This window comes from Lithobates pipiens, unplaced genomic scaffold (assembly GCF_037356315.1).
Source record: "Lithobates pipiens isolate NorthernLeopardFrog02 unplaced genomic scaffold, aLitPip1_a1.2 Scaffold_10, whole genome shotgun sequence".
NCBI lineage: Eukaryota > Metazoa > Chordata > Amphibia > Anura > Ranidae > Lithobates > Lithobates pipiens.
The window spans coordinates 93,335,867-93,407,955 of record NW_027507686.1 but is presented as its reverse complement, the minus strand read 5'-3'; positions in this window follow the sequence as shown (position 1 = coordinate 93,407,955).

Below are 72,089 nucleotides of genomic sequence, written 5' to 3'. Positions count from 1 at the left end.
CGTCACACCATTGATCATCAAAAAGGATACACCAATGCAGGAATCTATTAGCCCCGAACAACAGCTAATAACCACGCTCTGTTACTTGGTGACAGGGAAAAGTCTTCAAGACCTCAAATTTTCAACCAGCATTTCTCCCCAAGCACTTGGACAAATCATCCCAGAAACCTGCAAGGCTATTATAGTGGCATTAAAGGAAGAATGTATTAAGGTACAGTGCTTTTTTTTTTAAGTGTTATATGGTAACCAACATGTCATACACTATGTGCATGTTTTTTGAACATAGTGTCCCTGATCCTCCTTGTATGTGGTGTCCCTGGGGGGCTCCTGGCTCCTCCTCCTCCTCCTTTTGGGGCCTACTTCAGCACAAAAGGTTTTTTTAACTTAATGCATGGAATTAATCAAGCTAGAAAACCTATAGACTTTACAACTACTTTAAAAAATGTCTGCTAATACTGTAGAGTTCCATCTTAATATTTTTCTTTTGTTAATAGCTGTTTTTTTTCCTTTCAGTTTCCCACCAATGCACAGCAGTGGAAGGAGGTTGCCAACGATTTCCAACAACATTGGAATTTTCCTAATTGTGGTGGAGCCATCGATGGCAAACATGTTCGTATTTTACCACCTGCAAATTCAGGCTCTTACTACTACAATTACAAGGGCTTTTTTAGTATTGTTATGTTAGCAATAGTTGACGCCAACTACGAGTTTCTTTACCTAGACATTGGCAAAAATGGCCGGAACTCCAATGGAAGCATCATTGACCAAACTGAGTTCTACGAGCGGCTCAAGGAAGGGACACTCAACCTACCATCCCGTGATGAAAGCGTTGAAGGCATGAACTTTGTATTCATTGCAGATGATACATTTGCACTCAGTGAACACATAATGAAACCATTTCCCGTGAGAAATCTTACAAGAGACCAGAGGATCTTTAATCATAGGTTGTCCTAGGCACGCAGGGTGGTTGAAAACGCCTTTGATATCCTTGCCAATCAGTTTAGAATCTTCCTTACCACTATAAATCTAGCTTTATACAAAATCGACTCCCTTGCTCTGTGCTGTTGTGTCCTTCACAACTATCTGCGGAGAATTTCCCAGGGATACGTGGCATCTTTGTCCTTTGAAAGAGAATCAACAGCAATGCCAGGTAGTAGTCTTCATGGAGACAGTCATGATCGTATGGGGGTACTCACTCCCCTGAATAGTGGACATCCCAGGCTTTCCACACAAAATGCTCGGCAATGCCGACTGGATTACATGGACTATTTTGTTGGAAGGGGGCCAGTTCCCTGGCAGGATGACAACTATCTAACCATCTGTTTTCCTTTAATCAACATGAAGTTTACATTTAATTGTTCTAAAAAAACGTTGTTCTGTATTATTGTGTTTACATAATTGTTTGTGTTAACGTCCTGTAACACATGCACCTACTACATGCACCGTTTAACAAAGAAATAAATACTAAATTAATATATAATGTTGTTACCATTATTCACTGTAGTCAAGAAATACACCAAATTTTACAAACAATCTTTGCTTTATTATAAAGCAGACAATAACATTTAAAGTGCAATTATTGGCAGAACATATGCAAAGAAATATAATTTCTTAACTTCAGCAGCAGCAATATTAAAAATTTTCTGGTTTTCTATTTGTTCAAAAATTTTCATAGTGCAAAGAAAAAACAATCATTCACGCTTTAAACATAGTTGCCTTATTTTGGCATTTCTGCCATTTATATTTATTTCAGGCCAGGTTCACACTTGAATACACAGTGCCTCCCAGCAGCGTAGCATCTCTGATCACAAACATCTCATGTGACACTACACTGCATTGCAGATCTCATGTGATCTCTGTGCAATGCAAGTACAGTCATAGACTCCCGATTCACACTGGTGCGATACCAGACATCACATGCAATGTCTGTGCGATGCAATTTCAGCCATAAAACTGAATGGCTGAAATTGCATCACATTCGGAACAATACGCACAACCCTTTTTTTGGTCTACACCAGAATCGGATTGCATGGGTGTTAACACCTAAGCGATCCGATTCATGTCCGAACTGTCAGTTCACAGTGCAATATAGGAGCTGCACAAGTGGAGTCATAAAGATTGTATGAAACTCCCCAGCAGTTTGCATATGGCAGTGTGAACTGCCGTGCGAGTCAGGTGTGAGTCATAAAGATTGTATTAAACTCCCCAGCAGTTCGCATATGGCAGTGTGAACTGCCGTGCGAGTCAGGTGCGATGCTGAAACCTGCAGTGGATTCGTAGGAGTCCCTCATCGCAGCAGTGTGAACAGGGCTCTACAGTTGTATGATTGAACTTGCATTGTATTAGCAGGAAAATAGTCCAGATCCTTTTTTTTTACTAGTACTGGAATGTTATCCAATGCGATCTGTGAACCAATCTGGGGGTGTCATTACCATTGTATAGACACCTTCAGCAGTTCACAGAATGCAATGCGAAATGCCTGCTAGAGAGATATCACTTACAAATAAATCGCTATGGTGTGAACCTAGGCTGAAGTGGAAGAAAACTTAGTCACCTTTTCTGAAAAATAATTACAGAAAGTTTCCTTTTAAAGTGTTAACAATAGTGCAAAATATGAACAATGGAACTTGGGGATCATGATTTTTGAATTATCGTCATTACTAACATTGCTTGTTTGTTCAAGAGGAAGAAAATGGAGTCCCCTTCTTCAAAAACATAGAGAAAAGTTTACTCTTATAAAGTGTAAGAAAATAGTGTAACATAAAACAATGGCAGCCATGCATTTTAAGAGATCGTGACTGTAGTTTTTTTTGTATTTATGCCATTCCCTTTTTTTTATTAACAGGAAATAGAATGGAGTTCCCTTCCAAAAAAAAGGCCTCCAGCCCCCCGTTTTACTTACCTGACCCCTCAAAACTCCCATGCTTGCCCCCGACGTCCTCTTTGCCGCTCAGCCTGGCCGCTGATTGGCTAGAGTGGATGGATTGAAAGCAGCGCAGCCTTTGGCCCGCGCTGCTGTCAATCACATCCAATGATGCGGCATTCTGGGGGCGGGGCCGAGTGATACAGTGAGCGGCTATAGCCATAGGCTGTATCAGGGGAGCGTGCCCACAAGTGCTTCTCACCATGTGAAGGAGCTCGCATGAACGTGAGAAGTACTTGCGGGAGGAAGCCGAGACAGCCGCCGAGGGACCCCAGAAGAGCAGGTTGCGGGCCACTCTGTGCAAAACTAGATGCACAGTGGAGGTAAGTATAACATGTTTGTTATTTTAAAAAAATAAAAAAATGTACTTTACAACATCTTTAATCCTTTGCACCTCGGCACAACAGTGCTGCAGGTCATTGGACATCAAACCCAATGTTGTAGAATCCAAAGTTAAGTCTGTAGAAAAATACATTTTACATATTATTTATCAAGTAATGCAGTAACGTGTGTACATATCCATGCATGCTACTAGGGATGAGCTTCATACGTTCGACTCGAACATCGGCTGTTCGCCCGTTCTGCAAATTCCAAAGGTTATGGGCCATTCGCGCCAAATTCGTGTGGCGCTCACGGCCCACAATGCACTGCGATGGCGCAGTGCATTGCTGGCTCATGATTGGCCAAGCATGCACTGTGACCATGATTGGCCAATCACAGCGCCGGCAGCGAGGAGAGCCATGATTGGCCACAGGCAGGATGCCTGTGGCCAATCATAGCTCAGGCTGTGTAGTACACGCCCCACACTATATAAGGCCGCCAGCGCAGTGGCCTTGTGTAGTGGGTTGACGTCTGAAGCAGTTAGTGGGTGTTCTGTGTACCTTCAACACAGTATACACTGATCATTATCGGCCAATTTTTCAATCTTGCTCTTCTGTAGTGGTTGTTGTCTGCGTGCCCTGACCGCAGTATACACCGCTATATTCACCTATATAGCTAGCGATATATCTATCTTTTACAATAGAGCTTGCAGTCAGTGTTAGGAGCTTGTGCATGCTGTCTGCGTGCTCTGTACCCAGTACACACCGCTATATCCACCTACATAGCTCTTCTCTATTTGAGCCATCTGCCATCTGCAGGAGTTATTGGAAGTTGTGTGTGCCTCCAGCACAGCACAGTATACATCTGTATTTACCCTTTATTGCTGGTGTTCTATAATAAAGGCATCTGCAGGAGTTAGTGGGTGTTGTGTGCCTCCAGCACAATATACACCTGTATCTACCCTTTATTGCTGTTCTCTAATAGAGCCATCTGCAGGGCTTAGTGGGTGTTGTGTGCCTCCAGTACAGTATACCCCTTTATCTACCCTTTATTGCTGGTGTTCTATAATAAAGGCATCTGCAGGAGTTAGTGGGTGTTGTGTGCCTCCAGCACAATATACACTACCCAATTGCTGTTTTACCCAACTCCCTTCAGGCCATTACCCTGTCTGGAAGGCCAGCAAGGAGAGGCAGACAGGCGCAAGCCGATAAAAGAGGGCAAGCAGGCTCTGTGTCTAGAGACAACAGTGCTGGTCGTGGACGCGGTGCATCGTCATCAGCACGTGGCCATGGGACACGCTTGTCCTTCTTTTCGGCAGCTGGACATGTTGAGCCGCAACATGCCAATGACTTGGTAGAGCGGATGACCAAGCCCTCTTCATCCTCCTCATCCTCTCTCACCCAGTCTCAGGGTACTAGCAAAGCAGCTGTCAACGCATCGTCTTCCCTCTCAATGTCATCATCAGTGACTCCTTCCCTAGACCCACCACGTCCTCCTGAGGAGTCTCCTGAACTCTTTGAGCACAGTGTTGGGTACATGCTCCAGGAGGATGCCCAGTGTTTTGTAGGCTCTGATGATGATACTCAGCTAGAGGAAGGCAGTAGCGTGAATGCAGAGAGAGGGGATGCTCAAGAAGGACAGCAATCTGGCTGTCATGTTCCACAAGCTGCAGCATACTGCCAGGTTTGCTACAGCGATGAAGCGGGGGGGCATGATGAGGGCACTGACTTCACGTGGGTGCCTGGTAGGAGAGAGGAGGAGGAGGAGGAGGAAGAGGAGGAGCAGGAGGAGGCACATGTCCAACGAGGCAGGATGCCCTCCGGGGGCCAGCTTAGAGGCAGCACACCGACTGAATCACACCGCAGAGCTCCGCCTGTGCAGGGCGCTGCCTCTGCGCGTTATTCTAAAAGTTCTTTGGTGAGGGCCTTTTTTAAGACGAGTGCATCAGATCGCACCGCTGCTATTTGCAACATATGTCTCAAGCGTATCTCGCGTGGCCAAAACATCAGCCGCTTGGGCACCACATGCTTGACCAGACATATGTTGACCTGCCATGCAGCTCGTTGGCAAGCGTACCTCAAAGACCAACACCAAAGAACAAAGCGGACCTCTCCTTGCTCCTCATCAGCTGGCATCTCCAACCCCACTAGACCTTCAGTCCTCTCTGAAACCATTACTGACTGGCCACTCTCCTTGATCCACGGTACAAGGGTAAGGTTGCCGACCTTATCTTGCCATCGCAGAGGGAGCAGAGGATAAGACATCTCCGGGAGGCCTTGCAGAAAGGTCTGTGCAACGCGTTCCCAGAGACTGGGAGGTTACAAACTCCTGGTCCTGGACAACGTGTTGCTGAGGCATCGGTCAGAAGGAGCGGTGGAGAAGGTGGCCGTCTGACTGATGCTTTCAGACAATTTTTTAGTCCGCAGCCCCAAGGTATGATCGGTTCCAGCAACCATCGCCAGCGTCTGATTTACATGGTGCAGGAATACCTAGGGGCAAGGTCAGACTTGGACACCTTTCCCACCGAAAATCCTCTGGCTTAATGGGTCTTAAGGATGGATCACTGGCCAGAGCTTGCACAGTATGCAATTGAGCTACTGGCCTGTCCTGCATCCAGCGTTCTTTCGGAAACGCACCTTCAGTGCTGCTGGTGGCTTTGTTACCGATCACAGGGTGCGCCTGTCCACCGAATCAGTTGACCGACTGACCTTCATCAAGATGAATCAGTCTTGGATAACCCACAGCTACCAAGCACCTGAAGCTGATGTAACCAAATAATTTCTTTTGAAATATCACATCCCTTCAAGACTGCCTATGCTGATGCTGAGTGACTGTCCTGTTATGTTGATTGTCTATCCTCTTCCTCCTCCACTGATATGTTGGAAGAACATATCTGGTTCTGGGTGATGCCATCAGCCCAATTTTTCTGCCCCTGTTTAACAGGGGCGTTTAATTACAATTTTTGATGCAATGCTTTGCAGCGGGGCTAATTCCTGCAATAAAACTAGAGTATATGGGAGAGGTTGCAGTGTGGTGGCACCAGCCCCAGTGCCATCAGCCCAATTTTTCTGCCCCTGTCTAACAGGGGCGTTTAATTACAATTTTTGATGCAATGCTTTGCAGCAGGGCAAATTCCTGCAATAAAACTAGAGTATATGGGAGAGGTTGCAGTGTGGTGGCACCAGCACCAGTGCCTAAGGCTCAGTTTTTCTGCCCCTGTTTAACTGGGACATTTAATTACAATTCTTGATATAATATTTCACAGGAGGGCCCGTTCCTGTGCCCACCCAGAGTAACTGTGAGGACTTATAGTGTTGTGGCACCAGCAGCACAACCACCAAAGGTCAATTTTTCTACCACTGTTCAACAATGGCATGTAATTACAATTCTTGATATAATCGTTCACAGCAGGGCGCTCCAGCGCCCACCAAGAGTCCCTTTGAGGGCTTACAATGTTGTGGCAAAACCAACACCTTGTTCCGCCATTTCTGCAGAGCATATAGGGCAGGCCCCTACTTTCAAACATCCAATTTACAAACATCTCCTACTTGCAAACGCAAGGAGACAACAGCAAGTGAGATGAAAAAAGATGGACGACAAAACAAATTATACAGGGGTGATAACCCTTCCCTATGTTTTCCAAAAAGCTTAAAAATCGTTTTTTTGACTGGAGCTACACTTTAAAAATGTACCAGTTGAAAATTACAAACAGATTCTACTTAACACAACAAACCTACACAGTCCCTGTCTTGTTTGCACCGCCTGTATACTGCTGTTCTGAGTATACAGGGCCTGGGGGCTACACGCATTTCCTTTTTTTAATATGGGTACGGGGTTCCCCTTAATATGCGTACAAGACCCAAATAGGCTGGTAATGGGCAGGGAGGGCTACCCATGCCATGTTTCTCAATGATTTTCAACCATATTGCAGGAACCAGATATAACATTAAAACCGCAAGCAGTTTTAAATGGTGTTATTTCCGTTTAATGTCATTTTGTGCAGGGACTGTTCTAAACACGGGAAACACGTGGCACTTCACAGGCATACTACAGACACCCCCCAGGCACCATATTTAAAGGAATATTTCACTTTTTTTTTTCACTTTAATCGTCATTAAAATCAGTGCTCCCGCCAAAACGGCAGTTTTTAAAACTTTTTTTTGCAGTGACCCATGTCCCCTGAGGCAGGAGCCAGGTCCCCAAACCCTTTTTAGGACAGCATCTTGCATATTAGCCGTTAAAATTAGCACTTTTAATTTCGAACGTTCGAGTCCCATAGACTTCAATGGGGTTCTAAAGTTCGTACGAATTTGGGGTCCGTTCGAAAGTTCTGGTGCGAACCGAACCGGGGGGTGTTCGGCTCATCCCTACATGCTACTCACGTGAGGCAGAGACAAAATCCACTATGCTTTTCTGTTCTACTGCTGTATCAAAATGGATATTTTAATTATCTTCTACATTAGATCAGGGTCACAACGATCACTATTGCTGTCCTGTCTAGAATCCTGGAGGCTGTTTATATTACCTGATATGCAGTAATTGGAACATTATTCACAATTAATTAAAGCAAAATAATACTGTATTGCCTGAAATAAAATCACATTATACTACTGTGGAACATTAAACATGAGAACACAGAAAAACACACATTAAAACAAGAATATACAAACCTTTTGAAGATTCTGCAGGATAGGACAATTCCTCAATCTTCATCTAGGACATATTCTTGCTCATTGCTCTATCTTCTGCATTCCTCAAAATGCCTTCCTCACTATCTTCTTGTTCTAGTTCAATTAAATTCCTTTCTTGCTCTATCGAAAAACAACACAAAAACATTATATGTTTGGTAAAATTTACATTTTTTAAATACTCAACGGTAACCGAAGTTCAAATATGTTTCTGTACCCTGGTAAAATAATAGATGGAGCATTTATATGTATTGTAAAAGCAATTCCAGCATCTAGCTGCTGGATTGCTGTTACAAGCAGTGAGCGTGGACATTTTGCACAGAGTGGCCCCAATCATCCTCTTCTGGGTTCCCATGTCTCCTCCCCGCAAGAGCTAACCCCCTCTGAGAAACACTAATGGGGTTAGCTTACAGGTGTGCTCCCGTGCCATACAATTGGCGTCCATATCCGCCAATTGTATGACTCGGCTCTGCCCATCCTAATGAATAGGATGCTTGCAATCCCTCACGGGAATTCCCGGCTATCCTGGACTCCTCTCTGAACAACCTGTCAAGCGCTGGAGCCTCTAACCAGCCCTTCGTGGAGAAAGCTGACATCAGAGCTCTGCTACGGGCTCGCACCACAAAAGCGGACATGGAGGCGTTGGTGCTGGGAGTGGAGGATCAGCACCACCGAGACCTCCAGGAGGTCCATACGGAGGTACAGGACATCAGGGTCCGATTAACCAGAGAGGAGGAATCGATGGAAGCATTGGAGACCCCCGTAGCACAGTTAGAACAAGCACAAAGGAGGCACTAAGACCAGCTGGCAGAGGTGCAGCTACATGCCGAGGACCCAGAGAACCGGAGCCACCGCCAAAACTTGTGGCTTCGGGGAATACCCGAAGCAACTGGCTCAGAGAATCTCCCAGAGACTGTACGAGCTATTCTGCATAAAGTCTTGGTCGATGATCCTCCAGCAACCATAGAGTTTGGCAGGGTGCACAGGGCACTCAGCCCAAGATCTGCAGAGGTGGAACGGCCCCGGGATGTAATATGCTGCCTGCACCGCTATGGAATCAAAGAACAGATCCTGAGTAGGGATGAGCTTCGTGTTCGAGTCGAACGTACGTTCGACTCGAACATTGGCTGTTCGGCCGTTCGGCGAATTCCGAACGTTTGGGCCGTTCGCGTCAAAATTCGAGTGACGCGCGCGCGGACCACAATGCACTGCGGTGGCGCAGTGCATTACTGCCCCATGATTGGCCAAGCATGCACTGTGACCCCGCATGCTTCGGCAGCGAGGAGAGCCATGATTGGCCACAGGCATCCTGCCTGTGGCCAATCATAGCTCAGGCTGTGTAGTGCACGCCCCACACTATATAAGGCCGCCTTTGAGGCGGCCTCGTGTAGTGTGTTACTTAGCATCTGAAGCAGTGGGTGTTCTGTGTACCTTCAACACAGTACACACCGATCGTTTTTGGCTGATTTCCTATCTTGCTGCTGTGTAGTGGTTGTTGTCTGTGCCCTGACTGCAGTATACACCACTATATTCACCTCACCTATATAGCTAGTGATCTAGCTTTAACCACTTAACAACTGCCCATTGCCGATTAACGGCTTCAGGGCGGTTGTTTAACTCTGAGAGGCCGTTAATTAACGGCCTCCCAGAATTCTGCTCTCGCGTGCCCCGAGGTGCGCGCACTCGAGAGCATCCGTGACCGCCGGGTCCACAGGACCCGGCGCATCACGGATCACGGTAAACGGCCGCTCATAGCGGCCGTTTACCACGTGATTGCTCCGTCAAATGACGGAGTGATCACTTGGAAACAAACCGGCATCATGTTATGACGCCGGTTCCTCCCCCCCCTCTCTGTACCGATCGGTACAGCGGAGGGGAAAGAGATCGGTGTCAGCAGCGATGTGGGCTGCATCTGCAGTGCCCACATCGCTGCTCACCGAATTTAACCCCTCAATTCCCTGCCAATACTCTGCAATACCAGTGCATACTCTGCAGTACCCTGCCATTACTCTGCAGTACCCCGCCATTACTCTGCAGTACCCCGCCATTACTCTGCAGTGCAGTACCCCGCCATTACTCTGCAGTACCCTGCCATTACTCTGCAGTGCAGTACCCCCCATTACTCTGCAGTACCCTGCCATTACTCTGCAGTACCCCCTATTACTCTGCAGTACCCCCCATTACTCTGCAGTAACTCCCATTACTCTGCAGTAACCCCCGTTACTCTGCAGTAACCCCCATTACTCTGCAGTACCCGCCATTACTCTGCAGTACCCTGCCATTACTCTGTAGTACCCCCCAATACTCTGCAGTACCCTGCTATTACTCTGTAGTACCCCGCCAATACCCCACCAATACTCTGTAATACCCTGCCATAAATTGCCATACCCAGCCATACTCAGAGATACCCAGCCATACTCGGTGATACCCTGAAATACCCAGCCATAGACGCCCCCCACCCCTCACCGCCCTCCGGTGCTTCTACCAACTCGCCAGTACGATCAAAGCCAGAATCTTTTTTTTATTTTTTATTTCAGGCTTCCCAGCCTAGAGGTGAGATGTGGGGTCATATTGACCCCCCAGATTTCACTGTAAAGAGGACCTGTCACCCCATATTCCTATTACAAGGGATGTTTACATTTCTTGTAATAGGAATAAAAGTGATCAAAAATATATTTTTGGGGAAAAAAATGTCAAACTAAAATAAATAAAGTAAAATGAACAATAAAAAAATAAAATAAAAATTAAAGCGCCCATGTCCCCATGTGCTCGCATGTGCCACACATGTGAGGTATCGCCGAGAATGTTAGAGCGAGAGCAATAATTCTAGTCCTAGACCTCCTCTGCAACTCAAAACATGTAACCAGTAAAAAAAAATTTAAAGCGTCGCCTATGGGGATTTTTTAAGTAGCGACGTTTGGCGCCATTCCACGGGCATGTGCAATTTTGAAGAGTGACATGTTTGATATCTATTTACTCAGCATAACTTCATCTTTCACTTTATGCAAACATTGGGCTAACTTTACTGTTTTTTTTGTTTGTTTTTTAAGCACAAAACTGTTTTTTCCCCCCAAAAAACGCGTTTGAAAAATTGTTGTGCAAATACCGTGTGAGATAAAAATTTGCAACGACCACCATTGTATTCTCCAGGGTCTTTGCTAAAAAAAAATATATATATATATATATAATGTTTTGGGGTTCTCTGTAATTTTCTAGCAAATAAATGATGATTTTTACATGTAAGAGAGAAATGTCAGAATTGGCCTGGGTGCTCCAGAACGCCTGATGGCGCTCCCTGCATGTTGGGCCTCTGTATGTGGCCACGCTGTGTAAAAGTCTCACACATGTGGTATCGCCGTACTCGGGAGTAATAGCAGAATGTGTTTTGGGGTGTAATTTGTGGTATGCATATGCTGTGTGTGTGAAATAACCTGATAATATGACAATTTTGTGAAAAAAAAAAAAAAGGAAATAGGCCGTCAGTACTTCAGGTGTGATCAATTTTCAGATATTGGCACCATAGCTTGTGCACTCTATAACTTTCACAAAGACCAAATAATATCCACCAATTTGTACTTATTTTTACCAAAGATATGTAGTAGTATGAATTTTGGCCAAAATTTATGAAGAAAAAATGACTAATCTGCTAAATTTTATAACAGAAACAAAGAAAAATTCATTTTTTCGCAGAATTTTCGGTCTTTTTTTCTTTTATAGCACAAAAAATAAAAAACCCAGCAGTGATTAAATACCACCAAAAGAAAGCTCTATTTGTGTGAAAAAAGGACAAACATTTCCTATAGGTCCAGTGTTGCATGACTGAGTAATTGTCATTCAAAATGTGAGGGCACCGAAAGCTGAAAATTGGTCTGGTTATTAAGGGTGTTTAAGTGCCCAGTGGTCAAGTGGTTAATAATAGAGCTTGCAGTCAGTAGTGTTAGGAGATAGTGCGTGCTATCTGCGTGCTCTGTACCCAGTACATACCGCTATAATATAGGGCAGGCCCCTACTTTCAAACATCCAACTTACAAACATCTCCTACTTGCAAACGCAAGGAGACAGCAGCAAGTGAGATGAAAAAAGATGGACGACAAAACAAATTATACAGGGGTGATAACCCTTCCCTATGTTTTCCAAAAAGCTTAAAAATCGTTTTTTTGGCTGGAGCTACACTTTAAAAATGTACCAGTTGAAAATTACAAACAGATTCAACTTAACACAACAAACCTACACAGTCCCTGTCTTGTTTGCACCGCCTGTATACTGCTGTTCTGAGTATATAGGGCCTGGGGGCCGCACGCATTTCCTTTTTTTAATATGGGTACGGGGTTCCCCTTAATATGCGTACAAGACCCAAATAGGCTGGTAATGGGCAGGGAGGGCTACCCATGCCATGTTTCTCAATGATTTTCAACCATATTGCAGGAACCAGATATAACATTAAAACCGCAAGCAGTTTTAAATGGTGTTATTTCCGTTTAATGTCATTTTGTGCAGGGACTGTTCTAAACACGGGAAACACGTGGCACTTCACAGGCATACTACAGACACCCCCCAGGCACCATATTTAAAGGAATATTTCACTTTTTTTTTTTCACTTTAATCGTCATTAAAATCAGTGCTCCCGCCAAAACGGCAGTTTTTAAAACTTTTTTTTGCAGTGACCCATGTCCCCTGAGGCAGGAGGCAGGTCCCCAAACCCTTTTTAGGACACTATCTTGCATATTAGCCGTTAAAATTAGCACTTTCCATTTCGAACGTTCGAGTCCCATAGACTTCAATGGGGTTCTAACGTTCGTACCAAGTTCTGGTGCGAACCGAACCGGGGGGTGTTCGGCTCATCCCTAATCCTGAGAGCAGCGAGGCTTAAGGGACCGGTGGACTATGATGGGGCAACTATATCAATATATCCTGATGTGTCTCGTGCCACTCTATCAAGAAGAGCGATGCTGAAGCCGCTGCTAGAAGTTCTAAGCCTTGCTGAGATGCCGTACCGCTGGGGATTCCCCATTCAGCTGACCGTCCGTAAGGGAAATTAAACGTTCACATTGAGGCACCATGCCGATCTTACGGATTTGTTTGGCTTCTTGGAGATAGATCCTATCCCGCTCCAGGATTGGATGAGCCCTTTACCGAGCAGAGAATTCCGAATGGCTCCCCAGATGGCTCCCACACCGCTCATCTAGATGCAGAAGGAGAGAGCCTACTCACATCGGCATGTGAGTGTCAGGCAGCATAAACTGTTTGAGACATGTTCCTGTTCCTGTTCATTGCCCACAGACAGACTTGTTCTGCCCCCCATGCCCCTCTGATTCCTACCTGGGTCTCTGGGTTATCCCCCCCGCCACCCCCCATGACCGGCAGCTATGCGGACAGTTGTCCTTGGAGAGCCGGAGGATCCGCGCCCTGGCCACGGCACAAAACATTCACAAAGACACAGGACATCATGTGAACTTGATACACCATTGGGGGCAGTCAGAGTCGGGGGGAAAATCTGTACCATTATCTCATAGCTGGATTTGCACTGCAAAATGGGAAAATGGGTTTGGAGCATTTGGGAGGATGGTCATTGATACTAGACACCCCCGCCATCCACCTGAAAACCCTTGCATCTATTGAGAGTGCCCTGCCATCGTCCTATGGCTGCCCATGTCCCGGTGAGAACAGCTAAAGCTGGAGGCACGTACCAATTCTAAATTACACTCTGCAAGGCAAGAAGTTGGGGTTGTGTTGTACTATGTGTGTAGGTGGGGGTGGAGGGGATGATATGCTGAGAGGGGGTATGGGACAGTAATGAGCCTGATTCAACTTATTTTTATAGTGGGGCCGCCCATCTTGGCACCTATGCTTAATGTGCTCTGCTTGGGGCACCGGGGAAACCGCCAGGCATATGGGTGGACATGCTGGACCCAGCTGGCGCTCCGGGAGGGGAACTCTTTTGGGGATCCTGCTGGTCAAAAGTTTCTGACGAGGGATGCTAAGGTGGGCAGCCATAATCCACTGGCACAGGGGCTTAGTTAGGAACAGAATGTAAATCTGCTTGTTACTGACATGCCCAGCTGGTACTCATCAGGGGGCTAATCCTGCCCCACTTGCGGCTTGTCTCGCCGGAGAGGTGTGCGGGGTCCCCCCTTGGCGGTCCCTGGGTGCCTGTCTGGTAGGGACACAGCGGCCATATTAAGTGGGCATGGGGTTGTCCCAAGGAACGAGATATGTTTAACTTCTTGTTACGCCTTAGGTTTACTATGGTATGTGTCCACAACTGCTAGGGTCTGGATAGGGAGCTCTTGACACCTGCTGTATTCAGTCACCCTCCCCAAATAGGACAGCACCCCACAAAGACTCGGTTTAGGAGCTCATGGGGTACACTGACTCCTCAGTGACCCTTCTTCTTTATTCTTCTTACTCCAACTCCTCCTCCTCCCACCCCCCCTCTCTTGGGAACCCTTCCCCCTCCTTTTTTTTTCTTCTCTCTCTGTATTCTCCCCTTCTCCAGTGCTAGCCTGCACCATGGATCCTTCGAAACCCTCCGAATGGTGCTCTGTAACCTAAGGCATACGAAAGCGCATATATGCTTCCTCCAGGAGACCCACTTTCGGGCTGATAGACTACTGAGACTCTATAACCGCTACTTCCCGGCCGCTAACCATGGATGCTCCCCCGACTCTAGGTCTAAAGGGGTCAGCAATTTAATATGGTCCTCACCTCCATGGGCGCTGTGTGACCAGTGAAGCGATGGGGAGGGTCGTGCCCTGTTTGTGAAAGGCACCTTGGGCAGTTCTGTGGTGACATTGGTGAATTTATACCTCCCCAACTCGGGACAGATCGGGTTCTTAAAATCGACTTTGACCAAGCTGCAGGATTTTGTGGAGGGAGCGGTGGCTCTGGGGGGGAGGGACATGAATTTTACGATGGATCCCTCTCTAGATGCATCCAGGCAAACATCCCAAATCTCTTATGCAGCTCTCAAACATCTGAAGAAGAATCTCCATGCCTTCCACTTGGTGGATGTCTGGAGGGTTTTAAACCTGAACCAGACTCCTACACGAGAATTGATCTTCTTATGCAGCCTTTATCTCTCCTTACGAGGGTGCGATCCGCCTCTATTGGCTCCAATACCTTCTCAGATCACGCCCCAGTCTTTGTAGACTATCTCTGGTGCCCCAACAATGGCAAAGGAAGCTTAACGATTCATTGCTCCAAATTCCCACGGCGTCAGATAGCGCTCCATTGACTATCTGGGAGGCCCACAAGTGCACCATCAGAGGGCTCCTGATAAAAATTGTCTCATGCCTCAAAAAGGCGAGAGCCCAGCAAACTCTTGACCTATTGGACAAAATCAGTGCACTAGTGGACCTCACCATCCCCAGAAACCAATTGAAATCCATGGCCTTCATCATTGCAAAATGTAAACATACCTTCTCTGAACATAGCAATAAATGTGGAAAACTATTAGCGAGGGCCCTGAGAGACCGGCGTGCTCAGGCCTTTATCCCTGAACTTATGGGGGAGGATAAGTCTAAGATACATACCACAGAAGAGATTGCAGATCGGTTCTGTAAATACTATACATCACTGTACAATCTGCCTCACAAATCCTCAGAGAGGGAGAAGTCCCTCGAACGTGAGGCCATTAGAGATTATATCCAAAAGTCTGGCCTCCCTAGGTTATCAGGTGAGGTTCTGTCGGCCCTGGAGGCCCTTCTTACTGGAGACGAGGTAACTCTGGCCATAGGCTGGATGAAGAATGGTAAGGCTCCAGGCCTGGACAGTATTGGCTTCCATACTACAAGACCTTTGGAGATCTGCTGATACCACATTTTCTCGCAGCATATAACAACACTGGGGAGAGTGCACTCCCCCCTAAAGACACTCTACGGGCTTTCATTATGGTGCTTCCTAAGGAGGGCAAAGACCCTCTCCACTGCCAGAACTATAGACCAATCTCCCTCCTCAACATGGACTTGAAGATCTTCACTAAGGTCCTCTTGATGCGCCTGATGGAGCAGATCCTAGTGCTTATTAATTCAGACCAGGTGGGTTTTGTTCCCTTGAGGGAGGCGAGGGACAATACCACCAAGGCAGTTAATCTTATACATGCTGCTAAAACAAGGGGGACCCTTATGCTGCTCCTATCGACCGGCACTGAAAAGGCATTCGATAGGGTACATTGGCCATTCCTATTTGAGACCCTCCGCCATATAGGTTTAGGTCAGTGGATGATGCACTTGATTCAAGCTATCTACTCTAGACCATCGGCTCAAGTGAAGGTGAAGGGTCACCTTTCCTCCTCCTTTGGGATAGCTAATGGGACGAGGCAGGGATGCCCCCTGTCCCCCTTGATATTTATACTGTCCCTCGAACCCTTCCTTAGAATGGTGAGGAACAATCCCAACATCTCGGGCCTTCGCCTAAGTGACGATTTGTCACCAAAAATAGCAGTTTTTGCGGATGACCTATTGTTTTTCGTGACAAACCCCCTGATATCTATTCCAAACCTGATGATGGAACTGAAAAAGTACGGAGAGTTATCCTTCTTCAGGGTTAACTATCAGAAATCTGAGGTTTTAAACGCCTCATTGCCGGCCTCTCTAGATACCCTCTTGTGGGCAGATTTCCCTTTTAAGTGGGCAGAATCCCACATTAAATACCTGGGCATCCTCCTACCGGGTAAGATGGAGGATATATTCCCTCTAAACTACCACCCCCCCCCCCGCTGTCAGACATCAAAAAAGACCTCTTAAACTGGGAGAAGGGCATGTTATCCTGGTTTGGTCGCTGCAGTATAATAAAAATGAACGTTATGCCCAGGCTGCTCTATTACTTACAGGCCTTCCCAGTTAGAATCCCGAGCATGTTTCTTAGAGCGGTGAATAGGACGTTTGTTAAATTTATCAAAGCCCCCACGGCGGGCCCTGATGACCTTGCATCTTCCTAAACTGTTGGTCGGAATGGCGCTGCTGGACGCAAGTTTCTACCACATGGCCTGTCAACTTTTGCGAATCATAGACTGGTGCTACCACGGGCTGCAAAAACAGTGGGTCCAGATTGAGAAGATCATGACAGGAATAGAGCTGGATGGGTTGCCTTGGTGCCAGAAGAATGTTCCATACCAGGCCACAAGGCACCCTATGGTGGGAGAGACATGGCGGACCGCCCAAAAAGTGAAAAAGAGCTTCAATTGCGTGACCTAGGTGAGGTTTCGTGAGATAATATCAATAAATAAATAAATCATCATGTATTATCAACAAATCAATAAATAATATAAGTGACAAATAGTGTGGTTCATCCCCTAAGGGAAAAAAAAAATATATATATATTTATTTTTTTTATTTTTTTTATTACCCAATGACTGAATCCATAAATAAATAAAAAGTGTTATGTGAATAAATTAAACAAATGTCCACAGCGTATGAACACACAATTATATGAATTAATTTTGACTATGGTTATAAGTCCATATGTTCTGCAGGGTCAAAGCAAAAAACTTCAAATAATTCCTTCCCAAATGGTGGAAAATAAGCAAACTTTAACTGAACGGCAACAGTTTTTCATTGCTCTATTAGAGATGGCCTTGCGGTTCGCTGCGAATTTTGCTCGTTCGCGATTCGCCAAACCCGGCGGACTTCTGGCGCTGTTCGCGCGGTGGACATATGCGTTTACATTGTGCAAAACTTTGACCCATGATGACACATCCATCATGGGGTACAGGACAGCCAATTGAGACATTTCAGCACATGGACAATTGGACATAACCCCTACCTTATAAATAGACCTGATCTGACGGCCATTTTACATTGTCTTTTGTCAGTGTAGGGACAGGACGCTGTGTGGAGCAGGGACAGTCAGTTTAATCAATAGATATTACTATTAGGTCTGTAAAAGTCCTTTTAAGGACTGGTATAGGTGTACAGTATATAGGGTTGTAATACACTCAGAATATACTTTCTTTCAAATATACAAAGTATATTCTGGTGCACTGCTGCTGACTGCTGTGCTGCTGAGTGCACTGCTGACCGATTCTGCAGCTGTCTTTTGTCAGTGTAGGTAAAGGACGCTGTGTGGAGCAGGGATAGTCAGTTTAATCACTAGCTATTACTATTATGCCGCGTACACACGAGCGGACTTTTCAACATCCAAAGTCCGACGGACTGATTCCGTCAGACTATTCGATCGTGTGTGGGCTGCAACGGACTTTTGATTCGCAAAAGTCTGACGGACTTTAGAAATGGAACATGCTTCAAATTTTTCCGACGGAACTCCGCCGGACCCAGTTCCGATGTAGAATTCCGCTCGTCTGTATGCTGTTCCGACAGACCAAAAACGATGCATGCTCTGAAGCAAGTACGAGACGGAAGTGCTCGGTCTTGTAAAACTCCAGTTCGTATTGGAAGTAGCACATTCGTCATGCTGCAAATTCTGTGCTCGTTTAAATGCAGCGCATCTTCTTTATAATGCTAGAAGAACGAAGTTGCTTTGCTGCTCATATTCACTCACAGAGTTCTCACAAAACACATTTCTGGCTTATTTCTCCTCATCTCATGAATGATCTTGTTTTTAGTTTAAAGCCCCATCTCAGTAATAATGTTTTTTTTTTTTTTTTTTTTGGTAGTCGTCTTTTTTTTATTTTTTCATCCATATTCGTATAATTCTTTACCAATTATTTTCTTGTGATCTCCATATTTAATTATTCTGTCAAGTTAACACCAAAAACCTTTTTTTTTTTTTTTCATGACCACAATAACCTTTTTATTTTGTGTGTGTCATTACCACAATAACCTTTTTATTTTGTGTGTGTCATTACCACAATAACCTTTTTATTTTTATTCTGGTGACAAGTTACCACAATAACATTTTTTTTTTTTTTTGGAACCTCAAGGAGGTTGGTGTCCCTTGTTAATTTCACATTGTCTTTTAGAAATGTCTTTGACCAAAAAACACATAGGCAATTATATTTTCAAAATAAAATATCCATTTATTCTGGTTCAACAAAAAAAAAATGAAGGCAACACTGGAGAAACTTCTGACATTTGTGTAGCCTTTTGGCCCCAGGGCAAACATTAAACTCTGTGGAAAAGAAAATTCACATATTGAGAAGTACAATATGGTCCCTGAATCCCAGACATCAAGAGCAGCAGCAGATGGTATATATGTCCCCAGGCTGTGGTACAACAGGCTGCGTCTTTGGTCAGACCAGAGTAAAGCCAGGTCATCACTTTCTTCTCTTCGCTCCACCCTTCACTGCACCCTTCCCTGCAGACTTCTCAGCAGCCTTCCTGTGAGGCTGTGTCTCCGGTGGTGTACTTGTGGCAGGAGGAGGAGGAGGAGGAACAGGAGGAACTTGATCCACAATTTCGCTGGTGGCAGTTAATTCGCCACTCAGCCCCTTCTGCAAGGCCGAGAAAATTATTCTCTCACACTGGAGGCGTTGGCCCATCTCCAATTGCTGCAACCGGCTGGCTATATAGCAGCCATAGGCCTCTTCAGCTTCAGGGGGGCTCCTTAACACATTTGTAGCCTCTCGAATGAGGCGCAGGGATTCCTCCTGTGTGACTGTCATCTTCTTTGGCCTTTTTGCCGGAAGACGGAGGGGAGGCACCTGCGATTGTGTGAGTCTTCTACTGGGCCCGGCCACCTCCTGGCTGACAGTGGGCCCGGCCACCTCCTGGCTGACAGTGGGCCCAGCCTCCTCCTGCCTGCCACTTTCCACACCTTCCTCCTGGCTGAGCTCATCCTGTGTATAAAAAAGGGACATCGTTTTAGTTTTTTGTTCATCAATCATAAACATTTTTCAGCTCCTGACTTCAAAATTCTGTTAATACATATAAAAGAGTATCATTATGACACCATTATTTCTTGTTTCTGCTGGTGACAAACATTTGTGGCCACTACTGTAAATTGATATGTCAAAATATTTGTTTTTTTAACATCAATAATAGCGTTTAAATTATAACATCTAGTTAACATCATTAATATTATGAATATCACTATTTATTGTAACAAACTACCTGGCTCCAGCTGGGTGCATCCGCTTCTTCCAGGATGGAAGGCTCAGCTTGCTCATCAGCCTCTGCTGAGGTGGAGGGAATGCTGCAGGGAAGGGTGGAGGGAAGGGTTGAAAGCGATTCCCTGGCCTTACTCTGGTCGCCAAGAAACCGTAGTTTGTCAAAGTACCACAGCCTGGGTACATACACATCACCTGGTGCTGCTCCTGATGTGATGGATTTCTGGATTTTCTTATTCTCCTTTCGGTACATATTTCTCAATATTTGAATTTTCTTGTCCACAAAGTCCACGTCTGCCTCTGGGATCCAAGTCTGCACAAATGTCAGAAGTTTCTCCAGCGTTGCCCTCCTTACTGGTTTATTATAATAATCACTGTGCTTTACTTGCCACAGATTTGTCAGCTCCTTGTATTTGTCAATAAATAGACTCAAAAATTCAGGATCTTTAAATTTCTGATTCATTTTTCTGAAAGACAATACACAAGCCAAAAACAATAATGTTAGCCCAGACTCTCCTAATCTTAGCCCAATATAGACCCCAATCTCTAAGCAGGATGTGCCACTGATTTGGTGAATTTTTTTAAACTTACCTTCGTTTTGGTTGCTCACAACTTCCGTTCCTATTTTCTCCAAAGAACGTACGACATGTGCATTTTGGCGTTATATACAGTGCGCACGCGTAGAACCACGCCTGCGTTGCCCGCCCATGACGTTCTTTTGGTCAAGTCTTTTTTTCCCGCCCTTTTGTGCGCACATAACGTACGTAAGCACGTACGACATGTGCATTTTGGCGTTAGATACAGTGCGCACGCGTAGAACCACGCCTGCGTTTCCCGCCCATGACGTTCTTTTGGTCAAGTCTTTTTTTCCTGCCCCTTTGTGCGCACATAACGTACGTAAGCACGTACGACATGTGCATTTTGGCGTTAGATACAGTGCGCACGCGTAGAACCACACCTGCGTTGCCCGCCCATGACGTTCTTTTGGTCAAGTCTTTTTTCCCGCCCTTTTGTGCGCACATAACGTACGTAAGCACGTACGACATGTGCATTTTGGCGTTAGATACAGTGCGCACGCGTAGAACCATGCCTGCGTTGCCCGCCCATGACGTTCTTTTACAAGAATATTTCCCGCCCCCTTTTCTCTACGGTGCGCAGTAGGAGAAACATGGCGGAAACACAACAGGTGCTTGATAATGACTCCAGTAGTCACGAATCCCCGGAGCCACAAACGTCCCGATCCGGAAAGAGGAGATTTAAGGCCTCAAATATGGCATTTGAAGAGATGGTGGAGATGGTGGCAATCTTGCGAAGTAAGGATTATGATGGCAAGCATGGACCATACACCCATCCGAACTTGCGCAAGGCCAGAATCATGGCCAAAGTAGTTAAGACCCTGCACAATCGTTTTGGGGTACGACGGCCAAAAGACCAATTGAGGAAACGGTGGTCCGACCTTAAATTGAGGGAGCCGGATCAGTACAGAAGGATCAGGAAAGTTCTTAAAAAAAGTAAGTACTTGTCGTGTGTTCCTATTATGATTATTGCATACTGATCCATATGCTTTACCTTTGTACAATGTAAAAAATTGCTGCTTTCATGTTGGTGGATACAGTAATCGTATCGTTAATAACAAACCCTCGTTCGTTGTTCGTGTCAAACCTCGTTTATGATACAGGGTTTAATCCTCATTTTTTTGCAGTGTAATTTTTAGGAACAAAAAAATGATTAGGACATTGTGGTCTAGATGTGTTTCAAACTACAATGACTAGAAAAGAACATTCAGTGGAATTGAAGGAGAGGACACTTGGCAGCTGGTTAAAAACACATCTGCACTCATGAGCAAAAGTGTGGGACACCAGAGAACATTTATTAGGGTAAACCACATGGGGTTCCTTGGTATACTTGGGGGGGGGGGGGGGTTGGGCATGTGTGAAACTTGGCACAAAAAGCGAATTATTGTAGTTTTTGGCAAAGTGAATTGATTTATCATGTCTTCACATTTTGCATCTCTTCATAAACAGACAATTGTACAACACTTCTAATCAAGGTTTCATCTTCCTAGTTCTGGCCTTAAATATCTGTGTGCTAAGTATACCTTTTTGTTTGTTAATTTCTCATAGGGGAGAAAAGACTCACACAGCAGGATCCCAGGGACCGCCGCCTTGCCAGCATGAATGTGAGGTTAGCCCCATCCCCCCCGTGGATGTGCATGTGGAGGAAGGAGAGGTGGAGGAAGGAGAGGAGATGGGCACCCCACCAGGTGAGTGTCTGACACCACAGCTTCAGGTAATTGATGTATACCTGCATATTTCAAAACACATGTTTTTACATCTATTTTAGGTGATGTTCTGGTTGTGGAAAGGGACACATTTCCAAGCACCAGTGCCCCCCCCCCCCCCGAGGATGTGGAGGAAGGAGAGGTTGAGGAAGGAGAGGTGGAGGAAGTAGGGGAGATGGGCACCCCACCAGGTGAGTGTCTGACACCCCAGCTTGTTGAAATCCATGTATGACTGCATATTTTTTTAACCAATTTTTATCATCTATTGTAGGCGATGTTCTGGTTCTGGAAAGGGCCCCGTTTTCCAGTGACAGCGCACAGAGTCTGATTGGCCAGATAATGTGCTGGAATGGGGAAATAGATGCCATGCGAACTAGCCTGGATCTCCTGAAGAATTGGATTGACAATATGCAGCAGGAAATGAAGAACATGATCGATATTTTGGGGAGAATATAATCCGTTTCTCCATAATATCGATCATGTTCTTCATTTCCCTTGTTTTACTTAAGATTGTTACTTCCTAAATTATAAATATTGTGGCTGATTGTTGTTACATTTTTCATATTTTTTTACAAAAAATAAAACAAAAATTAAAAAAAACAAAAAAAAACAAAAAACAAATTTGAAAAATATAAAAAAAAAGGAAACAAAAAAATGTTTTTAAAAGAAATTTAAATTAACACCAATATAAAAATTTTCATACAAATATTCAATGGCACATGTGAATGTGGCCAAATTAAAATTTTGAAGAATCAACAATGTGTGGCGTGTTCTTTCAATGCTCAATACCAGTTTGGGAAAAGTGATTTTGTGTTTCCAGTGACAATGGGCCTTATTTAATTAATGAAAATACACTTGGCACTACAAGTGCACTAGGATAACATAGGAGACAGCACAAATCAAAAGCAAGCAAGAAAACAAAATTCAGATTTGATCTTCTTTTATTCTTTTAATTGTTAAAACTTAAAGATTGTGTGGCATTGCAATGGCCCCCCTACCGTTAAAATAATTTACATATTTGTCACGAACCTCACGGGCACTTTGGGGGGCCAAGCCAGTACGGCCAGTATTCAGGCCTGTCATAGTTTCCGGAACAAGTCCAGCCTCAGGCACAAATGAAGCTAAATAATTTGTTGAATTCTTATTTAAATAGTTGTGCAAAATGCAGCATGTAAGTACAACATGGTTAAGTTTGTATTCCGCAAGGTTGATTGGAGTAAGAAAAACACGGAACCGGCTGGCCATTATTCCAAACGCATTTTCAACAACTCTTCTCGCTCTGGCCAGCCGGTAGTTGAAAACCCTCCTCTCCGGGGTGAGGGTTCTTTGGGGGAATGGCCTCATGATGTGCTCGTCCAGACTGAAAGCTTCATCAGCTATGAAGACGAAGGGGAGTTCTTCAACATTATCGGAATCAGGTGGCAATCCCAGTCCACCTGTCTGTAGACGGCGGTAGAACTCCGTCTGGGCGAAGACTCCTCCATCAGACATCCGGCCATTCTTCCCCACGTCCACATACAGAAATTCATACTGTGCCGACACCACCGCCATTAACACAATACTGTGAAACCCCTTGTAGTTATAATAGTACGACCCCGAATGGGGTGGTGGCACAATGTGGACGTGCTTCCCATCTATCGCCCCACCGCAGTTCGGAAAGTCCCAACGGGTGGCAAAATGGGATGCCACAGTCTGCCATTCCTGTGGCGATGAAGGAAACTGGGGAGGCAAAGCATAAAAAAAATAAGTACTTTTGCACATTAAACATTGTACATTACAACACAAACTTTCTTTCCCACTTCTGCCTAGTCACAGGACACCGATCGTCTGCTCCCTGTCATCGGGAGCAGTGATCAGGGTCAGGTCACTGCTAGCCCATCCCCCAGACAGTTAATAAACACTCACCCAGAACACACTTTAAACCATTCCTCGGCCCCCTTGTGCTTAATAACACCTTCACTGCATGTGACATTTTTACAGTAATCAATACAATTTTAGAGCATTGATCACTGTATTAATGACAATGGTCCCAAAAATGTATGGAAATTGGCCAATGTGTGCGCCATAATGTGGCAGTCACAATCAACAAATTAAAAACGGTTAGCACCACCATTACTATTTACAAAAATGGCAAGATTTAAAAAAATGCCAGCAAAATAGACAATATTTTGGATACGATAGAACTTTTGCACAAAACAATCAATAAATTGCGATTCATTTAAACAAATTTGTTTAAGAATACGTATCAGCATAAAATGATGTCCAAAAAAATCAGGGTGATATATTTTTGGGGCTATATTTCTTATAGCGAAAAGTGAAAAATAATGCATATTTGTAAAAATGCGGTTTGGTTTTGTTGGTGGTTAATCGCAAAAAATAAAAAAGCAGAGCTGATCAAAGACAACCAAATCAAACCTCTATTTGTGCTAATAAAATGAAGATAATTTACTAGGAGGAGCCATGTTACAAGGACGCACAACTGTCAATTCAAACAACGCACTGCCAAATCACAAAAAAAAGTGCTGAAGGTCAGGAAGGGGGAAAATCATTCCAGGGTTGAAGTGGTTTAAAAATACAATATATAATTCAACATTAATTTAAGAACACACAGACTAGTTGGAATTATATTAAGTGGGGGGGTGGGATCCAGTTAAAGGACACAAAGACCATTTGGGATACTATTAAGGGGGGGGGGATTCAGTTAAGGGGACACAGACCATTTGGAATAATATTAAATGTTTGGTTTTAGGATAAAGCAATAGAATGGAGCTGACAAAAGACATTTTAAGTGACTAGACTAGGTGGATATGGGCCTACCATAGCATGTTGGTGAGGTTTAATGAAGGCAAATATGCATGAAAGACAAAAAAGGAGCATTAAAAGATTACAGCATGCATGAGGACAAAGGGGACATTCACAGCATATTGCAATCATGGTAATTAGAGATTGAGGAAAGAAATACAAGACATTAGCAAACATTAAAGACAATAAAATGTGATGTTAAATGATAAATCATACCTTAATATAGTCCTTCTGCAGGACCTGTATGATGGCAGAACAGGTCTCTGGAATAATGATCCCCAGAGCCTGGGGGGAGATGCCTGTCGAGAACTTGAGGTCCTGAAGGCTTCTCCCTGTCGCCAAGTAGCGCAACGTGGCGATGAGCCTCTGCTCCGGAGTGATGGCTTGCCGCATGCAGGTATCCTGCCTGCTGATATAAGGGGTCAGCAAAGCCAGCAGACGGTGAAAAATGGGGTCCGTCATCCGGAGATAATTCCTGAAATCATCAGGATTATTCTCCCGGATCTCACGAAGCAAAGGCATGTGCGAGAACTGGTCACGCTGGAGCAACCAATTCTTCGTCCATGAACTCCTCAACACCCCGTTCACGGACTGTTCTTGGGTTGAAGAATGAACTACAACACCAAGCACAAGCAAAGCACGAACTCGACGACGAGTACGTACACGCAACATGGCTTCAAAACGGTCGGCTTGTCAGAACGAACTTAACAGAATTCACTGAAGAACAGCAAGGCCTGTGAAGAGCGAGCTGAAAGTCAGCGAGCGCAGTAGATCGCACTGCAAAATACAGAGACGAACTGACTACACGCACTAAAAAACAGATACAAACCTCACAAGCACAAACTGAAAAGCAGTGAAAAACGTTCTGAAAAATACGAGTCTGAAAAGCGCGAATCGTCTCTCACCAAACTTCTACTAACACGAGGTAAACACGAAATTAGCAGAAGGAGCCCAAAGGGTGGCGCACTTGGTATTGAACTTCCGTTTTATAGTCTCGTCAGACCTGGTGTACATCACCGCGTACCAGACGGGCGGACTTTAGTGGGATCGTGTGTAGGCAAGTCCGTTTCCACGGAACTCTGGCGGAACTCCGTTGGAAACTCCTTCGGAGTTAAGTCCGCTCGTGTGTACGGGGCTTTAGGTCCACAAAGGTCCTTTTAAGGACTGGTATAGGTGTACAGTATATAGGTTTGTACACGTATAATATACTTGCTTTCAAATATAGAAAGTATATTATGGTGCACTGCTGACTGCTGTGCTGCTGTGTGCTGACCGATTCTGCAGCTGTCTTTTATCAGTGTAGGGACTGAGGGACAGTTTGGTGTTTTGGAGCAGAGACAGTCTGCAAATCACTAGCTACTAGGTCCACAAAGGTCCTTTTAAGGACTGGTATAGGTGTACATTATATAGGGTTGTACACGTATAATATACTTTCTTTCAAATATAGAAAGCATATTATAGTGCACTGCACTGCTGTGCTGCTGACCGATTCTGCAGCTGTCGTTGCTCAGTGTAGGGAGGGACAGTTTGGTGTTTAGAGCAGGGACAGTCTGCAATTCACTAGCTACTAGCTAGCTACTATTAGGTCCACAAAGGTCCTTTTAAGGAGTGGTATAGGTGTACTATTTGGTGTGCAGTATATAGGGGTGTAATACACGTATAAAATACTTGCAAATATAGAAAGCATAGTATAGTGCATTTCCACTGTGCAGCATTGTGACTTCTGAGTGGTTCTGCAGCGATACTACAAAGAGTGATAAACGCAATTAAAAAAAAAGTATTATAACTGGTGTGATAGACCAGTGGCCCCCAAAACGACCGACTGAAGCGGGGTGTTATATACCTTCTTCCACATACATATTGCACTTCTCTAGAGACTTTTGTCACAGGGTCATTTAAAAAATGAAAGGCAGAGGAAGAGGCAGGCCCTTCTGCAGGGGTGGTAGAGGTAGGGCAGGAGTAACAGGCTTGAGCCAAAGTGGCAAATTGCAGAAGGTGTGTTCGATTGCGTCAAACGACGCACCAGACTTGGTTGAGTGGCTCACTCAGCCTTACTCTTCTGCACCCTCCTCATCCTCTCGATCTGCACCCTCTTCTTCACTCTCTGCCGTGTGCACCCCCAAAGACACTACCACCACCACCAAATACCCTCCGCTTGAGTCACAGGATTTATTTTCCGATCCATCACAAGACATTGCCGATGTGCAGCCACTCTTGGCATTGGATCAGGAAGGGGAGGTAGCAACAACCGGCACTCAACAGTCTGACGACAGTACCCAGATCAGCCCAAGGAGGAGGTTGGTCCCCAGTGTTGCTGCCTACTCCAAGATCTCTAATTATATCGGTGTGGAAGGTGACGTCGATGATGACATGTCTAGTGATGTCACGTGGGTGCCCACAAGAGAGGAAGAGGAGGGGAGTTCAGAGAGAGATATGGACCAGCAGATAGGGAGGAGAAGCAGGCGGAACTTAGATTGCACAGGAGAGACAAAGCAGACAGCTAATGTATCAGGAGCGAAGCATCAACCATGTACGGTCACATCTGGTGCTCTCAGGATGCCGGCACATGGCTCTGCAGTGTGGGCTTTTTTTAACATGTCCGCTGCTGACAATAGTGTTGCCATCTGCAATCTTTGCAGTCAATGCATAAGCCGCGGTAAGCCCAACACTCACCTAGGGACGACCGCCTTAAGAAGGCACATGAGCTGCCATCACTGAGCCCAGTGGGAGCAACGGAACCCACAAAGCCACACTCCAAGCTCTCACCGTCCAGCCTCGTCTTCTCCTTCTCCTCTCTCCTCACAATTGTCCTCCACTCGACCTTCCATCATGCCGTCCTCACGTTTTTCTGGAAAAAGGCAGGCTTTCGTTGGCCAAATGTTCGAGCGTAAAAAAAATGATGACGCCAGATAACCCTCTTGCCAAACGGTTGACAGCTGGCTTGTCAGAACTGATAGCCTGACAGCTACTGCCATATAAATTGGTGAACTCGGCAGCCTTTTGAAAATGTGTTGCCATTGGAACACCACAATGGAAGGTCCCAGGAAGGAAGTATTTCTCACAGAAGGGCATCCCAGAGTTATATGGCCATGTTCAGCGGAAAGTGAATGTATCTCTGGCCCAGAGTGTCGGTGCCAAGATACATCTGACCACAGACTCATGGTCTAGCAAACACGGACAGGGAAGGTATATAACTTTTACTGCTCACTGGGTGAACCTTCTGACGGCCGTCAAGCATGTAACCCGTGGCACCTGTGTAGATTTGGTTTTACCACCACGGATTGCATGCAGGCCTGGCTCTTCTTCTCCTCCTCCTACTCCATCCTCCTCGGCTGACTCCTCATTTTCCGCTGCTAGCCCCTCTTCCGCTGCGCCATCCAAGACCCCCAGAACCTATTCGACATGCTAGGTGAGACGTTGCCATGCTGTGCTGCGTCTGTTGTGCCTGGAAGCCAAGAGCCACACTGGCCCTGCACTCCTTTCAGCTTTGCGTTCACAGGCAGATCAGTGGCTAACACCGCTCACTTTGACAGTTGGTAAAGTGATGTGTGACAATGGTGCCAATCTGCTTAGCCCATTGAAACAGGGCAAAATTACACACGTGCCATGCATGGCACACGTCTTAAACGTGCAGCGATTCGTTGTCAAATACCCTGGGGTCCAGGACATCTTGCGGCAGGCAAGGAAAATCTTGGCCCATTTCAGAAGATCTTACACGGTCATGGTTCGCTTTGCTGGCATTCAGCAGCGACACAATCTGTCGGTCAGACGTCTTATTTGCGAATGCCCGACGCGATGGAACTCAACCTTCTATATGCTTGATAGGCTGCTCCAGCAGAAACGTGCAGTTAACGACTATCTGTACGAACTCTGCGGCAGAACAGGTTCTGGGAGCTTGTTTTCTTTTCACCGGGCCAGTGGCTGCTCATGCGCATTTGATGAGATCACCAAACTGGTCAGCCGCAGCCATGGTGCCATCAGTGACATTGTACCTTATGCCTTCTTTATGGAGTGTGCATTGCGTCATGTCATTGATCAAGCTGTGGAGGAGCAGGAAGATGAGGAAGTCGCAAAGATGGATGAATTCCCAGGGGGGCTACTCTATCTGAGACAAGTCAACAACAGGAGTCTGAAGAGGAGTCAGAGGAGGATGGTGCCGGGGCGGATGAGTAGGAGCAAGAAGAGCATGCTTTAAACCTTTCTGGGATCCCTGTTGTTGTGCGTGGATTGGGAGAAGAGAACAAGGAGGATGACATTATCCTGGATGATGAGCAGGAGCCAGGCCACCACACCGCTTCCAGTTTAGTAAAAATGGGGGCCTTCATGCTCCAGTGTTTTAACAGGGACCCCCGTATAAAAATGGAGCACTTCCAGGCCTTGCTTTGAGAAATGCTGCATTCTGCTTTTGCATGCGCTGGTAGAGGAGGAATTCCCTCTCCCAGAGAAAGAGTTACGGGTACCAATCCAACAGCGCCTGCAAGAAGAGGGCAGTTTGAAGATGTGTTGGTGACTTCTGATATGAGGTAATTCTTTCACCCAACCCATCGACAGGTCTCATCCAGATCCAGTATCAGGGAACACCTAGACCGACAGTTGTCCGAGTACATTGGGTTAACAGCCGATGTGGATGCTCTGAGAAGTGATGAACCCCTGGACTACTGGGTGGGCAGGCTTGACCTCTGGCCAGAGCTTGCCCAATTTGCAATGGAACTGTTGGCTTGCCCCTCGTCCAGTGTCCTGTCCGAAAGGACATTCAGCGCAGCCGATAAGCGCACTCCCCTAGCTCACAACAGTGTTGACTACCTCCTATTTATAAAAATGAATGAGGCATGGATCTCGGAGGAATTCAACACATGTGACCAGTAGACCATGTATATGCATAACTCTATAAACAATTTATTTAATCTAGCACACGGACCTTTTTTCTACCTTTCGCTCACTTCCTTGTACAAAAAAAGCACACCATACTATATGCCTGTACCCTCCTGTTTGAAGAGGTTGAGCGGTGTCATATTTTTGGGTCCTGCAGTGAGTTGCTGGTATCAGTGCTGGTGTCAGTGCTCTCTATCTCTGTGCTGGTGTGGTGTCAGTGCTCTCTATCACAGTGCTGGTGTCAATGCTCTCTCTCTATCTCGGTGCTGGTGTGGTCACAGTGCTCTCTATCACGGTGCTGGTGTCAGTGCTCTCTACCACGGTGCTGGTGTCAGTGCTCTCACAGTGCTGGTGTCAGTGCTCTCTATCTCGGTGCTGGTGTCAGTGCTCTCTATCACGGTGCTGGTGTCAGTGCTCAGTCTCTATCATGGTGCTGGTTTCAGACAGTGAGGGTGATAGCAGCGGAGAAGCCAATCAGCAGGCAGTGCCAGCACCATGGCTGAGGATCAGCACTGGACTGGCACCTCCGGACCACCGCAGTAGAGCCCTGCATAGGTGGGGGTAAGGGCCGGGCAGAGGGAGGGGCTCAAGCACAGGTTGGCACACTGGGACACTGGCACAGGACTGCGCTGCCCTGACTGTGGCACTGATCATCTCCTGCACCTCCTTCATAGAATGCCCTGACCTTGCCTCTCCTCCATGGCCTTCATGTGCTCCTGAATTGTCAAAATTTCACAGATAAAAAAAGAATGCTTGTCGTTGTCGATCCAAGATTCACTTAATACTTTTGTTATGTCAGTGTCCATGTTGTGCACAGCTAGTAAGTATTTTGTGGCTGAAAATATGACTTGAAGGTTTTTAAGGTTCGCCTGCCATTAAAGTCAATGGGGTCCGCTGCAAACCTTGCGGTTCGCAAACTTTTGGCCGCGTTCGCGAAACATCATGTCTGAAGTTCGTCCATCACTATGCTCTATTTCTTCGAATACATTCTCCACATGTAATCCTGCAAGCGATATTTGAAAATGACCAAATGGCTGCTTACCAGATCCAAGGTTCAAATGGGCATATATCAGAATGAACCCTCCACACTGAGTGATATCCCCCTCTCTTCCACAGCAAGGACAATCTGCTCTCCAATCAAAGGCAATCACTCTCCTGCTTCATGCTCAGCTGTTTTCTGTCCACACTACTCGCCTTGCTTCACTGGCTGTGAGTGCACCAAAAAACTTCCTCCGTCCACCATATAGGGCAAAAAAAGGTATATAGCGCAATAGGTTTTAACACATCAAAGCTTCTTTATTAAAAAACCCACACATGGCCAACAACCAAAGGGGTATGGAAAAAACACAGCAACACTGTAGCATACAAAAAAGTTTTTTTTTTTAAAAGTTAAAAAAAGCAGTGTATTGATATAAACTTCTATATGTTCAGCTGTACCGTATGTCTGGTCCTTGGCTCCACCCGACGCGTTTCTCTTTACAAAGCATCTACTGGGAAAGGAGACTTGACTGCCCAAAAACCTTTCCAGGATCATTCAGTCGTGCCCTCCCTCTCACCACTCAATCCTGTGATTGGGAACCTGGCCTTTAGCCCGGGAATTAACGCCATTCGATTCTAAGGTCTGAAAGAGATCGGACGATCTCAGCTGCGCCACTTCATCATCAATGGAAAGTGGATGTCAAGAGAAAACATCATGGAAGACCCCCTATTGGGGAACCTTACCTTCTGGCAAAAACTTCAATCGGCCCACTTTATAAGTTCACAGCCATCATCGTAACACCTCGGAAGGTCGCTGATTCCCTTTAAGAGCGTTTGCTTGGAGTGAGAGCCAGTGCGTCAAACGGTATCACTAGCATACCAGCTACTCGTCACACACCCCAGAGGACATAGACCCCCCTATGTCACCAGGTGGGAGAGGGATTTAGGAATCCAGCTAAATGAGAGGCAAGTGGAGAGAATACTTCTCTTTACAAGCAAGACCTCTGTGTGCGTTGGCCATCAGGAGGCAGGATTCAAGGTACTTTTTTTTTTTAATCAATAGTTTTATTAAAGTTTACATTTTTATCAATACAAATGACAGAAATTATGACTAAATAACATATCAGTTACAGTATTTAGATACATATATAATAGTATCCAAAAATAATAAAAAATATATTATAAAGAAAACCATATTAATTATCTCAATTATAATAGGGATAATAAAGGTAACGATCGGGAAATTATTAATACATCCATTGTGGAGACAATACACAAAAGTAATATAAATATTATCTTCATATATTTATATACTGCCAATTCAAGTAATTCAAAGATGATGAACCTAAATATATTCCCGAACACCCCTATGGGTGCTAAACTGTGTTCGGGACAGTAATAGTAACCTGTCATTTAATAGATACAAAATAAAGATTCAAATATTAGAGCGGGTTAAGTCATTTTTTAATTCAAGTTATCTAGGAACAAAGAACTCGTGCAATGTTTTGGGGACTAGCCCATTTTAACCATGGCTGCCATATTTTATGAGTATGTTCTTTTTTGTGAGGCCGAAGAGCTAGAATTGATTCATAAATGTAATGAGTTTGAGTCGATTCTATCATTTCTTTTATGGAAGGAGGATTAGGGTTTTTCCAGTTCCTCGTTATACTGATCCATTTTGGAAAGTAGACAGCCCAAGCTATCTGCTGAGAGGCATGTTGAGTATTTTGCAGATCTCACTTTTTGTCGCGAAGTTTTGAAGACTGAAAAAAAAAAAAATACTCATCATGCCTCTTAGCAAATACCTTTGGGTGTCTACTTTCCAAAATGGGGTCATTTGGGGAGGTGTGTGCTATCTGGACATTTCAGGGCCTCTGTAACTGTGATAGGTAGCGAGGAGTAAAATCAAAATTTTACGCCTTTAGAAAGCCTGGAGGCGGTGCTTAGATTTGGGGTCCTGTACATGGCCAGGCTTCCAAAAAGGTATCCCTGTACACAGGAGAAGCAGCAGAATGTATTTTGGGGTGTAATTTCACATATAACCATGCCATTTTTGAACAATATATCATTTAGTGACAACTTTGTGTAAATATAGAAAAAAAATGTAATTTCCCAAAATTGTGGCAAAATAGCAAATATTCCATGGACACAACATGCCTCTCAGTAAAAAGCTTGAAGTGTCTCCTTTCCAAAATGGGGTCATTGGGGGGGGGCTATCTTGTGCTATCTTGACATTTCAGGGCCTCCAAAACTGTGATAGGTAGTGAGGAAGTGAAATCACCATTCTACGCCCTTAGAAAGCCTGAAGATGGGGCTTGGTTTTCGGGTCCTGCACAAGGCTAGGCTCCAAAAATGTCTCACACATGTGGTATCCCCATACTCAGGAGAAGCAACAGAATGTATTTTGGGGTGTCATTTCACATATGCCCATGGCATGTTTGAGTAATAGATCATTTAATAACAACTTTGTGCAAAAAAAAAAAAAAATAATAATTTTCCCGCAACTTGTGGCAAAATATAAAATATTCCATGGACTCAACATGCCTATCAGCAAATAGCTTGGGGTGTCTATTTTCCAAAAAGGTGTAATTTGGGGGGGTTTGAACTGACCTGGCATTTTATGCACAACATTTAAAAGCTTATGTCACACATCACCCTCACTTCTAACCACTTGAAGACAAAACCCTTTCTGACACTTTTTGTTTATATGAAAAAATATTATAATTTTTTTGCTAGAAAATGACTTTGAACCCCCAAACATTATATATATTTTTTAAAGCCAAGGCCCTACAGATTAAAATGGTGGGTGTTGCAATTTTGTTTTCACACAGTATTTACGCAGCGATTTTTCAAACGCAATCTTCTTGGAAAAAACACACTTATTTTTAATCACACTTGTGCGATGCGATTGTGATGCAAATTTTTTCATTGCATGTTTGGTTATTACCAGCACGATTGTATTGTGAATTTAATACAAATTCAATGCACTTAGAATGTAAATGAGGCACAGGTGCGTTTTGTGCTCAGGCCAATCGAAAAGGCAAGAAAAAAATGGGTGTTCATTTCATGTGCTCCTCCCGGTTTTCTTTTGTGGGTAGAGTATTGTCGTTGAGGAGTGTGGTTTGTTTGTGTATAGTAAAGTGAGGATTTTGATTTTTGCCCATTATGTTTCATCATATGCCGTTAATCATGGTAGCAGTTGTTACTGCTACTGCTGCAGTGCTGATGGATAAAGCCAGGAGGAAAAGGAGCAGGAGGAGGAAGAGACTGATGAGTACAAGTAGATATTGGGTCCATCCAATTATCCAGAATAGGGAAGAGAGAAGCCAGTTCAGGATCCTCTACAATGATCTCAGGCAGCATGAGGAGAAGTTCTTCAATTATTCCCGGATGTCAGTAAATAGGTTAGTAACTGTACCTCTCTTCCTTCTCCTCCTCCCTCCTTCTATCACTGACATGCATCCCACTGACCACCATTCCTACTGACCACCAATGTAAGGGCATGCATCCCACTGACCACCAATGTAAGGGCACGCATCCCACTGGCCACCAATCCCACTGACCACCAATCCCACGGACCACCAATGTAAGGGCATGCATCCCACTGACCACCAATGAAAGGGCATGCATCCCACTGACCACCAATCCCACTGACTACCAATCCCACTTTCTATCTCTTTTCTCCTTTTACTAGAACTCTTGCCTCTTACGATTAAATTTGACTGTGTGTATGTGCTTTATCCTGTCACTTACATTGGTATTGTGGTTTTATTCTTAGATTCGATTAATTACTTTGGCTGCTTGGTACATGTTTGGAGTATCAGAACACCACCTTTCGGAATAGTGTGGAGCCAGCGGAAAGGTTGCTTGTTACATTAAGGTAAATTTCATAGATATACGTTGTGAAAATGTATGCTATGCACCATAGTAAGCTCTAGTAAGGAATGCAAAGAATGCAGACAGAAATCACAACAAAATTGTCTTCCAAAAAAGTATTTTTTTTTTTTTTTAGAAAAACTTGTAATTATTTTGCGATTACATATTTTGCACAAAATATTGTTGAAACAATCTAACTCTTCTAACTTCCTCTGACTCTCCAACTTCCTATGACTCTCTATCTCCCTCTCATTCCCCAACTTCCTCTGACTCTCTAACTTACATAGTTACATAGTTAGTCAGGTTGAAAAAAGACACATCCAGTTCAACCACAAAAAAAAAACATATATATTTATAATAATATCATACCAGCCCATATACCCAATTCTATACCCACAGTTGATCCAGAGGAAGGCAAAAAACCCCAGCAGAGCATGATCCAATTTGCTAAAGCAGGGGAAAAAATTCCTTCCTGATCCCCCGAGAGGCAATCGGATTTTCCCCCGGATCAACTTTACCTATAAATGTTATATTATATACACTTAGGAAAAAATCCAGGCCTTTCTTCTTCTGACTCTCTAACTCCCTCTGACTCTCTAACTCCCTCTGACTCTCCAACTCCCTCTGACTCTCCAACTCCCTCTGACTCTCCAACTCCCTCTGACTCTCCAACTCCCTCTGACTCTCCAACTCCCTCTGACTCTCCAACTTCCTATGACTCTCCAACTTCCTATGACTCTCTAACTCCCTCTCACTCTCTAAATTCTTCTGATTGTCTGTCTTTAACTGCACTGAACTTTAATTCTAACTTTCAAAACTTTAGTAACTGAAACTCTACCTCTCCACCTCATCCTCCCTGTCATCTCCCACTCTCTCATCCTCCCTCCCTCGCATCTTCATCTCCACTTTCCCCCTAATCTTTTTTTCTCTCCATCTCTATTTCCCTGAGCCATCAGAAATATGATAGCATTTTTGAATAAACTATCAAAATTACAAAAAATAATTTAACAAAAACATAACTCTAAAGCCGTGTACACACGGGGCGGACTGTCTGGCCAACTTAGTCCTTCAGACAATCCGACGGACAGTCCGTCATACTTTCGAATGAACGGACTTGACCACACACACCACTTTTTGAGCGGACTAATACAGCGTACTAAGTCCGCCATACTATCCGCCCTACTTTTGAAATGAACGGACTCGCCCACACACGCGGAGGAAAGTCCGCTCATTTCGAGTGCGTCTCCAGGTAGGCGGGGCCCGCGAAGGAGACATCGCTGGCCCCACCGCCTGGAATGGACTTAAAGGGGAACCCCAACGCCAAAAAAAAATCGGCGTGGGGGTCCCCCCCAAGTCCACAACAGACCCTTGTCCGAGCACGCTACCCGGCCGGCCAGGAAAGGGGGGCGAGCGAGCGCCCCCCCCCCCTCCTGAGCCGTACCAGGCCGCGTGCCCTCAACATGGGGGGGTGCCTTGGGGAAGGGGGGCCGCGCCCCCCCAAAGCACCTTGTCCCCATGTTGATGAGGACAAGGGCCTCTTCCCGACAACCCTGGCCGTTGGTTGTCGGGGTCTGCGGGCGGGGGGCTTATCGGAATCCGGGAGCCCCCTTTAATAAGGGGGCCCCCGGATACCGGCCCCCCACCCTATGTGAATGAGTATGGGGTATGCGTTTCGGCGGACTAAGTAGGCCAGACAGTCCGCCCGTGTGTATGCGGCTTAACAAAGAAAGTATGTATTTTCAACATGAAGTTGGTAGCGGAATTAGTAGATAGTCATCTACAAATTCAAAAAACTTCGGGAACTTTGTTCATCACGCTTGGTTACATCATGCCGTTGTAGTGTTGCTCTTGAAGGGCTCGGTGGTGTTCGCTGCAAGGCTTCACCTTGTGTTGAGGGATATTTCCTGCAAGGCTCAGGTGGTGATATCTCGGTATCCCGTGGTACACTTGGGGGTCCATAGTGTCGATAGGATGTAGGCATGTTTGAGGGAACTTCAAGAGATCGATTGTGATATGGATAATGATTTGGAATTATCGGTTTGTGCTGTTCCATTGGTCTTGCTACAGGTGGGAATTGTTTTGGCAGGGACGTTATTTGCTCGTATAGCTGTGGTGGTCTGTTTTGTGTCAGGACATGGTAAGATGTTGAGTCTAGTGGTCTCATATACATTTGTCTGATAATATCCATGGTTCTATTTGGGGGTGAAATTACAGAGGCAACTGGTGAAGGAATGGGATATGGTATTCGTGATCTGGGGGTCTCGTACATGCTAGAGGGTTCGGCAAAACTAGAGGGATAAGGGTTTGGCACAGTGTCTGAGGCAGAAGAAATTGGAGTAATTCTTTGGGTACTAGGACAGTCGTGTGTTGGCACAGAAACATGGCGTGGCATAGTGAATGAATGGATGCAATGTTGCAGTGCAATCCTCATATTAAAGTACTGGTCTGGCAAGACTTCTTTTAGAAGAGGCATCAAACTAATGGCAAACATAGTGTGAGGGCATCGCTGGGCATCGATTTGTTCAGTGATCCCTGACACTGTGTAGTAATTTATTGGCCTGGTCTTGGTCTTCAACCTGTTCTATTGCCCTGCTACTTTTCTTCCTGCGGGAAGTAGATGCCTTTGCCTTGGCATTCTGATGGAAGGTGTTGAAACGTCTGTATCCTCATTTTCCGGCTCATGAGCAGAGGACTCATGTACCTCGATCTTCTCACCCTGGAGCTCCATAGATGACTCCTGATATGTGCAAGCAAATGATACTCCTTCATCATCGTCAACACTAGGAGCATGCTCCTCCTCCTCACCCTCCTCCTCCTCCCCCCCCCAACTTGCTTCCATGCTGCAATACAAAATTTTTTTATTCGATCTGTGTTATGAATTCAAAAGTATAAAGCTGATAGGGGGAGTAAAGGTTAGGGGTAGGGCAGGTTAATTAGATAGAGATGGTAGAGTGACCGATTCATGTATGATAACTTACTTCCTTAATTCTAAAACTGGCTTAAAAAAATCCATGTATCTGGCGAAGGCACAGGGACGCTTTGGGGAGCACCGGACCCACTCCTTGCTTCACGCTGCAGTCTCTGGTGTCTGAAGTGTGTCCTTGAGGCTCCGCCACCTAGTGCGTATGAGACCTTCTGTAATAAAAAAAACATAACTAAGTAATTTCATATTATTTTTCAGGTACCTAGCAACTGGAAATTCATTTGCCACCTTACACTATGAGTTCAAATTGGGAAAATCTACGGTGAGCACAATTGTGCGGGACACCTGTATCGCCATCTGGGAGGTCCTAAGAGATGTGGTCATGAGAAAACCAATCAAAGAGGAATGGAACACCAAAGCGGAGTTGTTTTGGGAGCGCTGCAACTTCCCTAACTGTGTTGGTGCCATAGACGGCAAGCACATCAGAATTGTGAAGCCAGTCGGTATTGGGACAAAAATTTTTAATTAATTATAAAAAATATTTTTCTTTTGTTCTGGCAGTGGCTGTTGCAAGCTACTCGTTCACCTACATAGACATTGGTTCTTATGGGAACAGTTCTGACTCCAGCATTTTTTCCCACTCAAGTTTTGGAAGAATGATTCGGGAGAACACACTTGACCTCCCAAATGAACGACCACTCCCTGGAACATCTGAACCCTCTCTCCCTTTAATATTTGTCAGTGATGAGCCTTTTGCTCTTTCAGAAAAAATGCTCAGGCCATATGCTAACCGGTCACTATCTGTGGAAAAAAGGGTATTTAATTATCAGCTAACAAGAGCACGAAGAGTTGTGGAGTGTACTTTCGGAATCCTGGCAAACTAATGACGATTTCTTCACACCCCAATAACTCTAAGCATGAAAAACGCCATAATTGCCGTAAAAGCTGCCTGTGCACTCCACAATTTTGTCCGTGAAAGAGATGGATACCTTTTCAAGGACTCTTTAATGGATGAGATGGAAGGCGCAGATTGGACACATACAAGGGACAATTACAGAGGGGCCAGCGTCCGTGAGAAGTTTACTGACTTCTTTATGAGTCCTGCCGGTCAGGTATCATGGCAGCTTGATGCAATTCAATAAACACCAAAACTTTTTTGCTGCATCGTCTACTATCTGTACTTTTTTCAATAAATGTGATAAAGTTTTATTGTTCAACAGTGCATCCATCTATTTTTTGCACTTACCGTGTTAACATACTGAGCTTGCAATATCATTCCACAAAATTACATTGGTGGTCAGTGGGATTGGTGGTCAGTGGGATGCATGCCCTTACATTGGTGGTCAGTGGGATTGGCGGTCAGTGGAATGCATCCCCTTACATTGCTGGTCAGTGGGATTGGTGGTCAGTGGGATGAGTAAATGGAAATATACTTACATTTATGTTTGCGAACCTGAGGTGTGAAGTCATCCCAGTCTGCATAAAGACTTTTACAAATCTCATCCCAGCCTCTGCTCTTCCTGGCATTATTTTTATATTCTGCTATCCGGCTGTCCCATATATATGGCCTGTCACGGACGAGTCTGATGAGCTCCTCATTGTCTATACTGTTCCGACGCTTGACTGATTACAGATGGACATGAGACAGGAAACAGGAAGTGAGGGGGCGGAACTGGAAGGAGGAGCTGGAGGTGAAGAATTTGCATATATCTGAACCAACAATACGATTCCAGAACGATTTACATTGATGTCTATGGAAACTAAATTTGCAATGCAACGCTGTAAACTCGCACAAGACCCTTTTTTTTAAAGCATCGCATTCGGAGAGGAATCGCAACGCATATATGTGAACGACCGTCATTGAAAACAATTACTTTTTGGATTACATACGAATCTAGTTTTTGTTTAACGCATCAAATTAGTTATCAACTCGCACAAGTGTGAACCGGCACTCAAGCACACTATCTTGACCAAATGTTTGACGAGATAAGAAATATGATCTTATGTCGAGTACATGGATACCAAACACGACATGCTTTAAAATTGCACACAAATGTGCAGCGGCGACAAACTACATACATTTTTAAAAGACTTTAAAAGCCATTATAGGTTACCATTTTAGATCTACAGAGAATGTCTACTGCTAAAATGACTGCCCTCGATCTGACCTCCGCAGTGATATTGCACATGCATGGTGCTGTTTACATATGGCACCAGATCGATGCTTGCATTTGCCTTTGTGCGTGAGCACGGAGGGACAGAGGTGTTATTTTTTTGTTTTTAATGATTTATTTCACTTTTTTATTATATTTTTAAACTGTTCCTTTCATTTTATTTTTTTATTTTTTTATTGTTAGCTCAGGGAATGTAAATATTCCCTATGATAGCAATAGGTAATGACAGGTACTCTTTTTTGAAAAAAATGGGGTCTGTTAGACCCTAGATCTCTCCTCTGCCCCCAAAGCATCTGACCACACCAAGATCAGTGTGATAAAATGCTTTGCCAATTTCCCAATGGCGCTGTTTATATCCGGCGAAACCTAAGTCATGAAATGCTCGTAGCTTCCGGTTTCTTATACCATAAAGATGACTGGAGCCGTTCTGGTCTCTGATCAGCTCTTTGGTCAGCTGGCTGAACCAACAGCAGCATTTTCGAGTTCCCTGTTTAGACAGGAGAGCCCGAGAAAACCATGGAAGACGGTGGGAGGGGTGGGACGTTTCCCTCCTACTGTTTAAAAACAGTCTAGAGGCTAATTAGCTGCTAGGATTGCTTTTATATGGAAGCCGACCGCTGGCTGAAAAGATTGATACCAAGATGATCATTCTGGTATTACCACTCAAAGTCCAGCAACATACCAATAAGTTGCTGGTCCTTGTTGGGCATACATTGTAATGTTCTGTTTTTCATGCAGCCTGTGGGCCGAACGAAAAAAAGAGATTGATCGGTGGGTATGTCCACCATTAGAATACCGCCCTTCATCCACCCATTTCTAATTATGGGCATACATGCACCATTTTGTTTTTAACTGTGGTGGTGAAATCACCTCCTACAGCACTGGAGTCGCTGATTTACATATCGTGGGAACAAATGCGGTTGCTTTCAAGATAAATAAATCAGTGCTGCAGCTGAATGGCTCAAAAAATATATGCCAAAGCATGGTGGCATCCGCCCCAAAAGTTAGAAGCAAATTGCTCCTCCACCCCCATGCTTCGACATATATGCTCTTTTTTTTAACTGTGGTGGTGAAATCACCTCTGACAGTGCTGGAGTCACAGGTTTAGGTATCACGGGAAGCAAACGCTGTTGCTGTTAAGATAAATAAACCCGTGCTGCAGTTGAATGGCGTACCTGCTAAGCAAATTATGTTTTTTTTTTTTTTTTTTATAAATTTAAATTTTATTAATTTTAAAAATCAAAAAAAATAACATAATATACAGACAGAAAGAAAAACTGTCCTATACAATCCAAGTATTTTCAACTTAATTTACGTTCTATTTTCTAACCCAATTAACCCCTATCCTCCCCCCTCCCATCCACCCCCTGTGCTGTTGGCCCACCATCCTCTACTTATTCTGCTAGTGCCTGGGTGTAATTTTCAGTCTTTTTGAATGATCTCCACTTTTCCCATGTTGCCCAGTATCTATTCATTTGATTATTTTCCATTTTAATTAAATATTCCATATTGTTAGTAAATTCGATTCTTTGTATCCAATCTCTTATTGGAGGCTTTTTGACTTGTAACCAATTTTTAGGTATCAAAGCTTTTGCTGCATTGAGTAAAAAGAGTATCAATTTTATTTTTTTTCTCTTTTGATCTATTTTTTGTTTTATAATTTGGTTACCATTTTCTTGATCTACCCCATAAAACAGACATTCCCTGGGACAATATGGTATTTTTTCCCCTGTTATTTTTTCTATGTAATCTAATATTTTATGCCAGTAGTTCTTTATCTCTGGACATTCCCACCATATATGATATGTTGTCCCGGGTAGTTTACATTCTCTCCAGCACTGTGTAGATCTAGAGGGGTCTATTCTGTGTATTCTATCTGGTGTCATGTGCCATCTCATCATACACTTGTAATTAACTTCCACAGACGTTGTGTCCGATACATATCTATGCACTGCCTCCATCATCTGTGTCTCATCTACTTTTATACTCATATCCTGTTCCCATTTTACTATGGCTGGAATACATTCTCTTACCTCTATATCTGATAGAATTTTGTATACTCTTGACATACAGTGCTTTACTTTTACCTTGGAATTACAGAGTTTTTCTATTGGTGTTAAAGTATTCTCGTCCCTTATAGGTTTTGGAATTGAATTAAAAAAATGCTGAAGCTGTAGGTATTCCCATTGTTTTAGATTTTGCCATCCGTACTTCTTTATTATTTCTTGTTTTAACATTAAGTGCCCTCCACAAGTGATATCTTTTAATTGTGCATTTTTCATTTGTTTACCTAATTGTGTGCCCCTTCCTGGAATAAAAAAAAATCTGTGCCCTCTAATGGAATTAGTGAGGAATTATATACCCATTTATTTCTCCGATGTAGTGCATCCCATAATTTAAGTGTCGTTAAAGTGATTTCATGTGCCTTATTGCTATCTATTCTAAATTTTGTCGGGATCCAAATATTTTTTTGTAATTGTGTACCTATAAGTGATTCTTCCATTTTTACCCATCTCTTTGTTGTACCCACATTAGCCCACTCCACCAACCTTGCCAAAGTAATTGCAAGATAATATCTATAAGTGTCTGGTAGTGCCATCCCCCCGTTTTTTTTTTCCTAGTTAATATATTATAATTTATCCTAGCCTTTTTATTTTGCCATATAAAATAAAAAAAAAGTGTTTTTATTACTTTAAAAAAACTATTTGGAATATTAGAATATCGGAAGCATTTGGAGTTTGTAGGTGATTTTAGGTAAAACCACCATTTTCAGCATATTAATTCTACCCATCCATGAGGTTGATCCCTTTTTTATTTTCCTTAATACTGTTTTAATTTCATTTACCATTAGCCTGATATAATTCCTGGGCCATTTTTGTTATTTTTATACCTAAGTATGGTATTTCTTTTTCTTCCCATGTAAAGGGAAATTCCTGCTGTAATATCTTCTCTTCTTTATTATCTAGGCCTATGTTCAATATGACTGTTTTTATGGGATTTATTTTAAAATTTGAGAGAACACCATATTCCTTTATTTCTTCTATTACATTGGGCAGGGACAAACGTGGATTTGTTATATATAGGAGTATGTCGTCCGCATATGCCGCCACTTTATGATTTTCTCCCCCCATCTTAACCCCCCCTATATTCACGTTCGCACGGATCTTTGCCAATAATGGCTCCAGAGCGATTACATACAAAAGGGGGGAAAGCGGGCATCCCTATCTTGTTCCGTTTAGCATTTCAAAAGCGGACAACATACTCCCATTTACTCCTATTCTAGCTGTTGGATGTGTATATAAGTTGTTTATCCATTTCAGCATCTTTGGACCCAAACCTATTTTGCGAAGAGTTTCTGTCATGAAACACCAATCTACTCTATCGAATGCCTTCTCGGCATCAATCGATACTAATACCATTGGGGGCTTATTCTCCTTATCTTCACCTATAAGTAGCAAAGTTCTCAAGCTATTGTCTCGTCCCTCCCTCCCTGGGACAAAACCTACCTGATCCCCATTAATGAATTCCGGCATCAACTTTTTTATTCTGGTTGCTAATACCTTCGCATATAATTTTGTGTCCACGTTCAACAACGCTATAGGCCGGTAATTAGAACAAATGGATTTATCCTTGCCTGGTTTTGGTATAACTACTATATTTGCCAATAGCGATTCTTGCCTCATGCTCTCTTCCTCTCCCAGTTTATTCCAATATTTACATAGCTCTGGTATCAATAGCTGCCAGAATTCCTTATAATACCTAATTGTAAAGCCATCTGGGCCTGGGCTTTTCCCATTTGATGTTTCCTTTATTGCTTTGTGTATTTCTTCTGGGCCATTTCTTCTGTTATTCTAGGTAGGTCTATTTCTCTTAGGTAATCTAGGATTTTGACTTTCCTATTCTCCTTCTGTTCTTTTGTCTCGGTACTTCTAATTGTATATAAGGCACTATAGTATGTTTTAAAAGCCTGTGCTATCTCTGATGTTTTACATTTCAGTTCTCCGTGTTCATCTTTAATCTTTTCTATATAATTTGAGGGTTTTTTTTCCCGCGCTAGCCTGGCCAACTGTTTCCCTGTCTTATTTCCCCACAGGTATCTTTCTTTAGCTACGTTTTTTAAACACTTTTCTTCTCTCCTGTTCTATCGCATCATTTAATTGTGCACGCTTTTGGATAATCTCCTTATGTGTATTTTTGTCTAGTTGTTTCTTATGTTTTTGTTCTAATTCCTGGAGTTCTTTTTTTAAGTTATTAAATCTCATTTCACTTTCTCTTTTTTTTCCTGCACCTATAGAGATTAATTTGCCTCGGATTAGGGCTTTATGTGCTTCCCATAGGGTTGTTTTAGAGACTTTTGTTGTATCGTTTACTTTAAAATATTGTTCGATTTCTGTTTTTATACTGATCTCAGTTTCCTCATTCTCAATTAGAGCCTCATTGAGTCTCCAGGTCCCTTTTCTATGCTCTATTTCACCCTGTCTAATTTTTACTATCACCGGGGCGTGGTCTGATAGAGTGATGTTTCCTATCTGTGTTATTATTACAATTTCCAGTATTTCTTGATCTAATAGTATATAGTCCAGTCTCGGTACATGTCGTGTACCGTGGAATAATATGTATAGTCCTTTACACCCAGGTTACCTATTCTCCATACATCTACCAGCTGTTGTGTATGTAATTTTCTTTTTAATATTTTATGTTGTTTAATTTCTTGGGGGAGAACATTTGACGTACTATCTAATTCCGGATTCATAGTGAAGTTTAGATCTCCAGCTAATATCACTTGGCCTTCCTTATAGCTCTCTATAATATTCAAAATCCCATTCAAATATTTTTTCGGGGCCTTATTGGGACAATAAATATTAACTAATGTGTATTTCTTTTTTAATATGTTCCCATTTAAAAGCAAAAACCTCCCCTCTGGGTCTACCTTCATCCCTTCTAGAGACCATCTGACATTGTTTGCTATTCCAATAGCTACCCCCCTGGATCCCCTTATCGGGGAGTCTGCATAATACCAGGTTGAAAACCTTCTTGTATCCAGCCGGATATTGGTGTCCAGGGGTAAATGTGTCTCCTGTAAGAAAACAATGTCCACCGAATATCCCTCCAACTCTTTCAAGATATTATACCTTTTTTTGGGAGAAATCATTCCTCTCACATTGTATGTTGCTATTTTAAGTTCTACCATCCGTCAGGCCTGTATACTCTTTCATTTCATTTACTGGATGCGGGTCAACAGCATTTCCCACCCTTAATTACCACCCCCCTCCCTTCCCCCTCGTTAGATGTAATTTTGACGCTATGGTCTGGGATTTCTTGTTAGGAACCTCCTTGTTCCATTTGTCCCTAGCTCCTAGGGTGGAATTCTGTTCGGCCGCGTCGCCAACCATCTCGCCCAGTACTTGCAGGATGATTACCCAACATGCCAGGTGGATCCTCTCCTCCCCCCATTTCCCGTTTCCGCCCGACCCCCCCACCTCCTCCCCCCCCACACCAGGGGGAGGGGAGGAAGATGGGGCCATAAAGAAGGGGAAACTGCCCCAGGGGACTTGGCCAGAGCAGTCCCCACTCCACTCCGACCATAATTACTTATCCCCGTCCCCTCTCCCTTACGTGAGAGGGGAGGGGGACGAGTCCCCCTAGCTATCTCCCCCACCCCCCCCTCCGTCCCCCACTCCCTATTTAGACCCCTGGTATCGGAATATCCAATTTTTTACAAAATTCCGTTATGTCTTCAACATATCTCAATCTTACTGTCCGACCATTCTTTCTGCCTATCAGGCACGCTGGGAAACCCCAATTATATTGAACCCCATTCTCAGTCAACACCCCTAATAACAGTTTTAATTCTCTTCTTCTCCTTAGAGTGTCTGGGGATAAATCCTGGAACATCTGTATGGTCTTTCCTTCATATTCTATTGGTGCTTTTACTCTGATGTTCCTCCAAATTTGGTATTTATCTTCTTCGTTTTGAAAACGCACTATTATGTCCCTTGGCGTGTCCCGTGGCAAATCCTTTGGTTTCCTTATTCTATAAACTTTTTCAATATTTATTGAATTTGTTATTTCCTTATTCAACAATGGATTACATATCTTGTTTATTATAACTGTTAGATCTTCTCGCTGAAAGGTGTCCGGGACTCCACGTAGTCTTATGTTTTTCTTTCTGTCCCTATTTTCCTGTTCCTCTACTTTATATGCTTGTTCTTGATGAGCTTTTTTTAGTGATACTATTTCTACCTCTAAGTATGTTTGCTTCTCTTTCCGTTTTTTTTTCCATATTTTCTACTCGTTCCAATATATGGGCGAGGTTCTTATGTAGTCTTTCCATTTCCATTTTGATAGAATTTTCCAGGTCAGCAAACATAGAGCTTATTTCTATTTTTGTAGGCAAGGGTGAAGATAGGGGGTTCTCATGTTGAGTTGGGTACGTCTGTGTACCTTCTGTCTTATACTCTATTTCTAGTGGTTGCTCTATCTCCACCTCTGACGGTCCTTCTTGATCCTGTAGGGAATTATTTTGTGCTTGCCGCTTTCTCTTCTCCCTATCCCTTTTATCCTTTTCCTTTTTATCCTTATCTGCCTGGGAACTTCTTGTTTGTTGTTGTTTTTCTGTTTGTTGTTTCTCGGTTCCCCAGATTGTGTAACATATTTGTTCATTGGACCGGGGGTTACCACCAGGCTCCGCCGGGGAGATTTGGAAATGGCTCCTGACTTCGGTGTCTTACCCTTCATTTGACTACTTGCTTCTTAGTCCAACCAATACCTTTTACTCCAGGACAAGAGGTATATTCCAAGTTTACTACATCTAATTTTATTATAAATGTTTCTCCCTTTTCCTGGTTTCAGTCGCCTACTAGGGCGTGGGAAGAGAAAAAAAAAAAAATCCTTTTCTTTCCCTCTTTCCTTCCCCTTTGTTTCGCTATAAAAAGTCAATATTCAGGGGTAGTATGAACAAGCACAAAACGTTCAAACGCTATTGTTTAGTATACAGAGTCCCTCTTCAGCCGTATAACCCCCTTACTCTCTGCAGTGCGTTTACTCCTCTGAAGAACGTTACCATGCGTCTACGTTATTGTACCAACCAGCGTTAAAAAAAAAAAAAAAAAAAAAAAAGGGAAAAAAGGAAAAAGGAGTCCAACAAACAGAAGAGCAAAAGTTTTCCTTTTCTGGTAGACTGTGTATATATATTTTTTTTTTTACTTTTAAAAAGTACAGATAGTCACCATCAATATGCTCCTTTCTTTTTTGTTCCTTTATCCCCTTTCCTTCCCCTTGCCCGTTACTTTACCATATTTTTGTAGGCCTTGACTGCTGCAAGTCTGCTTGATACATCAGTTGCCAGAGTCAAAATATACTGTAACACTATATATTTATTTTCTAACGCCAAAGTCTCTTCGGGTTTTTTTTATATTAATATTAAGGCGTAATATGTTTTTTTTTCCGTTCAATAACAGCGGCTTATAACAGCGACATGTTTACAGGACAACCCTCTGCCATTTTTCTCCTCCACCATCATCATATTTATGGGTCTATGGCTTAATAGGGCTTCTGACAGTTATTTTCAAGGGTTCCCAAAGGGTTTTCCAGTCTTTTCAAACAAGAAAATTTTTTGTATCATAAATCCACATACCAATCCTTCCAGGTTCCCTCAGGGTCTTTCTCCAGGCTTCCTCCGCTGAGTCTATTGCTGCACCAGCATAGATACTTCTTTTAAAGCTTTAACGTCTCTCTCTAAATCTGCTGGGCTGCAGTCCTCATGGCGCCATTACTTCGTCCACCAACAGAGGGCGTGTGGAGCCGTCGTTTGTCTTCGGGGCTCCGAGGATCTCCGAACTTACTCGAGACCTCCTCCTCTCCCGGGGGACCTCGTCCTCACCCGAGAGCCTCGTTCACTTGGCCAGAACGACAAGAACGGCGACCACGATGGTCGCTCGGATCTCTCACAGACACCAGGGGAAGATCAAGGTATGAGGGATATCATGAGTCACGGAGGGGAGCAGGACAAGGGGGATACACCGCTTCATGCACGCCGAAGCCGGCTACAAGCGGGCGGGACAGGGCAGGACGGCTAGATTACCGCCATGGGAGGAGTACCGATCCACACCTGCACATGCTAGGTGTGAGCACACCGCCGCACGAGACTCCTCCCCCTCATTGAGCCGCCCAGGTCTGTTTTTTGAGCAAATGATGGTTAATAATAAAACAAAGTAACATTACAGTATAATAGTAATGCCTTGTACACATGACCAGACTTTCCGGCGGAATAGGTCTGACAGAACGATCCCGTCGGACATTCCAATTGTGTGTGGGCTTTATCAAACTTTTTTTTTTCAAAAAATCAGACGGACTTAGAAATAGAACAAGTTTTAAATCTTCCCGCTGCCCTACACCCCCCCCCCCCCCACACCAAAGCACCTTGTCCCCATGTTGATGAGGACAAGGGCCTCTTCCTGACAACCCTGGCCGTTGGTTGTTGGGGTCTGCGGGCAGGGCACTTATTGGAATCCGGGAGCCCCCTTTAATAAGGGGGTCCTCCAGATCCCATCCCCCTACCCTATGTGAATAAGTATGGGGTACATCATACCCCTACCCATTCACCTGGGGGAAAAAAGTGTCAATAAAAGAACACACTAGACAGATTTTTAAAGTAATTTATTAGGCAGCTCCAGGGGTCGCTTCCGACTACTCCGCTCTTTCCGGCCTCTTCTCCCACTCTCCGGCCCTCTCTCCTGGTCTCCGGCCTCTTCTCCTACTCTCCGATTCTTCTCCGCTATCTTCTGCTCTTTAGCCACTCTTTTGCTAGCGGTGGCCTGGTCTTTTGCATTGTCTTCTTCCCTGTTCTCTTCTTCCGATGTTGACACGACACTCTCTCCGGCAGTATTGCTGTGTGCACGGTGCGCTACGACTTATATAGGCATGCCCCAGGACTGTGCCATCATAAGGGACGGGGTCACCGGGTGACATCACCCGGTGACCCCACCCCATGCCTATATAAGTCATAGCGCACCGTGCACGCAGCATTACAGTGGGAGAGAGCGTCGTGTCAACATTGTAAGAAGAGAACAGGCGCCGGCTCCCAAGGTGTCAATTTCGCTGATAAAAGCGGTGAGACTGATTTCCTTTTCTAGTCCCGTCGTACCTCATCACGTTCAAAATTAATGGACTTTAGTCCGTGTGCGGGCAAGTCCGTTCATTCGGAAATCCGTCGTAACTCCTGCAGAGCAAATACAATAAAACATCGTAAAAATAGAGAGAACGATAGATATAGAAACTGTGTGTTGTTCCTATTATAAATAATTAAAACCCGTGGCGCTGAAACCAAGTGTATATTGCACCACTGAATCTTATACTATAAATTGCATCAAATATAAATTTAAATGAATAAATCAGTAAAATTCAGTGAAAAAAATATGCATCGTGAAACAAATATATATATATATATATAAAAATAATAATAAACAGCAATAAATAACCCAGTGAATAAGTGATAGTTTATACTATACATTCAAACACTCCTCAGGGAGTATTGCAAAACATATACAGTGTTAATACAATGTTGCAAAAGTCTGTGAATCTTCAAAGCATGCTTCACTTAAACAAACAATGCTGATCAGTGTTTTTTCTCAAAACGCCTTTCCTTCACCACACTGCTGTGAAATGTGATTAATGTGATAAATGTGAATAAACTCACCAACTATATCAGCCTCACACTCAATGTGTTTGGCACAAAAGCGTTTCCAAAACCCTTTGCAGGGATGTGGATGGCAGGCATACAATCCTTCACTCAAGCGGGAGAAGAGCTGACCCCATTGACATTTTCATAAAAAGTGCTCTCATGAAATAGAAAAAAGAAATGCTCCCATAGCGTGATACCATTAAAAAAACTTTTAATCACACACAAGAAGATACTCTTAAGTTACACTCACATTTAAAAGCTTGTAACCACGCCAAATAAGTCAAGCCACAGCACACTTTAACAGAGCTAATTGCCGAAGCATTGGTGATCTTTAGCGGACCCAGGGCATGCGAGACACACTCATTAAATTTCTCACCGCTCCTTGACCTCGCCACCACCTTAGTGAAGATAGACCTGAGTTGTCTGATGGTCCCTCTCAATCTCAATCGCCTGGAAGCCACGCCCCGACATGTTTCGTCATTACCTTGACTTAATCATGGGGTTGGCTACTAGGCAGGGCGTCTGGCTTTTTATTTCCACCACAATTAAATCACTGAGCGGAAAATACCTGTGCGCTTGCACACTAGCTGTGTCAGCTCTCACATCAATGCTTCAGCTTACACTGATCACTATTAACATTCCTTCCAACAATAAAACAATTTCATCCTATATTCAGGCAGCATACAATGAACAGCAGAGCCAGCACTCCCCCCTTGTTGTATTGATACAATCTCCGCTGTCAGGTACTCTTTAAACTCTGCGAGCAATAGAAGCAGCTCATACATCCGCCAATCTCCATCGGCTGTCATAGGACTGCAATATATCATTGTAATATCTCCTATTCACAAACTATCCATCATAATACTGCATCACAGGATGTACATATTTAAAAATCACATGGATAAAATAAATAGAGAAGCAATAATACCTTATAAAAATCTCTCAGGGGCGTGGTTTGGTGCCGAACCTGAATGGGCGCTTAGTGCCTGAGCTCCCGTTCGCGGAGGTTCTTATAATAAGCCCAGCCGAGCCACCTGCCGCCGAATTGGGGGAAAAACTCGGGGGATCCCTCCCCAACTAGGTCCCGCTCGCCGAGAGGATCCGGCGCACAGAACGGCCGCAGTATTCCGGAACTCTTCCGGACCCAGGTACGCGAGGCCCCGGCTTCAGATCGGGCCTACTCCCATGCCGCACGTTCCTCCAGCCTCAGCCCCTCAGGCAGGAACACTGCCCAGCCCCAGCCTATGGCTGCAGAAGCAAGCGCCCCTCAGCCTCTCTCCATGCAAGACCTTAGATCTGTTGCAGAAGACATTAAAGCCACACTTGCTTCTGCTATCACTGATCTCAGGAGAGATGTCCAGGCGATGGCTGTGCGGATGGATGATCTGGAGGAAACAACAACCATCCATGCCAATGCCATTCAGCACTTACAGACATCATCCCACTCCCAAACTACACAGATCAGGGATATCCAAAGGCAAATGGAAGATTTAGACAACCGTGGCCGCCGCCACAATATTCAGCTAAGAGGAATCCCTGAATCAAAAGCCACTATCGCCATATTTAACGATCATCTGGGTAGAGCACCTGAAACACCCATTGACTTTGAACGCTTGCATAGAGCTCTAAGACCCAGAGGCAGAGACACAGATCCGCCTAGAATGCTGTCTGATCAACTTCAAACTAAAGGAGGAAATCCTTCACAGGGCCAGAGACCGTCGCTCCCTAACCTATCAAGGAGCGGACATTAAATTGTTCCAAGACCTCTCGCCGATCAACCTTCAAAATAGAAGGGACCTACGCCCTCTCCTTGATCTCCTACGCACCAAGGGGATCCAATATCGATGGAAGTTCCCCTTTTGCCTCTCTGCTTCCTTTCAAGGCCGTACAGCAAATCTACGCGTGCCAGAAGACCTACCCGCCTTCTGTGAGACACTGAATCTTCCACACGTCGACATCCCAGATTGGTATAACACCCTTCGTCCGCCACGTATGAGAAGATCAACTTCCACTGATGCCATCCCAGTACATGATGACTTTCACATCAGACGCCGCAGAATCACTCCGCCAAGAGAATCCGACATTTCAGACTCCCGGAATGTGGTGCCCAACAGCCCAACGGCTTCCCCAGCTCATAGAAGAGCCCGTCATGACAGATCTGACTGAGAGGCCTCTCCTCTACTCTTCTATGCATCTGTACATCGAATGCACCTCATCATGACAAGAGCCTTTCTGCGGCCCCCGTCGGTGACACCCAAGAAGACGGGATCTTGCCACATACGGATACAGCTAAGTAGCTCTTTTAATTTTCTCCCCAGTGACTGCCTACACCAGATTCCTGATTGACATTTACTATACCCCCAGGTTACTTTACTTTTAACAAATGGCTACAATGTATGTTTGATGCCCCCATTTGAGAACCCTCTTGCTTGGTAAATCCTTTCGAGACCAACCAACGGTCTCCAAGGAGAAAGATGTCCCCCTAAGAATAGCCATAGACCCCCCCCCCCCCCAGCAAAACGCCTCAGTCTGAGCTGAGAGACTGGACAGTTCTGCCAGATGTATCTCTGATCTCAGGAATGGAACTATAGCACCAAATACCTCCCCTTGCCCTCCCCAGGGCCTCCCCCTTCACCGCTCCCCACCCTTCCCCGTGCTTCCTCTACTTGCCCCTTTCCTTCCCTGGGCCCCCTTCCCACCCACACCCCTCCTCAGCAAGTGCTTTCATATATGAACCTTTGTAGCCTCTCCACTCCAAGAATTACCCTTAACTACGGTTCAATAATTGTAACTCTTTCTCATGGGCGGGTTTTTTTTTTTTCTGTTTGGGGGGGGGGGGGGGTGAGGTTGCATGGAGGCCTACTCCATCATCGCATAGAACCATGAAAATACTTTACATACCTCCTCTGGAGGCCCCGTGAGACAAGTCTTTCAAGATTGGTCTGTACCAGAGGGTTCCGTCTCACATATTAGCTTTTACCTCAAACACTCAGTCGCACGACTGATCTTAAAATTCCCAATTCACGCACACGCACCGTCTGGGCCTTATCACCCTCGCCTCCAGATGTCTCTAGTCTATTTAGCCTTGCACCTTCTGGAACGATAAACACACCTTTGGGGTTCCTGCCACCCACATTTCAACACAGTCATACCCAGACTGGATCCTGGCCAAAGCCGACTGCAACTTAATCGTTGCTCATCCAAACTCAAGTGTGAGGAAGAGGGCCCTCTGATACAACCTTGACCAAAGTTATCCTTTTATACGTTGACATAACTTGTTATATATATTGTTGATCTGTTCTGTTATTAGAGACTCTTTACATCTCCCCCTTATTGGAGATGTAAGAAAAGTTATTTTAAGAGAAATTTGTATTCTTGTGATGGTTATTCTAATAATATGTAATGTTTTGCATTCTGGAACTGTTTATGAACATTCAAAATACATTTGCTCAACGACCTTCAGAACATACCGTTTGTTTGCCCACCCCGAGTTTGGCCCTATAGCTACTACATCAGACACCTGTAACAAGGGCTCCCCTTTTACAATCAGCAGAATGAACCTCGGCTGATGGAAGACATTGAGTCGTGACCGTTCCGCTCCGGCATCCTCCACCTCCTCACAAGACGGGAACTTTAGTGTTCCTGTCACACTTTACCGGATACTATCTTCCCTCAGGGTAGGTTAAGTACAACCTCCCTGAATCCGGACTACTGATTGCCTTGTGGTCTTCTAAGACCTAGGCTTCTTCCCCTTCCTCCCAGACTCCCTCTTCTCCCCCCTTCTTTTTCCCCCTCCTCCCCCTCCCTTTCTTTTTCTCCCTCCCCCCCCCTTTTTTTTTTTGCCTGTTCCCTTCCCTTCTTCCCCTCCCTCTCCTCTTCCTTTCGAACTCACAGCCTCCGCCACCACTACGCCCCTGTCAGGACAAAAAATTACTTAAGACCTTGCCTCTCCCCGGATCCCTTCAGTTTATTCGTGAAGAGGTATCTACCCGACATCTCACAACTCCCTGTAAATTCTCAGGTTGCACAACAACGCACTATGACACGCATACGCACAACCCAAAAACTCCCCACGCTTAAAATAATTTCACTGAATGCAAAGGGCCTCAACATACCTGAAAAACGTAGTCAAGTGCTTGACATGATGTATAAACTAAAGGCAAATGTAGTATTTCTACAAGAAACGCACTTTCGCACAAACAAAATCCCCAAACTTACGAACCATGTTTCCAACTGTGTATCATGCGACCAACCCACTCGCAAAAACCAAAGGGGTCTCAATTTTACTCTAAACCTTGATTGGCAACTAGAAGATTCTCTCTTAGAACCAGAAGGCAGATACGTATTTTTAAAGGGCCGACTCCAAGGACGACCCGTGACTTTGGCTAACATATACAGCCCCAATACGGCACAGGTTTCCTTTTTCAGATCAATCTCAAAATTACTCGCAGAATTCAATTCTGGTTTAACCATCCTGGGAGGGGACTTCAACGTAGCCCTTTTCCCCATTCTAGATACCTCCTCAGGTACAGCCTCACTACCGTATAAAGCCATTCGGCAAATTAGGCTACAAATACAAGATCTTCTCTTACATGATACATGGCGTACCCTTCACCCTGACGACAGAGATTTTACCTTCTTTTCTGCCCCACATAATAAATATTCTAGAATAGACTACTTGTTCCTATCCCAGAAAGACATTCCCTTCCTTTCCTCCGCCACCATTGAACCAATGTTACTCTTGGACCACCACCCAATCACAATGACCTTGACATTTCCCGACAAGCACATCCCCAAAAACATCTGGCGACTAGATTCTTCACTGCTCACCTCAGAAGAGGTTGCTAATGACATCCGTAGTTGCATACAGGCATTTTTTCGTGAAAATTACACACCTGACACAGCCCCAATCACTCAATGGGAAGCCCATAAATGCGTTATCCGTGGGAAACTCATTGCCCTTAAAGCAGCCCGTCAGAAAGCCCACCAACAGACAATTACGCACATCCTTGACAAAATCAAACAACTCGAACTTGCACATAAACTCTCACGAGCGCAACAAACTTATCAAGAACTTACTACCCACAGGAAATTGCTGCAGGAAGAACTAAACCATAAAACGCAACGCAAATTCAGCCTACACCAAAAGCTCTACTATGAATTTGGCAATAAGTGTAGTAAATACCTGGCCAAAGCCCTCCAAACCAGGTAAGCGCGCACACATATCCATACCATTAAAGATTCTCAAGGGAATATATATATACAGTGGTGTGAAAAAGTGTTTGCCCCCTTCCTCATTTCCTGTTCCTTTGCATGTTTGTCACACTTAAGTGTTTCGGAACATCAAACCAATTTAAACAATAGTCAAGGACAACACAAGTAAACACAAAATGCAATTTGTAAATGAAGGTGTTTATTATTAAAGGTGAAAAAAAATCCAAACCATCATGGCCCTGTGTGAAAAAGTGATTGCCCCCCTTGTTAAAACATACTATAACTGTGGTTGTCCACACCTGAGTTCAATTTCTCTAGCCACACCCAGGCCTGATTATTGCCACACCTGTTCACAATCAAGGCATCACTTAAATAGGAGCTGCTTGACACAGTAAGGTCCACCAGAAGATCCTTAAAAGCTACACATCATGCAGAGACTCAAAGAAATTCAGGAACAATTGAGAAAGAAAGTAATTGAGATCTATCAGTCTGGAAAGGGTTATAAAGCCATTTCCAAAGCTTTGGGAATCCAGCGAACCACAGTGAGAGCCATTATCCACAAATGGCGAAGACATGGAACAGTGGTGAACCTTCCCAGGAGTGGCCGGCCGCCCAAAATTACCCCAAGAGCGCAGCGACGACTCATCCAAGAGGTCACAAAAGACCCCACAACAACGTCCAAGGAACTGCAGGCCTCACTTGCTTCAGTTAAGGTCAGCGTTCATGGCTCCACCATCAGGAAAAGACTGGGCAAAAATGGCCTGCATGGCAGAGTTCCAAGGAGAAAACCACTGCTGAGCAAAAAGAACATCAAAGCTCGTCTCAATTTCTCCACAACACATCTTGATGATCCCCAAGACTTTTGGGACAACATTCTGTGGACCGATGAGACAAAAGTGGAACTCTTTGGAAGGTGTGTGTCCAAGTATATCTGGCGTAGAAGGAACACTGCATTTCATAAAAAGAACATTATACCAACAGTAAAATATGGTGGTGGTAGTGTGATGGTCTGGGGCTGTTTTGCTGCTTCAGGACCTGGAAGACTTGCCGTGATAAAAGGAACTATGAATTCTGCTGTCTACCAAGAGATCCTGAAGGAGAATGTCCGACCATCTGTTCGTGTACTCAAGCTGAAACGAACTTGGGTTCTGCAGCAGGACAATGATCCTAAACACACCAGCAAGTCCACCACCGAATGGCTGAAGAAAAACAAAATGAAGACTTTGGAGTGGCCTAGCCAAAGTCCTGACCTGAATCCTATTGAGATGTTGTGGTATGACCTTAAAAAGGCCGTTCATGCTCGAAAACCCTCTAATGTAACTGAATTAGGACAATTCTGCAAAGATGAGTGGGCCAAAATTCCTCCAGGACGCTGTAAAAGCCTCATTGCACGTTATCGCAAACGCTTGGTTGCAGTTGTTGCTGCTAAGGGTGGCCCAACCAGTTATTAGGTTTAGGGGGCAATCACTTTTTCACACAGGGCCATGATGGTTTGGATTTTTTTTCACCTTTAATAATAAACACCTTCATTTACAAATTGCATTTTGTGTTTACTTGTGTTGTCCTTGACTATTGTTTAAATTGGTTTGATGTTCTGAAACACTTAAGTGTGACAAACATGCAAAGGAACAGGAAATGAGGAAGGGGGCAAACACTTTTTCACACCACTGTATAATCTCCCTAAACATAACACAAACCATGATGTACCTGAGAGTCGGACCTCTTCAATCCAGTCTTTCCTCAACAAATTTTGCACCAAACGTATAGATAGAGAGGATGCCACCCAGTTAGAAAACCCTATTTCGGAAGAAGAACTTAAAGTGGCAATTAAAAAGCTTAAAAATTGTAAAAGTCCAGGCCCCGATGGGCTTACGGCTGCCTATTTCAAAACCTTTACAGACGTACTAGCCCCGCATATGATTAAGTCCTTTAACTCTTTAACATCATCCACTCTCCCCTTTTACAGGCTACTAGAAGCCCACATCACAGTGATCCCAAAAGAAGAAAAAGACCCTACAGTGGTGACTAATTATAGGCCAATATCCCTATTAAATGTCGACATAAAGATATACTCCAAAATTTTACGTTCTCGTCTGTTAATCTTTCTGCCGTCCTTGATAGGGACAGACCAAGTAGGCTTTATACCTGGAAGAGAGGCCAGGGATAATACCATAAAAGCTTTGAATATTCACCATTGGATTACGACTCGCAAACAAGAGGGGTTCTTTCTATCGCTAGATGCAGAGAAGGCGTTCGACAGGCTGGTGTGGGACTACCTGAGCGCAGTCCTTAGGCATATCGGGCTACAAGATTGTATGTTTAATGCCATTATGTCCCTTTATACAACCCCAACCGCTAGATTACGTGTGAACGGCCTCCTGTCGAACGCCTTCTCCATCACTAATGGGACAAGACAAGGATGCCCACTATCCCCAATCCTCTTCATCCTTACCCTCGAACCCTTCCTTCAATGTCTCAGAGACAACAACAGTATCAAAGGCTTTCTCATCGGCGATCGTAGCTATAAGACGGCTGCGTTCGCCGATGACATATTGCTATTCCTGAAAGAACCACACATTTCGATCCCAAATCTACTAAAAGATTTGAATCACTTCCTTAATATTTCCAATTTTAAGATTAGTTATGCAAAATCCCAGGCCCTGAATATCTCTCTCTCACAAGAAATGGTAACACAATGCAAAAACAACTTCCCCTTTCAATGGAAACACAACCACATTAAATATCTTGGAATATATCTAACGGCAAGCCTATCAGATATCTGCCCAAAAAATTTTCAACCCATCCTCAAAACCATTACCGACGATCTCACTAAATGGAACAACCCCCATTTTTCCTGGTTTGGAAGGGCAGCAATTCTAAAGATGAATATCCTCCCCCGTATTTTATATATCTTACAAACCATACCCATCAAACTTCTCCCAACCTTCTTTCAACTTTACCAAAGAATGACAACTAGGTTCCTGTGGAGACAGAAGAGACCTAGGATAGCGTACGAGCAACTGATGAAACCTAAAATGAAGGGAGGCATCGGTCTGCCAGACTTAAAGAAATATTACTGGGCATGCCACCTTTCCAGAATTATTGACTGGTCAGTACATGGCCCCTACAAAGATTGGGTGACTCTAGAGCATACATTCTCCCCCCTACCCCTGCGATCCCTTCCTTGGATCGCACCTGAACACATTCCGAAGCACCTAATTGAACACCACCTAATTGCCCCGACGCTTCGCTGTTTCAGGGAAACGTGCCAAAAGTTACACATTTCTTCCAATCCTGGGCCCCTTACACCTGTAAAATTTAATCCAGCGTTCTCACCTGGCATGGCTGCCAACTTCCTTACAGAAACCTGGCAACACACAGAGGTGCTAGCCCACCATTTTTTCCGCTCGGGTTCATTCTTAGAATGTTCTTCTCTGCCAATCAACACAGACAATAATGCCCTTCCACTTTGCCTCTGTCTCTCGAGTACTGACACCATTCGAGCAGCTATGTTCCCAATCTGCACCCCAGCAACATATAATTTCCAATATATACCACATACTCTCCTCTGATAGTCTCATGAAATCGAACAAAGCCTGTCTAAGCTGGGAACAGGACCTGCACATAGAAATGACAGAAGCGCAATGGGAACGCATTTCCCAGATAACACATAAAGGCTCCCTAAATGTCTCAATCCAAGAAAACAACTATAAACTACTAATGCGCTGGTACAGAACCCCAGCAATTCTCAACAAATATAACCCTGCCCTTTCGGAGAAATGCTGGAGATGTGCCAGAACTACAGGTACTTTAGAACACATCTGGTGGTCCTGTACTCTTATCCAACCATTCTGGACTCAAGTAAGGGAACTGACGTCCGCAATCTCTTCATACACTCTAGATCACACCCCAGCACAACTTCTTTTACACCATTCGGATATACCGACACACCACTATCGTAAAACACTGATTCCTCCACTATTGAACGCAGCCAAACTATGTATCCCGCTGCATTGGGGGACAACGCATACCCCAACCATCCCTGAATGGCTCAAACGTGTGGGGAAAATTGCGGAAATGGAGGAATTAATCTCCATAGCCAAGGACTGTCCAACTAAATTTTCCCCACACATGGGCCTGTTGGACCCATTTCCGTACTACTGACCAATACAAACTACTGACAAGCCAAACCACTTCCAATGACACATCCCAAAATGATGACGACCCCCAATGATTTCCTCACCTTATCTAGAAAGTATCCACAGCAAAACACGAGACAAGTGACCTCCCTCACCTAAACAAGGGGAGACAGAGGGAGGACCCTTGTCAAATTTTCTATAAGAACATCCAAGTATCTTCAGACTAGATTCCTCTACCTACGTTATCTCAATCCCCCGGGATTGGTGGCGGAGACTGTGAGGTACCCCAAACCTCAACCAGCCCCCTCTTTTTTTTTCTCTCTCTTTACTCTTCCCCCTCTCTCCTTCTCCCCTGTATCTCCTCCCCATCTGGGTTTACACCACAAACTATCTCCCCCATCTGACAAAACTCCCTGCTCCCAAGCACAGTCATGTAACCAACTTTGACTACTTAGCCCTTAGATACAACTACCTAGTCAAAGTTGGCTAATACTCTCAGATACAGCAATTGTCCAATCAGATCCACGTAACGAACATGTTGACTATCTACAAGCAGTTCTATGAAACTGATGGACCTAAGTGTTTACTAGACCATCGACAATTACACTTCAGGCCTTTGACGTGTTTGACTAGCAATAACATGAACTAGATAATATCCTACTTCTGATATTGCTGATTATTTCAACCCATCGCTTCTGTGATATCTTTGTATTGCTTTTGTCTATATAACTAAGATGTTGTAAACCTTATTTCATGTTTTTTTATTTTTTTATTTGATCTCTCAATAAAATATTATGGAAAAAAAAATAAAAAATCTCTCTTTCTTTAGAAAATATATAAACAAGCAGATTAATTGATCCACTAATTATATAAATTGTTGGATGATCAGGGAACATTATTTTAACCCATCCTAATCAAATCATTATCCTCATATGAACTAATCAGTCTTACATCTAGTCTTTAGCCAATAATGAATATATATTATACCCATATACAAAAATTATATATATTTAAATCTGTGAATAGAAAAATATAATAAATATAGAAATAGAAAAATTCCCAATGTATATAGTGATAGATAACGAATTGTACCTAAAACTAAAAAGTAAAAGTAAAGGTAAACAAATATATTAACAACACAAATAAAAGAAAAACTGAAAAAATATATAAAAATAAATAAAAATAAAATAAAAATGAAAATATAAATACAAATAAATATAAAAAATAAAAAATAAATAAAAATCCACAAAAATTAAATAAGAATTATATAACAAACTTGAAAAAATCTTAAAAATAAATAAAAAATGAAATGAAATGTAACAATATAAAACAAAATGAAAATAAGGATGCACAATATATCAAATATGTATAACTTTAAACCAAAAACATTTTTCCCTAATTACCAAATATCCATACCAGCATCAAAAAATATGAGACTTTATGCAATAATTGTCAATACACAATAAATCAATAAAGAAATAATTCCAATTCAGAGACCTGCACCCATTAAAGCTGAATCACCCAGATCTAGATCAAAAATTGCTTCTAAAGCAATTTAAATCTACCTCAATATTCATCCCCCTTGGAGAGAGACATTTCATCAAAAATATCCACCGGGTTTCCCTCTGTGACAGATCCTTAACCCGGTTAGACCCTCTCCAAGAGGGATGAACATGATCAATTCTGCAAAATTGGAGCAGACTTGGGTCTTGTTGGTGATGTTCCTTAAAATGTAAGGAGACACTGTGGTATTGGAACCCCTTCCAGATATTTGCTAAATGCTCAGAGATTCGCACCCTTAATAAACGCTTGGTGCGTCCCATGTAGAACATTCCACAGGGGCACCATAAAAGATACACCACATAGGACATATAACACGTCATGAACTCCCTAAACTCAAACCTATAAATCTCAAAATATAGAACAGTAGAGCAGACAGTAGATGGTGAACATAAGAGAGAGAACAATAGGGAGAGAGGAGAAAAATACAACCACAACTATTTTTGGATTTTTTATTTTATATTTTTTTGTGTGTTTTTTTTTCACTTTTATAAAAACTGTAAAAAAGTAAACTCTGAAGGTTGCAGATTAGGGTCTCTCAAAATGTGATGGCCATCACATCTTTCGAGACCCCGAGACCCTGTGTTTAGTGTGCCTATGACTGTGTGGTGCTGTACCCTATGCTAAAACTCTGCTAGTGTGTGGTAGCATTTGAAACATTCACCAATGCAGAGACTAGGTTGGTCAGGACAGGAGGGACAATAAAAGCAAGTGTCACGCCTAAATCTGTGTTTGCTGCAGACACAACATCTTTTTTTGGGGTTTCTTTGGGTAGGGGTACCAGGGAGGACAAAAGGAAAATGCCTCTCATGCATCCGGCTCACTGCAATTGGATTGGGAAGTTGGACAAGAGGATCCAGTCCGTCCTGAAGCTCTGTATAGCATATGAGCGTTCAGCAAAGCCAATTAAAATAAATAAACAGACACTTTCTTGTACCAGCGTCTGGCCTTACGAGCAATTAGGTACGGCACCAACAACTGGTTGTTGAGGTCCACCCTCCCATATTAAGGTTTTATTCGTGAACACAGATGGGTTTCTCCACAACACCAGTCACCGTAGGAATTTGGACTGCCGTGTCTGCGTGAAGCGAGGACAGAATAAAAACATTCTGTGAATCTCTCCACTTCACTGCCAACAAATTATTACACCTCAAGCAGGCTCTCTCCCCCTGAATAAGACGGGATTCTACAAGCGGTTGGGGGAAGCCCCGGTGATTATATCACACGGTGCCACATGCACTAATTCCATAATCAAAAAGGTGACTAAAAAGTGTCACGCTCGTGCAATAATTGTCCACGTACAAGTGGTACCCCTTTCCGAATAAGGGTGACACCAAGTCCCACACTATCTTACCAGCGCTTCCTATGTAGTCAGGGCAGTTCTCCGGCTCTACATGACTATCTCTTCCCTCGTAAACCATAAAACTATATGTATAGCCTGTGGCCCTGTCACAGAGCTTATACATCTTGACCCTGTATCTGGCACGCTTGCTGGGAAGATACTGTTTGATAGACAATCGGCCAGAAAACGTAATCAGGGACTCATCAACGCAGACAGCTTGATGGGGAGTAAACAAGTCTGCAAAACGTTGGTTGAAGTGGTTTACGAGGGGCCGAATTTTGTAGAGCCGATCAAATCCAGGGTCAACCCGTGGACAACAGAGTTTATTGTCACTGAAGTGCATGAAGAGCAAGATCTGCTTGTATCGTGTCCTGGTCATGAAGGCAGAGAACGCGGGCATATGGTGAATTGGGTCAGTGGACCAATATGACAGCAACTCACTCTTTTTGGTTATGCCCATGAGGAGGGAAAGGCCCAGAAAGGTCTTAAATTCAGAAACCGTAATTGGTCTCCAATCTCTGGCAAGGGACAACTGGGGATTAGAGGTGATGTATTGACCAGCATACAAATTGCTTTGGTCCACAATAGATCTATAGAGATCTTTAATGAAAAACAGTGAATACAAATCAAGTGACATAAAATCAACTTTTTCCTCCTGAATGCCGGGTTGGCCAGTGAATGGGGGGAAGTACGGGTGCTGCAGAAGTGGTGGGTTCCAATTAGGATTGGCGAATTCTGCAGGAAGGGCACTATGGGCTCGATGGGCCTGTGTTTGTCTTCTTCTTGGTGGCAGCGGGACACTACTTGTGCTTGCCACCTCACCAGCTTGAACTGCACTTATGGAACTCGCCACATCACCACATGTTACTGCAGCGCTGGATGCACTAGGCCACTGGTGCTTGCCAGTTCACCAGAAGGAATAGCGGCACTAGTACTGGCTCTCTGCCCCATAGGAGGGACCTGTGGTACTTGCACCTCAACAACAGCAGAAGAAGATCAGGGTCTGGTACGCCTGACCTTGGCAGGGACCACAACTCCATCGTCAGAGCTATCTGTCAGGGTGTCGCTGCTGTCTACAGGTTCGTATTCTGAGCATGAATCAGACAGATGAGTGACTTCCTTTTAACTATCTGTCATGCTCAGAAACGTGTAGGCCTCTTCACTAGTGTACCTTCGATTTGCCATTTTGGGCTCTAACTTTAGTGGTACACTAGTGAGGCTCACAGGTAAAAAAAGCTCCTAGGCTGTCAGCGACTGTATCAAAACGCTACCAAAAAAAACTGTTAGCGATCGCACATGCTGGAATTATGTGTTTAGTGTTTTGTAAGTGACAGTGATTGATCGATACTGCACTTGGGTGGGCTGGAATGGGCGGAGGGGCTAAACGCAGGTGCTAGCAGGTATCTGGGTTGATCCTGTTAACACTGCATTTTTGGGAACCCTAAACTGATGGGGATGCTAGTATAGATCTGATCAGATCAGATATTGATCTGTTCAGACGCTATACTACTAAGGGAGGTGCATGCTGTGTGCATGGGTGTTATCGGTACTGGCACTAACTTGACGCTGCCTGGGGCGACGCAGACCCTATCTGGCACTAAACCCTAACTTTGATCACCCGCTGGGTGATCAGGGGGTTAAACCTTTATTGGGTAAAATACAGCGGTGCCCTGATGCTATAAAAAATAAACTAGCTAAACTGCATCACCCGTGACACTTATACTGTGATCACAGATGATGGGGTAAACAAGGGGTTAAACCTTTTTTGGGGAGGTGTAGGGGAGGTCCCTAGTCCTATGTGGACCTAAGACTTACCCTAACACTGATTAGTGTCACTAATGACACTAGTACAGCGATCAAAAAAAATAATAGAATTGCTGTACTGGTTGACACAGTCGCAGGTGGTGATCGGGGGGTGATCAGAGGGTGAATGTGTGCCTACAAGACCTGGTGTCAGTGTAGTGTTGGTGCAACTCACTTTTAGATGCTCTCTCCTCTGTCTGGAATAAAAAGACCGATATGAGGAGAGATGACATTGCTTCCCTTGTCAGTGTTTACAGTTACACAGACAGGGGAAGGATATTAATCGTCAGGAGCGATCACCAGGGGATTGATCAGGTCCTGATCTAATCCAATCATCGGGGACGCGCTCGCGTGCCCCCCCAGCCGGCCACATGTATAGTAATATGATCTTGTGCAGCCGGACCAACCCGCCGCAATAAAACTGCAGCGGCTGGTCCAGAACTGGTATGGAAGGGTGAATATATTGACATCCTGTCACTTTTACCATTTCCTAAGGAATTTACTGTAAAGTCAGACAAGAAGGGCAATGACAGGTTGGAGGAGCAGATCCATTGCCAGAACCTTCTAAAACTGGTTGCATATTCTCTGGTATTATGGGTGAAAAATTCCCTAATAAATGTAGTGGCTTATTCCAGCATTTGGATATATAAGCTTATGGAAATTTTGGTGGTTTAGACTAGTTTTATTATGACGAGTCTTATCGTCAAAAGTTGTCTGTGTACCCTAACTTACAGCGGGGTATGAAGGATGTAGGATTGTGGCTGAATCTTATTGTGCCTTAACGATCAAATTTTGTTAAACAGCTGACCCCCAAACCTAATATTGCTTCTGCTTATAAAAAAGGCTTTTGTCATGCCTTTAAAGTGGTTGTAAACCCTTACAAACCACTTTGACCTACAGGTAAGCCTAGATTAAGGCTTACCTGTAGGTCCAAGAAATATCTCATAAACCTATACGGTTTAGGAGATATTTGCCCGAAGGCAGGCACCGCTGTCTACGGCGCATGCGCCGTAGACAACGGCGCGCAGGCGCACTGAGCGCGGCATCGTCAATGACGAAGATGCCGCGCGTGTCGGCTCCCGTGCGCATGCGCGGGAGTGACGTCATCGCGGCTTCGCCGAATGACAGCGGCGGAGCTGCGAGACCCCACCGAGGAGATGGATGCGCCGGACTACAGGGGACAGCGGTGACTTCGCTGGCTCCTGTGTCAGGTAAGTGACACATAATGGACTACTATGCGATGCATAGTAGTCCATTATGCTTTGCCTTTGCAGGGAATGAAAGAGGAAGTAAACCCATCAGGGTTTACTTCCTCTTTAATGAGTCACAATGTAAATGGAATTTCTCTTGCAGGTATAAACATGAGTGTTCCTTGTGTGGTGGCACTCATCCACTCTCCAAATTCTTTAAGAGATTCATTATGTCTGTCTCCACACAAAAGGATATTTTTCCAAAAGGCCCGCACGCCTGTGAAGCTGGAAAACATGCATTATTGTCTATGCCTTTATTTAGAGAAGGCAGGGCTACTTCTTAAAGGTTTTGCTGAAGGTTTTCAGCTTCCTATTTTTGAAGGTTATGGTTGTTCCTTAGTTTAAAATTTAAATTCGGTTGATAAGTTTAAACGTTTAAAATTTTCAGAATTTTTGGTTATCACCTCTTGGTATTGTCTAAAAAAAAAGAGCCAAACTCATTTAGACTCATCCATCATCTTTCATTCCCTAGAGGGGTTTCTTTAAATGATCAAATTGATAGCTCCCTTTCCTCTGTCAGTTATGCAACATTTAATGATGCCATTAGCAAGATAATGGAAAATTTATGTCAAATACTTACCGTAATTTTCCTTTCCTGATGGGCTCCATGGCAGCATACGTGTGGGTTAGCCCCGCCTCCATAATTACCCAATAGGACCTCTACTCCCATAAATCTTTGCTCCAAGCTGCTATCCATGTTCCTTAACTAGCCTACTCCAACATTTGGGAGGGAACTCCTGCTGCCATGGAGCCCATCAGGAAAGGAAAATTACGGTAAGTATTTGATATAAATTTTCCATTTTCCTGACAGGCTCCATGGCAGCATACGTGTGGGAAATAATTCGCCAAACACACCCGGGTGGGCTAAAAATGTTGAGCAAAGAAACTAGAATTTTATTTTTCATTGTCCACTGACAATACTTGTAAACCAAAATATACAGAAGAAAGCGCAGCTGGCTCCACACAATAATGGGAAACAAAAGTATTAATTGAAGACCAGGAAGCTGCTCTACAGATAACTTCTGGTGCGACATGTCGAACTGCTGCCCAAGAGGTTGAGATGCCCCGAGTTGAATGAGCCGTCACTGCCTCAGGAGGAACCATGCCCTTTGCCTTGTATGCCCTTTGAATCGTTTGGACCACCCAAGATGAGATTGATCTTACTGATGCTCGCATCCCTTTATTTTTGCCATGGAGAAGGACAAAAAGAAAGTCTGTTCGTCTGAACGAGGCTGTAGTGTCCAAATATTGCTTCAAGGTGCAACCAACATCCAAGGGGTGAATCTCTTGGTTGTCTGACATTCTAAACGTAGGTAGCACGATCTCCTGATTTTCATGAAATATTGATGTAACTTTTGGATTTGACCCAAGCATAGGGATCAGGACCACTCTGTCCAGAAAGAAGGTTAGAAATGGTTCCAGAGACCCAAGATTCCTAATTTCCGACACTCTTTTGGCTGAAGTTATTGCCACCAAAAACACCGTCTTGATAGTGAGATCTCCTAAAGACAGGGGAGTGTCCAAACTTCTTCCAAGATCAGAAAGAAAGTCCAGTACTAACGGAAGGTCCCATTTGGGAAACCTGGGCCTTTTTTGAGGCCTAAGCCTGATGGCTCCTTTAAAGAATTGTTGTATTAAGGTATGAATCGCCCATGAAACTCCTGTAAAGGCTGAAATGCCTGAAACTTGTACTCTTAGAGAACTAACTGCCAGAGACAAGTCTAACCCTAACTGAAGGAAAGACAAGATATCTTGAACTGCCAGAGAATTCAGAGTCAGAAGCCACTCGAAGACATCCCTGTGGAGGGACCACTCGTTGTTGTCTATTCTGACCCGTGATAGAAAATCTGCTTGAACATTCTGGACCCCTGGGATGTATACAGCAGAAAAGTTGACCACATTCTTCTGAGCCCAGCTCATTATCGGTTCTACTTCTCGTAATAGAGACCAACTGCGAGTCCCTCCTTGTTTCTTTATATAGGCCACCGCAGTTGTGTTGTCCAATCTTAACATTACTGACGACCCTGCCACCAGATGGCGAAACGCTAGGAGTGCTTGAAAGGCTGCTCTCAACTCCAGGATGTTGGAGACCACACACAGCGACGGGAACGACCAGCTCCCTTGAGCTACTTCCGTAAGGCAATGAGCGCCCCAACCTTTGTTGCTGGCATCTGAAGTTACTATTACCCAGGAAATGGGGACTATCGAATGATGGTTGCGTAGATTCTTCCCTTGGAGCCACCAGAGGAGAGACATCCTCATCGCTGGTGTAAGGAGTATGCGTTGTGTTTGACTGGACGAGTCCCACTGTTGCAGAAACCCTTTCTGAAAGGGACGAGTGTGCCACTGGGCCCATTTTACCATAGGGATGGTGGCTGTCATTGTTCCAATCACCTTTAAACATTGTAGAGCCGAAATATGAGACGACTCCCGAGCCGTGTGAATCCTGTCTCGCATCACACTGATTTTCTCCTCCGGTAGGGAGATAGTGCCTTTTAAAGTGTCGAACTGAGCCCCTAGAAATACAATAACTTGAGTTGGAACCAGATGGCTCTTCTCCAGGTTCAGGAGCCAACCAAACGTCTGCAGAGTGGAGATGACTAAACTCTTGTGTTCCAGAATTTGATCTCTGTCCTGAGATAACAGGAGCAAATCGTCTAGATAATGATGGAGACGAACTCCTTTGACTCGTAAAAGAGCTACTATCGCTAGGAGTACCTTGGAGAAGACCCGAGGAGATGTTGTCAACCCGAATGGGAGACAGGTAAACTGTAGGTGTTGCTCGCCAACTGCGAAACGGAGAAACTGCTGGAAATCCCTTGCTACTGGCATGTGAAAGTATGCGTCCTTCAAATCGATTGAGATTAACCAATCCCCCAGATGCACCGACTGTTGAATCGTAAGAAGGGATTCCATCTTGAACTTTTCCTTGCGAATGAAGGAATTGAGGTGGGTCAAATCTATCACCCGCCTCCATGCGCCGTTTCTTTTCTGAACCATAAACAGAGGGGAATACATGCCTTCGCCACGTTCGTTTTCCGGCACGGGCACGGCTGCGCCTTGATCCAGTAAACAACTTACGTAGGTCAATAGGACCTGTTTCTTTTCCTCTGAGCCTGAAATTGTTGTGGGAACGAACCTTAACCTCGGAGTGTTGATGAAAGTCCACTTGTGACCCGAGGAAACTGTCTTGACAGTCCAATAATCTTGAATTGAGGCCGCCCAAACATGTCGGTAGTGAAGAAGGCGAGCCCCCACCTGACATGTTTGAGCGGGCCCAATTTCAAAAGGATTTAGTAGAATCTTGGTTACCTGCGGAACCCCCCTTTGAGGTTTTCTTAAGGGAGGATTGTCTGGACCTCCAAGATCTAGAGAACTCCCTGCCGGGTCTATAACTGCGCGCTTCTCTAGCGCAATCCGAGGTCTGCCTTCTTGGAAAAATACGTTTTTGGTTTTGAAGACGTCTGTCTTGAGGGAGGAACCCAGACCTCCCACCTGTGGCCCGGGATATGGCGCTATCTAGTTTATTACCAAATAAGGAGGTTCCCTCAAATGGTATACGACACCATGCCTGCTTAGATGTTGGATCCGCCAACCAGGGACGGAGCCACAAAGCACGGCGTGCCGAGACTGCTGCCAACATAGCCCGAGACAGAAGGCGGGTAATGTCAATAGATGCCTCCCCCAAAAAGGCTGATGCCATTCTGATTTCCTGAATGGGAGAGTCTTTAGCCGTATTCACCGAGATACCTCTCAAGAACTCCTCAACATTGTCGGCCCATGTTTCAATAGCCTTTGAGACTGCGGCTAAAGCCAAAGTTGGTTTACAGGCCATCCCCGAAGTTAGATAAATTCTTTTCAGATCTGAGAGTCAATTCTTCTCTCTAACGGATCTTTGGAAGATACCGTGTCTTCCAAAGGGAGAGTCACGTATTTGACTAAACGCATAAGTGCTGCGTCTACCAGAGGAGCTGATTCAAGGTGCTTCACATCATCCTCCTTAAAGGGGTACAGTTTAGACACTTTTGATTGCATGGAGCTCTTCCTATCAATCTTGCTCCACTCTTCAGTAATGATTTCTCCCAATTCAGATAGGAAAGGAAAATATTGCCGTTCCTTTTTGAGTTGTTTGAAAAACTTTCTTTGTTTGGGGAGGGGGGGAGTAGTGGGTTCTTCCCATTTTAAAGCTTCTTTCACTGCCTTGACTAGAGCAGGTACTAAAGCGTAATCAAATCCTACTTCTGGATCCTCTGGATCCGAATCGCTGTCAGACAAGAGAACAGAGTGGTGGCTTGGTTGAGAAGATTCCCCAGTCTCTTGTAAGAGCCCTTCACCTCCTGAAGGACATAATGGGTCTGAAGGGGATTCCATAGAGTGATGAGCTTCCCTCTGCTGCAGGGATTCCTTTACCACCCTTCTCACCATAGATTCCAAGCGTTGATCCGCACCATCTCTTTCATCTGCGACTTTAGAAAAGCAATGATCACAGAGCGATTTGTCTGATGGGATGGGCATCTTACAGCCCCAACATGAATTATCTGGTCCTCTGCTTGAGTGCAAGTGACCACTGCATTGTTCAGATCTGGAAGACCTATGGTAACCAGACTATGACGATGATTTACGGTGGTGCGATTTTGACGATCCACTGCGACTATGCGCACTGTAATGCGGTTCGGACCTAGAAGGGCTATAAGGAAATATACAAGAGAGAGAGAGAGAGACACAGACCAGGCTGGTATCAAATGCTAAGGAATACTCCACATATACACAGCAATCCAGCCATGTACATACCTGTTACAAGCGGGCAGGTCACTAGTAGGCAGTGAGGCATCCATGACTAAAGATCGCTGACTGTAACAACAATAGACCCTCATAAGCAGCCATACAAAACACAGGAGCAACAATACATCAGAGCAGATCATAACCTACCTTACACCAACCAGAGAATGGCCCCGGGAAGTTGCTGAATTTCCTGCAATCATTCCCAAATTCTGACATCTCTCACTGTGTTTTAAATATGGCGCTCATGACGTCATCAGCGGCGTCAGACGCGAGATGCCCGCGCGCATGCGCGGGAACCAAGCCTCGCTTTGGATTGGGTCCACGCATGCGCAGAATGCAGCGCTGGACCTGGAAAACAGGAGGAGAAAGGCTGCTGGAACGCGGAAGCGTCAGCGCCTATGCACAAGAACCAGCTGGCATATGAAAAAGACACAGGTAGAAAAAACACATAAACACTGCTGCCATGAAAAACTGAATTTTTACAGCTCACCACTCCACCAACGATCATCTGGCCGAACAGGTTCAAGCATACACCACCGATCCACCGGGCAGATAATGGCCACCTTACATAGCAGGTAATAAGCCGTGCGCACTTATCTTCGGACAAACCAAGCCTTCAGCGCTACTCTGCCATACACTCCATACCCATGCTTAACAGACAGGGCCTATCGGAGGAAAATAGCTTGATAGTCGGCCGACTTGATCGTAGTGAAGATCTCTTCAGATAGGAAACACCTGTCCTATGGAGGAGGACAAAAAAGGAACACGGATAGCAGCTTGGAGCAAAGATTTATGGGAGTAGAAGTCCTATTGGGTAATTATGGAGGCGGGGCTAACCCACACGTATGCTGCCATGGAGCCTGTCAGGAAAAAGAAATTTGGTTCTGGTACTTTGCTTGCTAAGGCAGATGTCAAATCAGCCTTCGAGTTTAACTCCCTTGGTTTTTGTTTTGAGGGGCAATTTTTCTTTGACAGGTGTTTTCCCATGGGCTGCTTGCTGTCTTGCTCCTGTTTTGAAACCTTTGGATCTTTTCTGCAATGGGTCATGGTTCATGAATCCGGTTTTGATAATATAATCCATTATTTAGATGATTTTCAGTTTTTTGGCCCTCCTGATTCTTTGAATGAATGAATGAATGAAATACTTATATAGCGCACAATGCGAACTGAATCGCCTCTTTGTTTTTATTTACTAAAACTTTTCTTTCTATATTAGATCATTTTGGGATTCCTTTAGCTGTTGAGAAAACAGTTTTTCACACTACTTCATTGGAATTTTTGGGAATAACTATTGACACCTCTTTCATGGAATACAGGTTACCTGCAGTTAAAATAAAGAGACTTAAGTCTTCCATTTTGTTTTTCTTTGACGAAAAAAGTTTTTTATGAACTGCTTGCCCCCTGCCCACCATCATATGATGGCGGAGTGGTGCAGCTCTTGTATTATGGCGGCCCAGACTTGCCGCTCCCACGCACCCGCAGGGGTGCGCAGCACGGTGATCGTGGCCGCGCCATGTTGCTAGCACACGGCGTGACCCCAATCTGTGGAACGAGCCGAGTCCTCGGCTCTTTAAACATGATCAGCTTTGTCCAATCACAGCCGGTCACATGTAAACAAGGACAGAAGCACTGACAGAGTGTGTGGCGAGGAGAGACGATCAGCGGCATCTCCTCACAGGGGAATATTTAGGAATGTAATCGGGGCACTGATCATCAGTGCCCTGATTACAATAGTAAAAAAAAGTGTAAAAAAACAGTGCCCACCAGTGGCAGCAATCAGTGCCCACAAGTGCCACTAATCAGTGCCCATTAGTGATGCCAGTCAATGCTGGCAATCAATGCTACCTATCAGTGCTGCCCATCAATGCCCATTACTGCAGTCAATCAATGCCCATCAGTGTCGCCCATCAGTGCCACCCATCAATGCCCATCAGTACCGCCTATCCATGCCGCCTATCAGTGCCCACCAGTGCCACCTATTAGTGCCCACCATTGCCGTCTAACAGTGCCCATCAGTGCCACCAATCAGTGCCACATGTCAGTGCCCATAAGGCCGCGTACACACGCGGGGACTGTTCGCCCAACTTTGTCCGCTGAACAGTGTTTCGGCAAACAGTCCGCTCGTGTGTGGGCTTTCAGCGGACAGTTTCAGCGAACAGTCCGCTGAACAAGGTTTTTCGGAAATTCCGAAAAACTGTCCGCTGAAACTTTGTCCCCTCGTGTGTAGGCTTGTTCGTCAAACTAAGTTCCGCGCATGCTCAGAAAGGATTTACACGCCGAAAGTTATAATGCAGTGTATAGGACGTCGTATTTTTCGTCCCGTCGTACGTGCCGTTCACGTCATCGCGCACGGTTTCAGCAAACTGTTCGTCCGTCGTGTGTGACCATGTCCGTCCATGCTAATTTTGAGCGGACTGTTTGCCGAAACTGTTTGACGGACAAAGTTGGGCGAACAGTCCCCGCGTGTGTACGCGG